The following is a 72,089-nucleotide window of genomic DNA, read 5'->3' as shown; positions in this document are numbered from 1 at the left end:
CACTGGTGCGAGAAACGAAGTGTTATGTTTTCCACCCTGCTTCCTCACTCCCTCCTGCCCTATCTCCCACCCTCTCTCTCTGCTCTCTCTTTCTATGTCTCTGTCACTCTGTCTCTCAGTCATCCTCCCACTCTAAGCCCTAAGGTGTGTGTGGAGGCGGTGTCTGCAGGGCCAGGGTGCCAGTGTCCTTCGTTGAAGGTCTGTGTTGGGGCTTGTTTTGCTCAGACTTCTGGGAACTCTTTCCACTGTTATAGCTTCCTCTGGCTTTTTCAAGTGGCCTTGGGCTTTTGAGGGAGAGTCTCTTCACCACCACCCCCCGCCCCCCACCCCCATCCTCACCGCGTGGCGTATGGCCTCCGTCTCTGGGCATGACTGCTCCACTAACCTCCTCTGACCTTCTCTGCTCAAATACACCCTACATCATTCCCATTGAATCTCAGGAACTGCTTTTCCAGCAGTAGCGTTGGACCCAAGGTCTTGCTTTCATCCCTGCTCAGCTGACTCTGAGTGCAGGGTGACTGCAGGGGTTGCTTACAGTCTGATACCAGAGCAAGCCTTCCACCTTTAAAGAATCTTAAAGAGTCATTCATTTGATTCTTCACTATAATCATTCGTCAACTAGATGATAAGGATTTGTAAGCAATAAAGTCGCATGCTGTTTTTTGGCAACTGGACTAATTCCCCTTGCATCAATTGGTGTGGTATTTTCAAAAGAAAATTGAATTAGTATTGTGGTACATAAAATCAACATGATGCTCACTGTGGTAGGCAGAGTTGGACACAGTGTTGGTGGCAGTGTAGTGAGTAAGTTAATCAGAGCTTTCTATGAAACAGAAATCACAGCACAGACTGTGATGTGTTGCATCCTAGGCAAGCTGTACCCACACCTTGCATTTTACACACACACACACACACACACACACACACACACACACACACACACACACACACACACACACACACACACACACACACACATAAATTACCTTGCGTCACATTCCTTGCTAATCAAAAGTGTAGCTTTTAAGGTCAGGAATATTTGATATGCTGGAAATTGTATTAATGTACAAACATTTGCTGGTAACATACACTACCATTCAAAATTTTGGGGTCACCAAGACAATTTTATGTTTTCCATGAAAGCTCACATTTTTATTCATGTGTTAACATAACTGCACATGGGATTTCTAATCATCAATGAGCCTTTCAACACCATTAGCTAACACAATGTAGCATTAGAACACAGGAGTGATGGTTGCTGGAAATGTTCCTCTGTACCCCCATGTAGCTATTACATTAAAAATCAGCCATTTCAAGCTAGAATAGTGATGTACCACATTAACAATGTCTAGACTGTAGTTCTGATTAATTTAATGTTATCTTCATTGAAAAAATTGCATTTCTTTCAAAAATAAGGACATTTCTAAGCAACCCCAAACTTTATGTAAACAACTTGAACCAAAATTTTAGACGAACATTAAAGAAGAAATAGTAATGTAATATCAAACTTCAAAGCACAATTTGAGACAAATTGACAATAGCAGCAGTATTACATAGATTAGAATATTGTTTATGCCTACTGCATTTATAAAATACTATTATTTCTTATTTGATCATTTATAAACAATTCTTTTCTGCATTTGTACTTTCCTTTCAATGCTTGAGGTTTGTGATTTGCAAGATTTTATACTATACTGAGTTTTTGTATTTGATTTCTATGTTTCAGTGTCTTTTACACCTGTCTTTAGACCTTTATGAGGGCATTTGTAGAAAGTGATAAAACATTCGTCCCAAAGGCAGACTTGCTTTAAGGGTTCAGGCTGAATCAGGGATTAGGGAATGTTTTAATGTATGAACCAGGGAGGGAAGTGTGTGTGCGTGTGTGTGTGTGTGTGTGTGTGTGTGTGTGTGTGTGTGTGTGTGTGTGTGTGTGTGTGTGTGTGTGTGTGTGTGTGTGTGCGTGCGTGCGTGTGCCTATGTGTGTGTGTGGTGTAAACCCTCATCCTGCATCTTGGGTCCTCAAGGGACCATTAAACCTCCAGGGTTACTGTATGTTTCTGGTATCATACTTTAAAATTGCATTACTTAAAGGTGATCTTGTTTGAAATTGGGTTTCTGTGTCAGCATGTTGCCAGGAAAGTTATACCACTGTGTTGTGAAAAGTTTGGCGCTCTAAAAGGTAAAACATAGGGAGATTAGGAAAACCAGCCCTGGGTGTGTTCCATGGGTATTATAAGGAGTAAGGGAGCGTTAATGAGAATCAAACATAAAAGTCTTTCACTAATTTTAAAGCTGTACTCATTAAGATTTTTATTAATAGAGGGTGAAATGACTGATCTGTCTGGAATGAGTGATGTGTGTCCAATTACACTCTACATAGCAGAGTTGGTGCATTCCACTCGTTTCAGTTTACGAGACAGCAAACTCATTGTCATCAATCTGCTTTTATACAGCAGCAGGCAGCTGTTTTCAGAGAAGGAGTATCAGACAGCTAAAAGTAAAACTCGTGTCACTTTCCTCTTTATCACAAATAGTCCATCTTCACATGCTGGATTAAAACTGCATACATGTTCACAAGGATTTCCAATGCTTCATGTGGGTGTGAAAATCCTTTGCAGTCTTTACAGAAGAGAAGGCATGGAAGTTTTTTTGTAATGTAGCAATGACTCTACTTAGCCCACTGTTTGTTTGGCTATACTGTGAAAAGATACAGCAGTTTCCTTTGTCATAGTTAAATAACTGCTCAAAGTGTATTAGCTGTCCTGTGTGGTTGATGCACAGTTAAATATTTGTCTTTGGTCGACATTTCATCAACTTTTGATGCCTCTAACATTAGCAGAATACATAAATGTCCAACTTCCAAAAAGTATGTTCATTTTTATAGTACCAATACTTTACTGTGGCTCTTTTACCACAAATTACTGCATCAGTACGGTGTGGCAATGGGGTGATCAGTCTGTGTGCATATCCTTTGAGTACTTACACATTTGGATCACCTTCCATCATATAGACACAAACCTGCTGTGCTTGTGTGGGTGGTTCATGTCTATCACAAACTTTAACCAAAGTGTGTGTTTTTCATGTGCATGGAGCTAAACAACCTGACTGTGGTGACTTTGTTTAATGTGCTGCTTTAATGCATGCTATGTTGTTGACTCATGCATTTCCCAGCTGTGCTGTTGCAGCTCGAACTGTGTTCTCCACCACTGAAGGTAATCGTTTTGACTCAGGCTGACAGAAGATTACCAGCTACAGTAATATGTATGTCTACATGTATCCATAATGCATGTGGAGTTGGTTCTCGATTATGCCAGTAGCTAAATGCAATGACTTACTGCTGATTGAAGATTTGTGGTGACAGGTGATATGTACTCTGCTCTCATAGCATTATGCACCTCACCATACATACATCAACACAACACAGGCAGTTGCTGAGGCTGCATTGAATGTGTTTTCAATGCAGACAAACAGTAGGTCCCCAGGGACACTTCTGTTTTGTGATACTTTGTGATGTTCTCCCCATAACTAGCTCATGTCATGCAGGAAGGTTCCACAGTTTGAACAGGGCTCTGAGGCTAACTGAGAGGTCAAGATGACAAAGAGTCTGGTTTTTTTTTTTTTGTAGTTGCAGCTTCAGCAGGACCAGCATGCAATTTTGCTCAGTGTTTATGCAATCAGAAACAAGTCAGGGTTTTTTTAAACATATTTTAACAAGTAAACATTCACGTTTGCATCGTGGTGATGAATAATATGTTGTCCTGGCATTATAAAGAACTTTTTTTTATAAATTACCAGACTATTTTTCCAAGCTACATAAACTTCCTCTAAACTTCCTTTCCAGCTTTCGGGACGCCTGCTTTAAAGTCTGCAGCTGGGAATTATTCCAAGGAGCAGGTCCTCTCTGAGATATAACTTTCTTTTTCAGAGGTGCAACACTATTAAAGGGATAGTTCGGGATTTTTGACATGAATCTCTATGGCATCCCTATCATTAGTAACGTACACTCTCACTGTCTTACCCCCGACAGTGTCCCGTGAGCCGAGTTCTGGTCCGGTTCTGGTCGCGGCAAAAGTAGTCCGGCAGGTTTCCAGGGTCACTTAAATAAAACGTATTTCTTCTAAAAACAGCATGTGTCGGTCTACCACTCTCAAACTTAGCCTGCTCGTTAGCGTTGTTGACATCAACACATGTACGCAGCAGTCAGCTGGAGGACAGCGCGCATTGATACGACGGGACAGGAAGTAGTGCCAAGTGATTACGTGGTGTGACTTTTTCGTGGAAATGGGTTTTGTGATGCAAATAAATCACTCTTTTGAACACATGCTGTTTTTAGAAGAAATACGTTTTATTTAAGTGACCCTGGAAACCTGCCGGACTACTTTCGCCGCAACCAGAACCGGACCAGAACTCGGCTCACGGGACACTGTCGGGGGTAAGACAGTGAGAGTGTACGTTACTAATGATAGGGATGCCATAGAGATTCATGTCAAAAATCCCAAACTATCCCTTTAAGTGTTGTACGCAGTCAGGCTGCAGCACTTACACTTAGGCAGTTAGTATCCAACACTGATATCTACCACTGGTTGCTGAAACATGGATAGAAAGAGAAAACTCTCAGCCAGTGAAGCAGAGACATTCCAAATAAAGAAAAAGGCTTTGATGCCTGGTCCCGCACAATATGTTAACATTGCAAATGCATTAAATTTGACTGCAAGTGATAATGAGGATGGCGACGTAGAAGCAGAGACATCAGAGAAGTGAGGAAGGAGCAGGTAAGCACCTGCTCCTTCCTCGTTTCTCTGATGTTTCTGCTGCCAGGATTGAATGCTGTGAATCAGCTAAATTAACTAACTACATGTTTGCGTTTGCCTTGGACTTCCAATGCTGGAGTCATGCTGCAGGTGTGATCATTTTCAAAATTTAACTGTAAGACTGAACTGTCTGAACTGTGAGACCACAAATGATTAGAGACGTTTGGTAAATTTCTGTAAAAACAAGGTCAACATGAACTCTAAATGGGTAAAAAAATAACATGTAAATAATAGCATAGCCAACCCAGCAATACAAATGACTTGTTGAATTCTACAATCTAACCAAACAGGTGGACATGGCTCTGAACAAGAGCAGGAAAGAATTTAGGAGCAGGACCCAGCACAATCAAATTAGACGTGCACGACTGAATGCTAATCTGTGACTCAGAAGTAAACTAGAGCAGTATACCCTGTATTATAAAGTTGGACTTTAGCTGAGTCATTCATTGTTAAATTGCAATAAGAGAATGAATTACAACTATGATACTATTTTAAATAGTTTTGTTCACAAAGCATTTAAGTCAAATTAGATGTCAGGTGACCATTACATTAATTCAACAAAGAATTGTTGCTTTCTACGCTTACAAACGGTAAAGGTTAGTAAATTAGTTTCGTCATGTTGCATTATAGTCTAATTTATTTATATTTTATTTTCATGAAGCATTCAGCAATTGACAAACATGTTGTGTCATTTTAAATTTGGTGTACGAAATTGAGGCCAAAACAAATTCCTAGGCTGTCTTTTTGGCCACCTCTGCAGTACAGCAATAAATGTGGATTCATCTGCTACTGACAATAGTCTCCAACACATATACCATCTATAGTAATTGTTTACTTTAGGAAATTAGAGTTGTTTTTTGAATGAAATTGTATTTGTAAGTTGTTTTCAGATGTTTGTGACTTCAGACAAAATCATTAGACTGGATGTTGACTGCCACATACAGAAAAAGAAAAGCACTCAGAGAGCACAGTACTCCACAAAGGCTGCTCAGTCCTTGTATGATTTCTGACAGATGAAATCTCTAAAAAATTTGCTGTCAGCAGTGGTTGGATCACAATCACGTGATCGTCAGCAGGCAGCTGACGTAGTGTTCACTTGTATCATAGTTACAGTGACACCATATTGCTATCTCACAATGATACAGAAATCTTTAACAAATCCATGGATCCAGACCATAAGCTGCATCACTGCTAAAATCTAATCACTTGGTCCTTGTGTGAATTCTGACCTTCCCTGAAAATTTCATCCAAATCCGTTTTTGAGTAATGTTGCTGACAGACAAACAGACAGACAAACCAATGGCAATCGTCACATAACTCTACCGCGTTCCTTGGCAGAGTAATAAGCAAGTTAAACAGTACTGACCAAAATTACATTTTACTGGTTTGGGTCTTCAGAAATTTTACTAATCTACAATACATTTACCAATAGCCATACCGCGTGTAGTGATGAGAATAATTGTTCACTTGGTGGAGCCACCCATTTTTGCTCCCTTTACTTCAAAGAGTTGCTCTTTTAATGTTTCAGTCATTCACATTTCCACTGACTGCTGGTAGCTAGCTAACCATGACTTTGGGCCATGGCAGCTCCCATTCAAATAGTTCTGGTTTTTGTGCCATCCTCTTTGTCCCTTTTTTTTTTACAATACATTCAGTGGGGTATTGTGATACTGCAAACATACTGTTCTCTGATTGGCTCTTCTGTGAAATATTGGCAATGCATAGCAGCAGTGAATATATGTAGGAGGCATAAAAAGACCAAATCATTCCCCTTGAATATTGCAAGCCTACTGCCATTCCTAACAACTTGTTCAATCATAAATGGTACATAAATGGAACATAATAAACCCTAGAGAGAGCTCATATGTCATTGTTCATAGTGGTGTGAACATGTCTGCAGATTTTTGTGAAATTATGTTTGAGACATGTTTTAAAGATAGTTGTGTTTTTTTTTTTCCTTGCATTTTCATCCTGCTTCATTTTCTCATTTGGTAACCTACCTTCTGTGATCCTGTGACAACTGTATATGGCTTGCTGTTGGATCTGGACCCAGACTAATCCACTCTATGGGAACTCTCATTGATAATTTATAATTAGAAGAGTTTAATTCAATTATGAGGACTGTTTTTCTGTATGCTCTTATTTCAAGACACAAATATGGATCCTACTACTGTCTGATGCGGCAGGTATTAAAAAAACTGGAAGAGAATAGTCTAAAAAACAACCAAAAAATTGAATGACATTCGTCATTGGTGAGTATTGAAATAAAGTGAGTGAATAAGGTGTGTTGTGATCTTGGCACACAAACTCAGACTTAATACAGCTCAAAGTACCGCCGCTTGTTCATGTCTATCCAGTAAAGTGATCATTTAGTTCAGACTTGTGCCTTGTTGAAAGTGATAAGAAAATGTCATTTGGTCTGATCTGGTAATATTGCCAGTGGTACTTTCATGGAAAAGTGATCGCGGTGTGCATTCAAACATGAATTTGACACATTATGCAGTGCATGTCTGAAAAGGGCTTATATGATCCTCCCAAAGTGTGAAGGATTTTATTCAACAACTCACAGATCAATTTGTAGAAAACAATAATCATTCTATTTCCCTCCATTTGTGTTCAAGTGGTACTGTATAATCAGATTTTCAGAGGCTGTATGTTAGCTGTAGCCTCTCAGTGAATATATGAACTTTTTGAGCTTTCTTGGGGGGCACAATGAAGGAAGCTACTTCTGGGAATTCCTGGTCACACAGTGTACAGTACTTTATTGTTTGGAGATCTGTAGGGTTCCACTGAGAATCAAATGTGTTTGTTTCAAGGATGCCTCTTTATGTGAGAAGTATTTTTGTGATTACCAGGGGGACTGATTCATGTATTATGCTGAAATTACAAGTCATGGCAAACAATCACCAGCTTCATACAGCTCATGAGGAGTACATTTACATGACAGTTCTAAATGAAGGCAATAACTGCATTTGATATGGATTGCACCTTTACAACAACTTAAAACAAATGTCCCATCACTGTTTTCTTCTTGCACACCCTTCTTCTTCGTTAAACGAGTACAGATGCTGTTGACAGGCTTTTTTGTTTTTGATTTAATCCACTGTTGCCATACCCTCCACAACCATCTCTGTTTAGTGGCAGCTATTCCTCTCCCTCTCCTTCCCCCTCCTTTCCTTTTCCCTTCATGTGGGCATGAGTGAGGTGTTTGTGTTGGCATGAGTGTATTTACAACTCATTGGATAATCACCTGATCAGGTGGTTCACTTGCAAATTATCATCTCTCACCATTTTAGCTGAGCTCAGACCACTGGACACCACATCAACATCTCAATATCTTGCACCTCCTGCTGAAGCCTAAGCTCCTGCCTTTCCTGCCCAGACCCAGTACACCTGTTACCTCTGTGGATTTCCCTACCTGACTCCTGCACCTGTCGGAGTGACCATTCCTGCCACCCTACACACCTCCTCCACCTGTATTCCCTCAACTATTCTCCTAGTCAGGCTGCAACTAACTTTTAGTTTCACTCCTGGACTTGTTGTATTTCTGATCTTGCATGTAGTGCTTTTGTCTTGTTAATATTAATATCCATGTTAGTTGCCACATCTCGCCAGAGTAGTGGTACGCCATGTCAGCATTCTGTACTGTGTGTGCTTGCAAAATCAGTTATCGCGTCGAGCATTCTTTTACCACACTGTATGCATGTTTCTTTATTCCTGATCCATCCTAGTCTTTTCTAGCCTGGTATTACTCAGTCCTGGTTAGCTCTGTTCCTGTATATTATTGCTCTTGTAAAACTAGGTCTGTATTGTTGTCTGAAATCTCGCATACCTAGTCTCTTGTCCTGCCTCTGCTTCCGTACCTGTTACTTGCCTTGTGTAATTCCCCCTCCTGTCGCTAGTTGTCTCCCTCGTGAGAAGTCCTGCCAAGTGTGTGCCCTCGTGACTTCAGTTCCTCTTCCCTACACCGTGTGTCTATTTATATTAATATTGTAAATAAATTGGTTATTGTCTGAATGTGCTGGTCTGCTATGTCTTCACTGTCTGCACTTGCAATCTTTGACTTCCCGTGACAGCTGTAGTCAATCATTGTTCATTCTATCTAGAACTATTGACTGTCATTTGGTAATGAGGTTAGCAAGTCATCGTCAGTCCACAGAAACAAAAAATGCTGCTCCGTACTATTTTCATATTCAGGAAGGTAATGAACCAACAGAACAGTCAGCTGGTCAGGCAGCATCATGCAAGGACACAAGCTATATAGCATTCTCAGCCCTGACTAACAGGTAGTTAGTGGATATCTAGTCACAACTGCTCATGCTAAGTACATCACATAAATATATAGATAATTTTAATTGGGTCCTCTGGAGTATTCAGAGCTGACCAGCAGTCTGTCCTGTTGGGTTGGCAGCCACAGTACTTAGAAGCGTACATAGCAGACATTGCTAAATACAATTAAAATTATTTTAGATTATGATTATATTAAAATTGTTGTCTAGAAAAATTAGACTTAATTTGAATTCCATCTCTGGATTATGTTTTTTTGTTGTTGTTTTTGAAAGTTTATTTTGGACATTTCAACATAAAAGAAAACAACAACAAAAGACAATGAATAAGTTGCTCAAAAAGGAGTGAGAAGAAGTCAAAGCTTATCTAATGCCACCCCTTCCCCTTACACAATGATTGCAAATCTATTCATTCTGCTTCTTAAAAATACTACCATTTATAAACAAGAATAATGACAACAATAATAATAATGATAATAATAGTGTACAGGATTTAGAATAAATATACACCAATATGTCCATTTACATTTATACAAAAGGACATAATAGCAAAACACAACAGAAAGAAAAAGACCCAACTAGTAATACGCATAAATAAAGAAAACAAATCATGAAAGAAATAAATAATTAACAGTAATCTGTGCATACACAGTGACTGTCACACCCCCACTTCATCCCTGTATTCTGTGAAAATATTATCTTTGTATTAAAATTTAAAATGTTTGGACATTGTTTTATCTCCTCACCCAAACTGTTCCAGAGTTTTACCCCACAGAATGAAATACAAAATCTTTTTCTGTTTGTACAGATTTTGTTTATTTTGAAGTTGCATTCTCCTCTTAAATGATATCTCCCTTCTTGATCCCTTAACAATTTCTGTATGTATGTTTTGTGGCAAAGCATTATTTTTAGCTTTGAACATCATTTGTGCGGTTTGGAATTTGACTATATCTGTAAATTTTAATAATTTCGACTGTATGAAGAGTGGGTGAGTATGATCCCAATGGCCAACATTGTGAATAACCTGTACCGCCCTTTTTTGAAGAATGGTCAATGACTAGATTGAACTCAGAATTATTACCGCAGATCTTTACACAGTCATTGAAATATGGTAAGACAATGGAACAGTATAGGATGCATAGTGATTTATGGTCAAAAACATGCTTTGCTTTATTTAAAACTGAAATACTTCTTGAAAGTTTGCTTTGTATATGTTTGATATGTGGTTTCCAACTGATTTGCTTGTCTATTATCACCCCAAGGAATTTAGTTTCATGAACCCTTTCAATTTGCACCCCATCTATCTGTATTTGCACTTGTTCATTAATTCTGCGATTTCCAAATAATATTTTTGTTTAAGTTTAGGGATAGTTTATTTCTGTCAAACCATATTTTCAATTTATTCATTTCTTTAGTGACTTTTTCCAGTAAATCTTTTAAACTTTCCCCTGACCAAAAAGTGTTCATATCATCGGCAAACAACACCATCTTCAGAATCTGTGACACCTTGCAAATATCATTTATGTACCAAATAAATAATTTAGGGCCCAACACTGATCCCTGGGGGACACCAAAAACAATGTCCAAACTTGATGAACAAACATCACCCAATTTAACCATTTGTTGTTTCTTCTGTAGATAGCTTTTTATACAATCTGACACAATACCACTGATACCGTATCTTTCCAGTTTTTTTTACTAGGTTTTTGTGCTTTATTGTGTTGAAGGCTTTCTTTATGTCAAAAAATTTTCCCACTACATATTTCTTTTGTTCTACTGCATTTGTAATCTCTGCAATGGCTTCCACCAATGCCAGTTATGTTGACAGGTTTGGTCTGAAGCCATACGGACAATCAGAGAGAGATTTGTGTTTTTCTGTAAAGGTATCCATTCTATTGAAGAGTTTTTTTAGTATTTTAGAGAATTGTAGAAGTAAGGAGACAGGTCTGTAATTGATGAAATGATGTTTGCTCAGGTCTGTACAACAGAATGACTTTGGCAATTTTCATTTTATCTGAAAATGAACCAGTTTGAAATGACAAATTACATATCTATGTTAATGGTTTACATGGCCTCCTTTGGTTGCAAAGAAATTGTACAGTATTCACTGAGATCTCAGAGCCAAGAAAACAGAAGCTAAACAACACTGAATCAAACACTGAGCCTAAAACAAAAGACAAAGTAATCAGGGAGCACAAGCAGCTAGCAGCACCAGGTGTGGCATTCAGTTGCAGGTAACCCCACCCCAAAAGGATGATGGGATCCCTGGGTCACGTGACTGTGTTTGTGACAAACAGCACCGCCCAGTCTGCTGCCCTCCCCCACTCCTCTCTGGATGGAGCACAGTGTGTTTACATGTGTGCTGATGCAACACGCTGCAAAGCCGATGCCAACTTGCGCTCGGACACAAAAAAAGGACTCATTTGCCTTTTGAAGCCCTTCTTTAGGGATTTTTGGAAAGGTGGTTGTAAAGGAGGAGCGACAGTTGGTGTGTGTGTGTGTGTGTGTTATTGTAGGGAGGGAGGTGTAAGTGAGAGAGTGAAAGAAGGAGAGCTCAGGGATCAGAAGTGATTATGTCTGGTGTTATCAGGCCTGTGAGCTGCCTTGCCACAGCTTACATCATGGTCTTAATGATGGTGAGGAGGAGTCTGTGGGTGTGTTTGTGTGTGTACTACAGAGTATCTCCCTTTGTGTTGTAAATCTGTCTTTCTACCTGCTCATTTTAAAGTGAGGGGAGAGAGATGAAAGGTATGAGTAGTGTTAGAGAGACACTCACATTATCTGACAGCGTCTGACAAAACATGAACCTGTATCTCAAAGGAAATGTTGTAATCGTAGCTGCTGTCTGGCTGCTACAGTAATGTGGGTAACCAGACAGGGAGAAGATAAACTTTCACTAAAGAGAAAATATGGAAATGATCAGAAAAGACGTACAGTGGTTTTGCCACAGTCATAAATATGTGTACTTATGTTTAGAGATATTTTCATTTTGCAATTTAACATTTTTTTTCAGTTGCAGGAAAAATTAGATTGGGTTCTTTGTAACACGACAATTTTGCTGCTGTCCGGTCAAACATGGCCTTGATTTAGCAGGACACTAGAACGAATATTAGTCAAAGGGTTTTGAGGAGATCCCAACCAAAAGGTGTGTGTGAAAAACCCACCTGAAAGGCACAATCGATCCTGCATATGTATTTATAGTAGCAGAGATACTGTGATGACTTGGCAAGACTATCACAGGAGCAGTTCCTCACTGAAGGGGGCAGAGTTTCCAAACCGTCGACTTTCAACAGTTTGTCCACTTAGCAAACAGGCATCAGTGACTGAAACAGCTGTCTATCAATGTTCACCCACCAATGGTATCACCATTCCTGTTTCCCAAATGGATCTTTGCATAACCCTGCATGGATGGCACGTGGGTGCTATGCCTTGCCAAAGGGCGGTCCGCAATGTTGCTTTTGCAGCTAACCTTCATATCTGAAGGCCGTTCCTCTATCTGCCACATAAGGACCCGCTGGATGGGAGTTGTCCTCTCCACACCAAATCTTGACTACATATAAATCAAACTGAAATCTTATACACTGATCAAGCTCAACATTAAAGCTACCAGGAAAAATATTGTGTGGGTCACCCTCATGCTGCCAATTCAGCTCTGACCTGTCGGGGCATGAACACGAGACCTCTGGGGATGTCATGTGGCATCTCACACCTGTATGTTCTCATTTGGGGGATTTCAGGATGGAGCCTCCCAAGGACTTAGACTGGGCTCTTTCTGGGGAATCCAATAGATGCTCAAACGGATTGGGATTTGAAGAGGTTTGGAGGCCAGGGCAATGCTTGTGGATCTTTATCATCTTCCTCGAGGCATCTCTTTACCATAAAGGGGTGTACAACAATATTAACCTTTTGATGCACAACATGGGTCAAAGGTGACCCATATATAATGGAAAATAGGTATCTTTTGACCCATGTTGCACATGAAAGGGTTAAAGTGGGTGTTGCATGTGAAAGCAGTATCTATATGAATGCCAAAACCAAGGTTCCACAGAAGAACATTGCATTATAACAAGATGATAATTGTTATTCACTTTGCCTATTGGGGGTTTTGATGTTGAGGCTCATTAGTTCATATCACAAATACTCTCTCAGGTTCTGAGCCAGTGAGTGAGTAGACTAATGTATAAGTTTAACTCACAGTTATACAGACAGGGAAACCCTGATACACAACCTGAGAACTGTAGCATACAAGTCAAGAAAAACTACTTCATTTGTGTTTTGTTATCAGGGGTATAAAAGAACAAGAAACTCTCAAATTTTTCTGTAAACTTACTGATATTGACATTTGATGGCAAGCTTTAAAACTTGGAAATCTGCTACAGCTTATGGGTTGATTACTTTTTATCCTGACGTGACCTGACCAATAGGATTTAATATAGTGAATAATCTCTCTGCAGTTTTGCACGCTGAAGTCCAGGACCAAACATGTGATCATGTTTGTACATTAGGAGAAAGTTGTCATTGTCTAGTGATGAATCTCCCTCACTCTCATGGTAGGTGTCCACAAGGCCCATCAGTTGAATGCTTTCCATTCATTGCCTATATGAAATGCCCCACACTGCATTCTGTTAGTGTTGCATTTTGAACAACTGGGCATCTTGTTGCTTGCCAGCTGCCCACACCTCATTTGCAGAAAGTAGTCTAAACTTTAACTTTATGCAAACGAGAAGCGTCGAGTGGAGGTCTGACAGCTTGGAAAACTTTCTTAAAACCTCTAAACTAGTCATTGTTGAACTAAAATGAGGACAGATTCAGCAACTGCATAGTTTATTTCTCACCTCAGATGTTTTCAGAAATACTTTTTTCTGAACTGTTTTCATAATAAAAGAGGGAGTTTGCGACCGAGCTGCCATGTTGGTTCAATGTTTCTACAGGACTGAAAGTACAGCGCCTGTCATGTGACCACCTAGTGGATGTCATCAACAAAACAATGAAACTGGAGTTCATGATGGTGGATTAAGTGGCCAAGAGGGTGCATCTAGAGGTTGAAGAGGGGGCTGAGAACTGAGTCTTGAGGAATACCTTGGGAGAGGTGAGCAGTGGAGGATTTACAGTTGCTTATGCTGATGAACTGGTGTCTGGCTAATGACCTGAATGCTTTCTATGCATGATTTGAAGGCAACGCCAATGCAGATTCTAGTGCTAGTTGGCTAAAAAATGTGGCTACAGGGTCAATCAATGCCAGAGCAGAACACGCACTCACTGTTTCAGAGTGCAGCATGAGGAGGACACTGAGGAGAGTTAACATCAGGAAGGCAGCCAGTCCAGATGGTATTCTGGAAAGAGTGTTGAAGTCTGGGGCTGACCAACTAGCACCAGTGTTCACACCACTGTTCGACCTCTCATTGAGTCACTGTGCAGTCCTCACATGCCTGAAGACAGCCACTATTGTCCCCGTAACAAAGAAATGCCTCTTCAGCCTGCATAAATGACTATCATCCAGTAGCTCTCACCTTTGAAGTCCTCTTCTTTTCCTTTCGGCTTTTCACTTCAGGGGTTGCCACAGTGAATCATCTGCTGTCATCTAACCCTATCCTCTGCATCCTCTTCTCTCACACCAACTAACTTCATGTCCTCTTTTACTACATTCATAAACCCCCTCTTTGGTCTTCTCTAGGCCTCCTGCCTGGCAGTTCAAAACATGGCATCCTTCTACCGATATACTCACTATCCCTCATCTGTACATGTCCAAACCATCTCAGTCTGTTCTCTCTGGCTTTATCTCCAAAACATCTAATATGCACTGTCCCTCTGATGTACTCACTCCTGATCCTGTCCATCCTGGTCACTCCCAAAGTGAACCTCAATATTTGAATCTCTGCTTCCTCCAGCTCTGTCTTTTCCTCACTGCCACTGTCTCTAAACCAACCAACATCACTGGTCTCAACACTGTTTTGTACACCTTTCCCTTCCTTCTTGCTGATAATCTTTTATCACACATCACACCAGACACTTTTCTCCACCCGTTCCAACCTGCTTGCAAGCGCTTCTTCACCTCTTTTCCACACTCTTCATTACTCTGGACTGTTTACCCTAAGTCCTTGAAATCTTCCACCTTCTTTATTTCTACTTCCTGTACCCTCACCCTTCCACTTAGCTCCCTCTCATTCACACGCATGTATTCTGTCTTGCTGTGGCTGACCTTCATTCCTCTCCTTTCCAGGGCATACCGTACCTCCACCTCTCTAGATTATGCAGATCACAATGTCATCTGCAAACATCATAGTCCACGGAGATTCTTGTCTAACCTCATCTGTCAGCCTGTCCATCACCATAGCAAACACGAAGGGGCTCAGAGCTGTCACAACTACAGCACACCTCACCACTGTTTTCCTCTGTAGTTGCCACAACTCTGCACATCTCCATTGTTCTTAAAAATCAGCACCAGCACACTTCTCCTCCATTCCTCAGACATTTTCTCACTCTATAAGATCTTGTAGAACACCCTAGTTCATCCTCTTCAATGCCCTCCTCACTTCACACTTACTAATCTTTGCTACCCCTCGGTCACCTCTACTACTGTTCTTTCTCTCTCATTTTCCTCATTCATCAACTCTTTAAAGTACTCTTTCCATCCTCCCATCACAATTCTGGCTCCTGTCAATCCATTTCCATCTCTATCTTTATAATCACCCTAATCTGCTGCACATCCTCCCATCTCTATCTCTCTGCCTCACCAACCTGTAGAAATCAGTCTCTCCCTCCTTATTGTTCAACCTAGCATACAAGTCATCATACACCCTTTGGTAACGTTTGTATGCTTTAACAGTGCAAACTACTTCCAGTGACAAGATATACTGTATTTCAGTGAAGACAGTCATCATCAAGTGGAGAAAATAAGGCATAGCAGTGACATTACCAAGAACAGGACATTTGTCCAAAATCATAAGATGAGAAGAAAACTGGTCAGGGAAGCTGGCAAGTGGCCGACAGCAACATTGAAGGAATAGCAGGAATTTCTTGTAAGTACTGGTTGTGTAATACATGTGACAACAATCTCCCGTCTTCTTCATATGTCTGGGCTATGGGGTAGGGGGGCAAGATGGAAGCCTTATCCTATGAAGAAAAACATCCAAGCCCGGCTTCATTTTGAGAAAAGATATTTGAAATCTCCCAAACGCATGTGGGAAAGTGTGTTATGGTCCAATGAAACCAAGGTTGAACTTTTTGGCCATAATTCCAAAAGGTATATTTAGTGCAAAAACGACACTGCTCATCACCGAAAGAACACCATAACTACAGTGAAGCATGGTGGTGGCAGCATCATGCTTTAGGGCTGTTTTTCTACAGCTGGAACTAGAGTCTTAGTCAGGGTGGAGGGAACTATGAACAGTTCCAAATACCAGTCAGTGTTGACACAAAACCTTCGGGCTTCTGTCAGAAAGCTGAAGATGAAGAGGAATTTCATCTGTCAGCACGATAATGACACAGAGCATACATCCAAATCAACAAAAGAATGGCTTCACCAGAATAAGATTGAGGTTTTGAAATGGCCCAGCCAGAGTCCAGACCTGAATCCGATCGAACATCTGTGGGGTGATCCGAAGAGGGCTGTGCACAAGAGATGCCCTCGCAATCTGTCAGATTTGGAGCGGGTTTGCAAAGAAGAGTGGGTAAATATTGCCACATCAAAATGTGTGACGCTGATAGACTCCTACCCAAAAAGACTGTGCTGCAATAAAAGCCAAAGATGCTGTAACAAAGTATTAGTTTAAGGGTATGCATATTTATGCAACCAGGTTATTTTAAGTTTTTTATTTTTTATTTTTTCCCTTTAAAGGTTTCAGTTTGTTTTTCAGTTGCATTGTACAGGTTATAGGTCACACTAAAAGTGGAAAAAGCTGTGAAATTATTTATCTTGGTGTCATTTTTTTGACATCACAAAAACCTTGCATTTGAACAAGGGTGTGTAGACTTTTTATATCCACTGTATGTTTTAAGATGAATTTGGACTGGGTGATAAGAAGAATTCCAATTTTCAGTCACCAGTGAGAAGGTCACCACAGCTAAATATTATAGTTTCACTCACGCACAAAGGGGTCTCATGCAAGACCCACTCATACAGGCTTTATTATATAGGACTGTGTCAGAAACCTGGGGAGAAGAATGGGGGAAGGACCTAGAGGAAAGGGCCATGGCCGCTGCGGTTGGGGACTACAGCCTCTGTTTATGGGTCCTTCACTCAACCATTTGAGCAACTGGGACACCCATATTTTTGATCTTTTTAACCTTTCTTTGATAAGAGCAATAATAAATTGAAAGAGAGAGAGTAGGCAAGGGAAATGAACCAGGAATTTGTGGCTTAATAAAATATATGTATCCATATGGTATGCACCTAAACCACTTAGCTATGTTGTCATAAGTGCCTTATCCAGCAATATTTGGGGTTTCACTGTGCTAGTAATCAAAATGTGCACCTCGTCATGAGCAAGTGGCACTGATCGGGCTGAAAAGGATTTACAGCCAGTCTCACAGAAATGTAAGTTAAGGCTAAGTGCCCACAATTTTGAAATGGGGATTAACTATAGTACAGTTTCAAAATTCAGTGTTACATATTTCTCACATATCTGCTGAGTACCTCCAATACAAACACATTCAAAGGAGCATTTAGATAATCGCCGGGCATAAATTTACTCCCTTTAAATCAAGACTATTGAAATACTTTTATTTTTAGCACTAATTTAAGTCAAATGGCCTATCCCACCTATTGAATAGCACAGACAAGTCCCCTTGACTCCCCAGTCAATATTTCATGACCTGCAAGGTAATTCAAGATGAACAAATCAATCATGTTTTACTTGCCACATTTTTACTCTGCATTCTTGAAATGTGACAGAATTAAGAAGTATTTTAATTGAAAAATGCAAATCATAAGGACAGTAACACCTCTAATGATAGAAGCTATCTGCCCAGTGTCTTCATTTAATATGCAGCAGGTCTTGCTCATTTCAAATGCACACTGTGATGGTCCATGCCTTTTGAATTAAGCGAGCCATATATGGTATTTGAAGCTCTCAGATCATAATGGGAGTGCTGCGCTTTGCTTTCAAGATAAAGAAAAGAGCGCCATCCAGTTCTTGACTTCAGTACCTCACTTCAGGGACACACGTCTTGCAAATTGGCACCCTACGACGTTTATCTCTAAACCAATGCAACCACAGAAGAAGCAGTGTTGTAGCGATCTTGCTAGCCTTCCAGCCTGAGGCGACTTGGTGCTGTAGGAAGTGATCAAAACCAGCTTTTGTAGCAGAAGAGAAACAACTAATGGCATTCAGACCTCCAAAACTAAAACATATTTCTCTTGTAACTCATAAATGAGAAAAAGGGAGAGTGTCAATCTCCTTTACATCTAAAAATGTATTTCATATGGTATCCATCCTACCAGACACATCTGGAGACTCTGCAAATCTGCCTCAGGCCACAGTTGATGGAGTACAAAAGAAGGGGATTTTTTTAGCTTGACCTACACCTCCCCCTCCTCAAGTTATGACCTCTTGAGGAGGAGGGAAGGACAGGAAGAAAAGCCTTCAATTCATCTGTGGAGCGGCAACAGATAGATGGCAGACAGGCAGACTGGCTGGCAGCACTTTCTCAGCAAGGTAATGATGCATGGTGCCTTCAGTGTCTAAATGTGTGTGTGTGTGTGTGTGTGTGTGTGTGTGTGTGTGTGTGTGTGTGTGTGTGTGTGTGTGTGTGTGTGTGTGTGTGTGTGTGTGTGTGTGTGTGTGTATTCATGTATGTGTGTGTTTCTGGGTTTTGTGGTCGCATAGAGATGAGATTCCATGTGGACATTTACATGAAGGAGGATGTTGAGGCATGAGCTAGAAGGAGGCGATGAGTAAAGAGAGGAAATAGAAGATGTAGAGAAAAACAAAATGATAAGACAGATGTGGAGGAAGTAAAGAATGCAGTGCCAAAAACAAAAAACTACAGAGTGACACTTCACCAAGTGATGGAAGTAGCACAAGAGGTAAACTCACAGGGAGGTGGAATGTGTGACTGCAGATCGAGAGGCTCCTTTCTTTCTTGTCTGTCATGAGACCTCCAGCCAGAGCACCCTGCCCTCCCTTGCTGTGCCCAGGAGAGGTGCTTGGGCATAGGCCACTTATACACTGACAGAGCCCCTGCCTGGATAGTTTCTCATACAGACCATACAGGTCCAGAGGGGAACAGACAGGGAGAAATGCTCTTCACAGGGAGCACAGAGGAGATCCTGCTGCAACTCTTTTTCTTGTTCTAGAGAAGGGCACTCACATCCTGCAAACAAAAGAGACACAATCAAAACAGAGTAAAATGCTCTCTGTTAAAATATGTCAGCAGCATTTTTTGTGGAATCTTACTTTGTCTCTGTGACTTTAAATCTCAATATCTCACTAACATGGAGACAGAAAATAAGTAAAATGTAATACACACACACACACATACATACATGTATATATATATATATATAATACATACACACACACACACATACATACATGTATATATATATATATATAATACAGATTAGTGGTGGGATGTGATTAAAACAATTAATCTAATTAATAACTGGGTTTGTAATAAATTAATCACAATTAATCACACTTTTGTCAAATAGCAATATTTGACATAATAAGTGAATTTTTTCAATTCAAATAAAATTGTAGTTGACAGTTGAATCAATGAATAGACATATACATGTTTATAATTTAAAATTTATTTAAAAAAATTAAAATGGGACGTATAGAAAAAAGTGATTTTGATTATTTAAAGCCTAGATTTAGTTGTTTTTTCCACTGTATGGCGCATAACAGCATAAGTAGTTCAAGGACGTTCAAAAAGTTGAAAATCCATAGATTCATTCTGTTTTCATCGTTTCTGGATCTGATGAATGGTGTAATATTGATGGTTCTTTTTTTTTAGGAATATAAATTTTTATTTGTGTAATTTTTTATAAACAAAAAAAATATAAATAAATTACTAAAAGACAGACATTTTTGTTAAGTTATTCCTCCTCCAATGAGGCGGGGCCTCGACAGTGTAAAAACTTGAACAACAAAAATGTTTGTTTCATTTCTGTTTATCTGCATTTTTCATCTGTCTGCTACATTCACAGATTACTGCAAAATCAAAGTGCAATTATAGCAATTATATTCAACATTTTAAGACTTTTGGAAAACTCAAGCACTGTCTTGAAAAGTGGTCTATTATGGGATGGCTGCACCGTTAGCCAACAGCAGGACTGTCGTAGCTAACATTAGCTCTGGTGCTAACAGCAACATGTTTTGCATTGAGGTGCTGCAGTGATCAGAAAACTCTTTGTTGCACAATTTGCACACAACCAGGCTTTTATCCAAGCTACCATCAGGAAGATTTTTACAAGAAAACTTTCTGCCCAGTAAGCTCAATCTCATCTTTCTTCACTGCTCACCAGTGCCCTGACGTCACTCAGTGCTTCCTGTGCATATATCTTTATGTATATATATATATATATATATATATATATATATATATATATGTCAGAACAGAGTTGAAAACAATTATCAACATAACCTAATTAGTTAATAGGCTGGTAGTAAAATCAGATGTTAATGTAAAGGTAAATACAAAGATTTAGCAAGCTTCTTCAGTTAGCACCTTTACTACAAGTCCAATGCAATTTGAAAGTGCTTCACATATGATTGACAAATTTACATTTACATGCATACTCATGTGAAACCCAAGTAGTTGTAATATTTTCTGTTTCTTTGGATTCCTGTGTGGACCATATATGTCCTCATATCAGACAAGTGAGCTGTCACACAGAGTCACAGTTTATCAGCTGCAGTTGAATATCCAGTTTTTATTGCTGCCATCCCCAGTTTGAGTCCTGAAGTTTCAGTTTCACTCTTCAAGAAATCAGTAATAAACTCAGCTGTAATTTGGACGCTTTGATACACCATTATGAGTTTAGATTTAATCTGTTATTGCATTATTTTGCAATACACATTACATGTCACCACCTAAACAGATTGATGAAGCAAACAATCTTCATTATTCTGTCAAACATGGGCTCAAGTGAATAGGGGATGTATTTATGAGAATGTTACGCATGATCATCCCGAGTTGTACTTAGTTTTTGTCTCAGCAAAGAAAGCATAAAATGGAAGGTCCCCGCAGAGAAAAGCAATACAGATGTTTCTCAATATGTGTGTGCTGATAGTGGGAGAAGTGCAGTGTGTATGGCTCTACTCTGGTTTGCTTACACAAAAGAATCCTGTTCTGGCTACTGAAAAAGTCACCCCAGTGCCAGCTTTCCAAACCCAAAATCAGCTGTGACAGATGGATCTTAATTTCTTTTTCTGGAAAACAGATAGGGAATAAGTGCACTTTGCAGAAAAAAAAAGTTGTTTAAATTAACCCACGGGCACAGAGTGGAGAAACTTTTCTAATTAAACATTCATTAACTTGTTGCTGTTGCGAGATACATGGACAGAATGTTGCTGCATTATTGCTTGCTCAATGAAAGAAGAAACTGTTTCAAATTAATTCTATCTCCAGACATCTCCAGGGACATATTCATAAACCCTGCCATGTAGACGTGGCTCAGGTCTGCTCACCTAACCAGGCACTGTAAAAATGATTGAGCTAACACACTGTATATGTATAATACATACATACAATACATACACCAGTCACTCCCAGTTGAATGAGTCTACACCACCTGGGTTTGTTTACCTCTGTCAGCCTCGTCTCACCGGTCGGGGAGGAGGTCTCACGATAATTCATCACGAGAAGTGGAGAGTCTTGCCTCTCTCAGCTCCAACATGCTCATCATTCGAATCAGTGGTTTTGCAGGTTCAACACATCTCCCCATCTCTGATCATGTCATCGACAGGGTTTGACCCCCCCCTCCTGCTGTTGGCTCCTCGGCTACTTTGCTTCTGCCCCTCTCCCTCTGCGCTGCTGGTGATCAGCGCAGAGGGAGAGCAGCTGTGGCAATCCCCACCTGCAGCTCATCATCATCACCTTAGCTTTAAAAGTGAGATCCACACTGCATACGGTGTGGGATTGTATTGTGAGAGTTCTGCCAGCCTACTGCAGACTGAACTACGGTGCTGCCTCCCGTGTATCCAGTGGAATCCCCAGACAGAGGTCCTGGGCTCCCTCCTAAATTGTTGAGGAAGCGCATGTAGCCTCCGGATAGAAGACGTGCTCCCCCCGGACTGCACCGACTATCTCTGCCCCGCTGCCGGACTCAGAGTCGCCGCTGCACATCAGCAGCCATTCACCCCTGAACGCCATCAGCACCGACGTGTGCCTCCCTGACTGCCGAGCCCCAGAAGCCTGCTTTTCCCCATCCCTCTTTTAGTAAGCTTCTGGCCTTAGTGGCGAGGAGAATTATTTGTGTCTCTGAATAAAAATCTGATTATTCCCACCTGTGTGTAATGATAGCAGTACTATCAAGTGACCACTAGTTGGCAGTATAGCCTTAAGTGTGTTATGAGTTAGATAGACGTACAAGAATGCTTTGTTGTGGAGCTGAGACTACATTGTTGACGGTTAAAATAAATAGCTTGCTGCTCGTAGAAGCTAGCAGCACAAATGTTCATGCATGACTTCTTGAATAACAGAAGACAGAACATTACATGGTACCAGGTCGCGGGTCGAGAAAGAAAAAGAAACTGAAGCAAGATGGACGCCGTAAAGCCACCAACTCCGCTGAAAATAACGGGTAATGTGGATGCTAACTGGCGGACTTTCAAGCAACAGTTCCTGCTCTACCTTGCCGCCATAGGAGTGGATAGTAGGGCGGAAGCAAGAAAAATAGCCCTTTTGCTAACCATCGCCGGAGCGGAGGCTATTGAAGTTTTCAACACGTTTGTATATGAAGCACCCGAGGACAAAGACAAGTTTGAAAAGGTCCTACAGAAATTTGATGAACACTGTCTTGCCAAGAAAAATGAAACTTATGAACGATACGTGTTTCGGTCGAGGCTCCAACAGCCTGGTGAGTCGTTTGATAATTTTCTCACCGATCTCAAAATAAAAGCTCAGTCCTGTAACTTTGGTGATCTCAAAAACTCAATGATAATGGATCAGATTGTATTTAGGACGAATGAAAAGAAACTTAGAGAAAAGCTGTTGAGAGATGCGGACCTCACATTGGACAGTGCAATAAAAACGTGCCAAGCTAATGAGCTAGCAAAGCAACACGCTCTTACATTCAAAGCAACGCCATGTGAAGAAGAAAATGAGTCTGTGAAAACAGTGGCAATGAAAGGAAAGTCACGATTCAAGTTTAAGCATAAAGACAAAAGCAGAGACAATGATCAAACACAGTTTAGCTGCAAAAAGTGTGGCGAAACGCACAAGCCGAAACAGTGCCCTGCATTTGGGAGAACATGTGCAAAGTGTAAAAAGCAAAATCACTATGCGAAAATGTGCCACACTAGAAAGAACGTACACACAGTGCAGGAAGACACAGATGATAGTGATGATTTAAGTGAGACATTTTTCATCAAAATGGTGTCTGGAGAGGACAACTTCAAGCAGCCCCAAAACACAAGAGACACTGAACATGTTATATGTGCAGTAAAAGAAGATAAATGGACTGCACCTCTGATAGTCAATGGGACAATAATAACCTTCAAAATTGACACCGGAGCCAAAGCAAACCTAATCAATGAAAATGATGTGAAAGCACTTGCAGAGAAACCAAAAAGAGTCGCAGGCAAGGCTATGTCATTAAAAGCGTACAACAACCAGCCAATAAAAACTATGGGAGTTTGCAGGCTGATTGTGACAGCAAAAGGAAAACAACACAACATAATGTTCACAATAGTGCCAAGTGGACATGAGTCAATCCTGGGAGACAAGGCATCTGAGGACCTTGGGCTGGTGAAAAGAATCTACCAAATTAACAGTGACAACGTCAATATGGACAAATTGAACAAAAGACTGTCACAAAGTGAAGGTAGTACAAGTATATTAAACAAATACACATCTGTCTTTAAAGGACATGGTACACTGCCTTACACTTACAAAATACAGCTCAAGGATGATGCTAAACCTGTAGTGCATGCCCCAAGAAGAGTACCAGCACCTCTCAAAGCCGGATTAAAAAAGGAACTAAACAGAATGACACAGATGGGAGTCATTGAGAGAGTGGTAGAGCCCACAGACTGGGTTAATTCCATCACATGTGTTAAAAAGAGAAATTCCCCTGAGTTACGTGTCTGCCTAGATCCTAAAGATATAAATGAAAACATAAAAAGAGAACATTATCAAATTCCCAAGCGTGAAGAGATCCTGAGTGACATGGCAGGCGCAAAGTTCTTCAGCAAACTAGATGCCTCGCACGGATTTTGGCAGCTGAAATTGGACCCAGAAAGCAGCAGGTACACCACCTTTAACACACCATTTGGACGTTACTGTTTTCTGAGGCTCCCATTTGGCATCAAGTCAGCGCCCGAGATCTTTCACAGAGCCATGGAGTCGATCATAGAAGGTCTGGAAGGAACACGTGTTTACATTGATGACTTAATAGTCTGGGGAAACACAAAACAACAACATGATGAGAGACTAGAGAAACTGTTACGAAGAGTGAAAAAGTACGGACTCAAACTAAAGAGAGAGAAATGTCTTTTTGGAGTTACAGAAATGACGTTCCTGGGAGACAAGCTCACAGCAGACGGAGTAGTCCCAGATGAAACCAAAGTGCAAGCCATACTGGACATGCCAGCTCCAATTGATAAAAGAGGAGTTCTGCGAGCCATGGGAATGATAAACTTTCTGGGCAAGTTCATTCCCAACCTCTCCTCAAAGACAAAGTGCCTGAGAGAGTTGCTGCATCACAACATAGCTTTCGAGTGGACAATAAGACATGAGAAGGAGTGGAAAGAACTAAAGAGAACTGTGACAGCTGAGCCAGTCCTTACCTACTTTGATCCAACAAAACCGACCAAAGTTTCCACTGATGCATCAAAAGACGGGCTAGGTGCCGTATTGCTGCAAATGAACAAAGAAACATGGCAACCTGTAGCCTATGCATCTAGATCAATGACAGAGACTGAGAAACGCTATGCTCAGATTGAGAAGGAGTCACTGGGCCTAGTGTTTGGGTGTGGTAAGTTTCACACTTATGTTTATGGACTGCCCACGTTCATAGCAGAGACTGATCATAAACCACTCATTTCAATTAGAAAAAAGAATCTCAACGACATGTCGCCCAGAATCCAGCGTATGATGATGACATTGCAGCGCTATGATTTTGATCTGATATACACGCCGGGAAAATACATAGTGCTAGCTGACACACTTTCCCGAGCACCAGCACCTGTCAGTGAGACTAAGTGCATCACAACAGAGGAGGCTGAGGCTCACGTCAACATGATCACAGCCTCACTGCCAGCAACAGACAATATGCTGCAAAAGATTGTCAAAGAGACAGCAATGGACCCTGTACTGAACAAAGTGACACAGTGTATAAGCAATGGCTGGTCAAAAGGAGTCTGCCCACAGTTTTTTCCTGTGCGGGCAGAGTTATGTATGTCTAATAGCATCCTGCTGAGAAAGGACAGGATTGTTATTCCACAAACTATGCACAAAGACATGCTTCAACGTCTTCATGAAGGACACCTGGGAGTAGAGAAATGCAAGAGAAGAGCGCGAGAAGCCATCTACTGGCCAGGCATTAACAAGGACATTGAGGAAATGATTCAAAAATGCCAAATCTGCCAGAAACATCACTACAAACAAGTCAAAGAGCCAATGCTGGTAGCCGACCTTCCCTCAGCACCCTGGCAAAAGGTGGGCACAGATTTATTTCATCTGCATGGCAAAGACTATCTTCTTGTTATAGACTATTACTCTAACTATCCTGAGATTGCCCAACTCTCCAGCACCTCTGCACAGTCTGTTATTGTGCACATGAAAGGATTCTTTGCAAGACACGGAATCCCACAGAGTGTTGTGAGTGACAACGGTCCACAATATGCCTGTGAAGAGTTTAAGGAATTTGCAAGGCAATATGGATTCAAGCACATCACATCGAGCCCTTTGTACCCACAAGCAAATGGTCAGGCTGAAAAGGGAGTACAAATCGTTAAGAGACTGCTGAAGAAAGCCAAAGATGGTAAGACTGACCCTCACCTTGCTTTGCTAAGTTACAGAGCTGCACCTCTGGAGTGTGGAGCATCACCTGCTGAGCTACTCATGTGTCGTAAACTCCGCACTACACTTCCACAAGTACAACAAGGACATGTTAACAACATCTGGATGGACAACAAGAAGAGGCTCAAACTCAAACAGAAAATGGCTTATGACAGAGCTACAAAATATCTTGAACCTCTTTGTGAAAAGGACACTGTGAGGATCGAAGGACCTGACTGCTGGGGCAGAAAAGCAACTGTGCTCAGTGAAGTTGGACCTAGATCTTACATTGTGGAAACCGAGGATGGACGGACAGTGAGGAGAAATAGGAGGAGTCTGTTAAAGACTCAAGAGGACACTGACAAACATTCTGCTGAGGAAGAACCTGAAGAACAAAAAGATACACCAGTTGCACACCCAACAGAACCTCAAGCAACTTCTCGAATGACTGAACCTGTTAGGAGGTCGACAAGAGCTAGAAAACCACCTGACAGACTTATTGAAAATGCTTAATGTTTGTTATGAAAAAAGGGTACCTTGTTATTTGTTATGCATTTTGGTAAAAGGTACGTGAATTTGCACTTGCAGTGTTTATTTGTTAAAAAAAAAAAAAAGGAAAAACATGAAGATGTAAAACAAAGTAAAATGAATGAGTTAAAACATTGTTATAAAATATGTATTGTTGTTAAAACTTTGGAAGGGAGATGTAATGATAGCAGTACTATCAAGTGACCACTAGTTGGCAGTATAGCCTTAAGTGTGTTATGAGTTAGATAGACGTACAAGAATGCTTTGTTGTGGAGCTGAGACTACGTTGTTGACGGTTAAAATAAATAGCTTGCTGCTCGTAGAAGCTAGCAGCACAAATGTTCATGCATGACTTCTTGAATAACAGAAGACAGAACATTACACTGTGTGCCGCTCTGTGTATTCTCATTTGGGTTCTCATTTTTCCACAAACCTTAACAGATCATCTGTTTATATCATTCAATCTGAATTTGATCATCTCCACAACCAAACCATCATGTACTATGTCATTTTGTAACATCAAGGATGTTAACCTGACAACTCTCACCACAGGCATTGAAACACTCCCCACCATCAGCATCCCCTCTACTACAGATGAACTGGTTTCCCAGTACAATAACAGTCTCCATACTTTGTTGGACTCACTTGCTCCCATAAAAACTTGGACTGTATCATTCACTCACTCCCTGGTTTACACCCCAGCTCCGCCTCCTCAAAGCTAAAGGTCGACAACTGGAGCGATTCTACAATAAAACCGGTCTAACTATCCATAAAGAAATGTATCACCACCACATTCTTCATTAAAAGGACTCAGTCAACACAGCCAAATCACAATATTATGCAGGTCTCATCAGTGCAGGTGATGGAAACACCCAGACTCTGTTTTCACTAATTAATAACTCGATGCACCCATCGGACACCTTCCACCGACACTTCTACTCTGTCAACCACTGTAATACACTCATGAACCTTTTCATTACAAAAACTGATAATATCAATCAGCAACTCACCTCTCACACCCCCTGCAATTCATTCCCTCCTGCTCCCCCAGCTCCCTCCTCTCAGCCACTCTCAAGTTTCCAACTTTCCTTTTTGGCTGGCATATGTGAACTCATCAGGAAATCTAAATCATCCACCTGTCAACTTGACCCTCTCCCAACACCCCTGATGAAAGCCTGTCTCCCCTCCCTGTCACCTCTGATCACTGTCATCATCCACTCCTCCCTCACCTCTAGTTCTGTCGGATCACCTCTGAAATCTGCTGCACTAACTCCAACTCTCAAGAAACCTGGTTCAGACCCCAACAACTTCAATGACCTTCGTCCCATTTCCAACTTGCCATTCCTCTCAAAAATCCTGGAGAAAACAGTTGCATCTCAAATCCACTTTCACCTCTCCAATAACAACTTCTTTGAACAATTCCAGTGTGGTTTCGCCTCCCACCACAGCATAGAAACAGCTCTTCTCAAAATAACCAATGACTTCCTGATGGCAGCAGACTCCGGACTCTTATCCTTCCTCATACTTCTCGACCAGAGTGCAGCTTTTGACACCATCTCCCATTCCATCCTCCTCCACAGACTGGCATCCATTGGTTTATCTTGCACACCCTTGGACTGGTTCACATCATATCTGTCTGGCCGCACTCAGTTCATTCAGTGAAAAACATTCGCATCCCATCCATCTCCCCTCTCCTCCAGTGTTCCCCACTCTGTTCTTGGTCCCATCCTTTTCATTATTTATCTTCTCCCCCTTGGCCACATATTCTGTAAATTTAACATATAGTTTCATTGCTATGCGGATGACACCCAGCTCTACCTCTCCATCAAACCCACTTCCACCCTTCCTCCCACCTATCTCTGTGACTGCCTACAGAAAATCAAATCCTGGTTATCCTCCAACTTCCTCAAACTGAACAGTGACAAAACTGAGGTTCTCCTCATTGGCTCCAATTCAGTTCTCACAAAAACTAACAGTTTCACCATCACCATTGACAACTCCTGTTTCTCCCCCTCCCTGCAGGTCAAGAGTCTGGGTGTCGTCCTCGACAGCCCTCTGTCATTTCAAACTCACATTAATAACATCACTCGGTCTGCATACTTCCATCTCCATAATATCAACCACCTCCATCCCTCCCTTACCCCTGTCAACACCATCATCCTGGTCCACTCTCTGGTCACCTCCTGCCTAGACTATTGCAACTCTCTTCTCTCTGGTCTCCCCCTCCAGTCTGTCCATAAACTCCAACTAGTCCAGAATGCTGCAGCCCGGATCATCACCACGACACATTCTCTCCATCACATCATCCCAGTTCTCCAACAATTTCACTGGCTCCCAATCACACACCGAATCATCTATAAAACCATTCTCCTAACCTTTAAGACCCTCCATAACTTCACCCCTCCATACCTGACTGAACTCCTCCACATAAACACACCCAGCCGGACTCTCAGATCGTCTTCCTCCCTCAGCCTTACCATCCCTCCTGCCTACATGACCACCATGGGCTCCACAGGGTCTTCAGCCGCTCTGCCCCCCGCCTCTAGAACTCCCTCCCACCTGACATCAGAAACATCAACACACTGGACATTTTCTAATCCAATCTCAAAACCTACCTGTTCAAACAAGCCTACTCACTTTGACCTCCACTCCTCCTTCTCCTTCTGTTGTTTTAAAATTGCTACATTTCCTTCTTTTAAATTTCTTTTTTAAATGTTATATTTGTGTATTTGAATGTTTTAATGTTGTTTTCTCTGCACAGTGACCTTGAGTGTTCTGAAAGGCACCTATAAATAAAATTTATTATTATTATTATTATTATTATTATTATTATTATTATTATTATTATTATTATTATTATTATTATTATTATTATTATTATTATTATCCACAGCAATAAAATCACAACTATGAAAAGAGAATAATATTTTGTAATTTTGTCACAATGCAATGCTCGGTTGGGAGACCGTGGGTGTTAGCGTTAACATAGACATTACTTTGACACATACCACCCACTACCTAATTACTGCTTCAGACCAAGCACACCCCACTATAGCAATGCTCCCCAATGGCAGCAATATTCCCCAGTAGGACAATGCATTCCACAATCGACGAACATAACAAGGACTTCATCTTCCAAACTCCTCGTACCTCAATCTGACAGAAGATCTTTAACATGCACCCTAACAAACTCATCAACAGCAGCCCCATCGATAGGACCCAAAATAACCTCTGACAATGTCCTGATGCAAGACACCACAGGACATCACTGCAGGTTCCATGTTTCTGCTTTGGTGGCACAACTAGATCTACACAATGTTTGGCAGGTGGTTTTGATGTTGTGGTTCGTCTGTGTATAATATTATGTGAAAAAAATCACAATACTGAATATTTACCAAATGTTGAACATTCTAGCCACTCTGAGTTGGTAAATGGACATTTATAATTGGATAGTGGAAAAGGCACTTTGAAAAGCTCTTAATTCTAACCAACACATCCTTTGTACAGGAGGCTGTTTGAAAATTTGGGGAAATCCTCAATCATATCCTTGGCAGAGGTGACAGAGGTAGTCAACACGCTCTTCAGCACCAAGTTGCTTGGTGTGAATGAGACTCATCCTGAGATGTTAAAAACTGTAGACACTGTTGTGCTGTCTTAGTTGACATCTTTTCTGTGTTGTGTGGAGGTGGGGAAGAGTTTCAGAGGGTTGGGAGCCCAAAGATGTATGTCAAAAAGGGAAGTGTGTGCTATATACTCTTCGCTCTCAAACTGCAGGCTTACTTGTTGTTCCTAGAATCTCTAAAAGTAGAATGGGAGGCAGAGCCTTCAGTTATCAGGCGCCTCTCCTGTGGAACCAGCTCCCAGTTTGGGTTCAGGAGGCGGACACCCTCTCTATTTTTAAGACCAGTGTTACAACCCCGGCTTGGGGGGGAAGGGAAGCTACATAAACAGTTGTAGTTGGTAAAAATCAAATTATTATAGAAAAGTTTGAACAAAAATATGCAAGATAGTATACAAATGAGGCAAAACTAGGGAAGAGGGCTGGTGGGTGCTGCTCAAATTAAAGAAAACAGCAAAACACAAGAAGAGTTCTCATAAGGAGAACTTAACACTACACTACAATAGAATCACTGTGGACAAAAGAAAAAATTAAACAAAAAGGCTCACTACCTGGGAACTGGCACAAAACAAAACTACATGGGAGTCAGCACCCCTAACCCTGGTGAAAACTAGACAAAAGAAAACTACCTGTAATGAAATGAAATGTTGCTGTATCAGTTTTTAATACTAATCCTAGCCCAATTCCTACCACACAATCTATCTTGCCTCAACCACACAGATCACACAGAATGGCACACTAGAATTCAGCTGCCCCGTTCAGTTGAACTGCCAACTCTTTTAAAAGAGTTGGCAGTTTTCGGTTGGTCAGCCTGGTGAGCTCTGCACCAATCGCAGGACTCCTGGTTACAGTCACGCCTCTGCTGTCGTGGTCCAACCAGGGAGTGGGGATCACACAGCCCTATTTGCATAGCCACAACATATAGTTAAAACACACACACACAGGGTAGGAGGCACTGGCCGTAACACCCCTCCCCTTAAGAGAAAAATCATATCGATTTTTATTAAGGTTCACAATCACTCAGTATGTTTATATTCTAATATCACTGTCACCTATACTTACCACACTCTGGACAGGGCATCTGCCAACACATTTTCAGTACCCTTTTTATGACGGATCTCAAGGTTGTATTCTTGCACAATCAACGCCCAGCGCATAAGGTGTTGGTTGTGATTGTACATGCGAGAGAGAAAAACAAGTGGATTATGATCGGTCATTACCACGACAGGACAGTGACTTGAACCAATATAAACTTTGAAGTGCTGCAGTGATAATAACAATGCAAGGGTTTCCTTTTCTATGGTGGAATATGATAGCTGGTGCTTAAGGAATTTACGGGAAAAATAACTGACTGGGCGATCAACTCCAGCAGCATCCTCCTGTAACAGGACTGCACCCGCTCCCACCGCGCTGGCGTCAACCTCCAGCTTAAACGGCCTGGAGAGGTCGGGAGCAGCGAGGACAGAGGCATGGCAAAGAAGAGACTTTACACTTTCAAAGGCATGTTGACACTCGGGGGACCACACAAAATCAACTTTGGTGCTGAGCAAGTTTGTCAGCGGACGAACGACAATGGAGAAATTACAGCAGAAACACCTGTACTAACCTGCCATGCTGAGGAAACGGCGTAGGGCTCTATGGGTGGAAGGCACCGGATAGCAAGTAATGGCAGAGATTTTCGCAGGACTCCTGGTTGCAGTCACACCTCTGCCATTGTGGTCCAACCAGGGAGTGGGGATCACACAGCCTTATTTGCATAGCCACAACATATAGTTAAAACACACACACAGAGTAGGAGGCGCTGGCCGTAACAACCAGGCTTAAAACCTTCCTTTTTGACAAAGCTTATAGTTAGGGCTGACTGGGGGACCCTGACGGGGTCAGCTGGTGTTTTCATTTGCACAACTGACTGCTCCTCTTTACGTCCCTTTAGTTTGCCCCTAGTTATGCTGCTATAGGCCTAGGCTGCTGGGGGACCTCTCTTGATGCACTGAGCCCTTCTCTATCTACCTATGTATTTATTATATATACCATTATTGCATTACACTCACTCTGTTTCTCCCTGTGTCCTTTCTCCGAGTGTCCCTGGTCCCAGAGCTGGATGCTTCAGATGTGTGGTTGCTCTCCCACCAACTGTAACCCTCTACCTCTATCCCTCTACCTCCACCTGTAACCCTCTACCTCTATCCCTCTACCTCTTCCCCTCTATCTCTATCCCTCTATCTCTACCTCTCTACCTCTATCCCTCTACCTCTTCTGTCCCTCTCAACCCGCCCGGCCAGCAGGCAGATGGGTCCCCCCACATTAGAGCCGGGTTCTGCTCGAGGTTTTTTTTCCCTGTTAAAAGGGTGTTTTCCTTGCCACTGTCGCCTTTTGGCTTGCTCTGGGGGTCAGGCATATGGGTTCTGTAAAGTGTCTCGAGACAATTTGACTGTAATTGGCGTTATATAAATAAAATTGAATTGAATTGAATTGAATTATAGTATCAGGGTATCACACTGCTCAAACTTCATGGGAAAGTCTGTTCCAGGAAACAGGAAAGACTGCTCAGACTAAATGGCAACCTCACATTCAGAAGGGGCAATGCTGATTCTATCCTTTTCATGGAAAAGTGGAGAAGGTCTTTATCCTTATGGAACTGCTGAGAGGGGCATCAGAATTTAACCATCCTGTACACATCTTGGGGACTTGGTGATAGTCTACAGTCATGTCTCCCAGAGAACGCTGTGCAAGGTGCTGCGGAGTATCGGTTAACAAAGCTATTTTGTTTTTCAAAAGGACAAGCCATCTGTCTGTTGTTACACCAGACTGTAGTGGTGAAGAGGGAGCTGCAGTGGAAGGGAAAGCTTCCAATTTACCAATGGACATATCCAAACCCTCACCTATGGTCATGAGCTCTGGATAGTCAGAAATAGCCAAAATCATTTCCTTCATAGTGTGGCTGGGCTCAGCTTTAGAGATGGGGTGCAGAGCTCAAATGTGGGAATAGCTCAGAGTAGACTTACTGCTTTTTCACATTGAAATAAGGCAGCTGAGGTGGTTCAGCTATCTGATTAGGTCATCTCTCAGGTGCCTTCCTTAGGAGGGTTCTTTGGCATGTCCAATGAAGAAACCCTGGGCTAGATACAGAACATTGCATCTCATCTGGCCTGGGAGTGCCCTGGGGTACCTCAAGAAGAACAGGAAATATTGCTGCAGAGAGGGACATCTGGATAGTCTCCTGGCCCCATGATGAATGGAATTAATGGATAAATGAATGAATGGATGGAGGCACTCTGAGATACGCAACAGATGAACTGTCTATCTCCTATGTATATTTGATTCTTTTCTCCTTCATATGACGTGAATAGTGTGCTTGACTGTCATGGTGAAGTTAGGCTTGTGTGGTTCAGGCCTGCTTGCCACCACCCGGATGTTATGCAATGTCCTCCTGTATCCACTCTCCATACTCACTGATCAGATCAGAACAACATCTGAAAATCTCATAATCTACCTGCCCAATATTGTGTAGGTGTCTTCATGCCAACAGCTCTGGTCCATCAGGACATGGACAAGGATCTCTGGGGGTTTTCACTGGTGGTGCCTACATATATTGGGTTTATACCAGCACATCCCTTGGGCTTTTTGTCTAGTTGTAATGTTGTCTGATAGATGTATGCTTTCAGTCGATATCATCCTGATTGTCCATGCAGTTATTTAACAGTGTTGCTGTGTTCATGTTCAGGTTACTTTATTTGTACCTGCAGGTATGCACAAAATGTTTCTTGTGTGATTGTCATTCAAGACTGACCCCTTTAATCTAATTTTTTCCTGATTTTTCTCTGTCTTCCCCCTGTCAAATTGTTGTTTTTGAGGGGAGACTTACTTTATCCAAATTGAAGGTGGAAGGATAGAGTGTGTCATAGGTTGTGCAGATTGTAAAGCTCCCTATAGCAAATTTGGGACTGTCTTACTGAGATATATAAATAAAATTTACTTCATTTGCCACCCCTCAAGCCTTTAGTAATTTTTGCACACTCCCTCACTCACACACACCAACATACACCCATGCAGTGGTTTATGTCTATTTTATACACCCAAAAAGAGAAAGACGGAGTGAAAAAGTAACATCAAGGGGTTCTCACAGAAGACAAGCTTTAGCCTTGAGGTTGAATTAATGATCAGCACAATTAATCTTTTATAAGAAGTAATGGCTAGTCTTGCTGGGGTATTTGCAACAACATGAAACAAGACGTCTTCTGACTTTAGAAAAAGTGCTCAGACAAAAGGACTGAAAGGACAGGAGATGGATTAGGATTTCTACTCAACAGCATCTCAAAACAATCATTTTTTAAAAAGGTAATGTGAAGAAGTTACACAAATACAACCAAAGACATTATATTGACATTTCCAAATGTCCTAGTAAATTTTGGTTAAATAGAGTGAAGTAGGAATAATTGATTTTCATTTACATTCTTAAACTTAAATTTCTTCAGCTGTCATTAAGTATGACCCAGGCAGTCTGTGTCCAGTTAAAGCAGTTACAAGTGGCCTGAAAAAAGCACTAAAACACTGCTTGAGTAGGAGGCTGCTGCATTTCAGGTATTTTATTGAAATACGACAAGAATTAGCAGTGTAAAAATCTGGCAAAAGCAACCTGTCCTTAAGCTCAGTTACTGAGACATCGAAAGAGAAAATGGGTGTTATGACCCTTCATGTGAAGAGTGACATACGTAAGGGCAGAGAGTTCACAGCTTAAGAAGGTGAAGTGGTATTTACATGGAATATTTGACCACTTTACTTCATTTGATGGAGACCACTTTAGATGACACTGAAAGTGTTTTAGTTTACAAAAAGTCATACAATGTTGAATATAATCATTATAATTGCATTTTGAGTTTGCAGTAATCTGTGAATGTAGTAGACAGATGAAAAATGCAGATAAATAGAAATGAAACAATCATTTTTGTGGTTTAAGTTATTACCATATGGTTATTACACTGCCAAAGAGGCGGAGCCTCGGCAGAGTAATAAGTTAAACCACAAAAATGTCTGTCTTTTACTAACTTAATTATAAACTTTTAGTTTATGAAAAAAATATTTTTGTTTATAAATAAGAAATTATATTACTAAAAAAGAACCATCTAAATGACACCATTTATCAGACCCAGAAACCATGAAAACAGAATGAATCTGTTGGTTTTCAACTTTCTGAAGGTCCTTGAAATACTTATGCTTTTGTTATAGCCATACAGTGTAAAAAAAAAAAATAAATAAATAAAAAATAAATCCAGGCTTTAAATCATCCAAATCACTTTTGTTCTATATCTCCCATTTTAAAATTGTATTAATTTTATAAATTTTAAATTATACACATGTATATGTCTATTCATTGATTCAACTGTCAACCAAAATTCATTTTAGTTGAAAATAATTACTTATTGTGTCAAATATTGCTATTTGACAATGTGATTAATTGCTATTAATTACAACGCCTGTAATTAATTCGATTTTTTTAAAATCGTGTCCCACCACTAATATATATATATATATATATATATATATATATATATATATATATATATATATATATATATATATATATATATATATATATATATATTATGGTATTACAAATATGTATATGTAAAAAAACATATGTAAAAAAATAAAAATTAAATGAAACTAGCAAAGATGGATAAAAAACTAATTAAAACTAAACTGAAATTGGAGACAAAGTCAAAACGAAATAAAAATAAAAACTAAAGAAAAATTGAAAATTATTATAACCTTGCTCAACATCCATCCATCCATCCATTATCTATACACCGCTTATTCCTCACTAGGGTCGCGGGGGGGGCTGGAGCCTATCCCAGCTGACTCGGGCGAAGGCAGGGGACACCCTGGACAGGTCGCCAGTCTGTCGCAGGGCTACATATACAGACAAACAATCACTCACACATTCACACCTACGGGCAATTTAGAGTAATCAATTAACCTCAGCATATTTTTGGACTGTGGGAGGAAGCTGGAGTACGCGGAGAAAACCCACGCATGCACAGGGAGAACATGCAAACTCCATGCAGAAAGATCCCGGGAAAGCCGGGACGCGAACCAGGGATCTTCTCGCTGCAAGGCGAAAGTGCTAACCACTACGCCACTGTGCAGCCCACCTTGCTCAACAGTTATACATATTTTTTTCTTAACAACTCTCACATACAGGCCCAAATAGAGAATAAATATATCCTGCTAACAAGTATTGTGTGTATAGTTTTAGATATCTTATTGCTTTGGGCCCCAGAGTTCCATTGTGGTCAAAAAACTATTACAAACACATCTGTAAGTCATACTGTTGTACTGAGTGACATGTTCCATCATAACCACGGACACAAGCTCTTTCTGACATACACCATCCTGCTGCCCAAAATCAGACCAGATAATCAAATCTGTATTATTGCTAGGGAAAATATTTGGGGATACATGCACTGTTTGCTGTTCCAACCAGCATTTTAATAATAGTATTAAAGAGGTGCTGTTCAAAATTTCATCTTAAGTGGCAATCAGTAGGCGTAATGCTGAGAGTCTCAGGCAGAGATGGAAGTCAGTCTGTATTGTGAGACAGAATAATACTCCATTCAGAGCTAAAAAGACACAACACATTGTTTGTTTTGGTCTCATCACGAGAGCTGTTGACTGTTTGAAAAATACAAAATGACACCTGCATTATATTGTAGTATTGCATCTTTAAACAACTTCTTAAACTTCTGAAACTCATCAATATCAGAGTTATTCCCTGACACCAGATATATCCAGCAGTGCTGCTTTTTCGTAAAATGAGGCAATTGCTACTTGCATTTTTATTTTTTATTATTTATCTGTTTATTACTGCATTAGACATATATTCACATACAAAACATATTGTATCTGTAAACTGTCTTCTGGTTTCACTTTGCTAATCCTACTAAATCAGCACATGGCAAAGATAGTACTTTAGATTAAAGTTCTTCAGATTTTAAAAAAGCTTTAAAAAAAAATTAAATGGAAAAAAATGTCAAGACTGGTTGTTAATATGAAGACCTGGAAGGGTATCTATCAAGATTATTTCCTTTTTGCAGTGCCATATCTATAATAGTCATACACACATGTTTTCAGTTTCATTTTAAAAACAAACTCAACAAAAACCTGCTCAGTTAAAACAGTGAATGTATCTACTTCTTGTCAGTCCTGCTGTCGAACATTAGTTTCCTTAGGAAGTAATGAATGGTGTTTGCAATTGTGATGAGATCACAAAGAGACACACTAAGAATTAAATATTACAATCACTAACATTCCCATTATAAAAGTTAGGGCCATACACTGCCCTATAGACTTAACTCTCCCTTTGGCCTCCCACTGTGGGAAACAGGGAAACTTCTTATTGACCCTCTAAAAGTCCCCATGTCCTTTTTTATTTGGACTATGCTTTGACGGATTTTTTTCCTCTTCTTTTTAAGTTATCAGTGCATCTATTGACTTTTTTTTAATCTCCAGGAGTAGTTTGTTCACTTTTCTGTGCTAAATGAACCCCTAATGTTGCTACATTACATTGCTCTTAGTCTGCTTAGTACATATGTTAAGATATTGTGTCAAGTGTATTGTTGTTCATTTGTAAAAGTGGCATACAAACAGTGTGATACCAAAGTGTGTAATAGCTTTGTTGGTCTACTGCACACAATGTATTATTTTAACATTTTTGTATTATAACAGCAATAATACAAACTTTTAATTATAAAAAACTTAAAAACATACTATACCCCACCAACTGTAGTCACAATTCTTCAATATATTTCAACACCAACAGTAATCCATAGATATCAGCAGATTTGTCACAGGGGTCAGAGAACCCAACCGCAGGTACAGACAGGCAGAGATCAATGCCAGTGAAAACACAAGTTTTGTTACTCCGCCAAGAGACACGGCAGACTTATGAGATGATTAGTGTTGGTTTGTCTGTTTGTCTTTTTGCAAAATTATTTTAAAATGGAATAACAGATTTGGATGAAATTTTCAAGGAAGGTCAGAAGTGACACAAAGACCAAGTGATTAGATTTTGGCAGCGATGCCAAGACTCCAGCTTTCCAAGAATGACAAAAACAGTAACTATTACTCTTACAATGCACAGCTTTTTAAATTATTTTTGTGTGACATTGTGATAGCCAATTGAAGCAGGTAGTGCGATCAAATTAATCTAAAGTAAATGGAATAATGAATAAGAAGGATTATGTCCATATTCTTCAGGAAAACCTAAGAAGAACCTAAGCCAGAGGGTTGGGTCCTGGATGCAATTGGGTGTCCCAACATAACAATGACCCCCAAATCCACATTAAAAGTAGGGCTGGGACTTTAACGTGTTAATTTCGATTGCTGCAAGCACCAGAGCTAACGCTACCTATGATAATCCTGGTACAAGCAAATGGTGTAGCCATCCCATAACAGATCTCTTTCAACACTGAAAGTGCTTGAGTTTTCAAAAAGTCTGAAAATCTTGAAAATAAGCTCTATAATTGGACTTTGAGTTTGCAGTAATCTATGAATGTGGTAGACAGATGAAAAATGCACAGATAAATATGAATGAAACAAACATTTTTGTTGTTCAAGTTCACATATATGTGTATTCATTGATTCAGTCGTCAAACAAAACTTGAGTTGAAAAACTTTACTTATTGTGTCAAATTGTAATATTTGACACAATAAATAAGCAAATGCAATTAATCATTATAAAGCCTGTATTAAATTGGATACGTTTTTTTAATCGTGTCCCACCACTAATTTCATTATGTTAATGTTTAAGTTGAGATTTACAAGAAATATTTTCACTGCTACTGTGTAAAGAGAATACTGCAGTTAAAAAGCACCATATTTGTTTAAAGTGTTTGCAAATCAAATGTTATCGGATTTTTGTCAGTAAAACAGTACTTTTAAAATAAGTGTGCAATACATTACTTTTAAATTCATTATTTAATTTTGTGCATAACATTGTGTTTATTAATCACAATGACTAATTTCAGAAAATCATGCAATTCATTGTGATTAAAAATTTTAATCATGTTCAATCATGAGCACTAATAAAAAGTAATAAATAAATGCCTAAACCAGGTCAGCATTAAGGTTTAGACTGGTCTCCCCAAAGTCCCGACTTCACCCGATCAAGAACTTGTGGACTTGGATGAAGAAACAAGTCAGTTTCAGAAAGTCAACAAATTCAGATGAATTCAACCAGTTCTATCAAGAGAGGTCAAACATAAGACCAGAAGCTTGTGGACAGATGCAGAAGCACTTAGTTGAGGTGAAAATGGCTAAAGGACGTTTAACCAAGCATTTGACTGAGCAGATTATATCATTTTCATAAGGTCTATAAAAAGAAACTATCAAAGAACCAAAATGTATGGCACTGGAAGAGCAAGCTTTGAACAGTAAAACTTTGCTTTGGGCTGCTGTGTGCTCTTCATGGACCCTTTTGTACTAACTGTAGATGTTGCCATGCTATCAATTCAATACAGTGGTCAATGCAGGTGTGTTTATTGTAGGTCCTGCTAACATGATTCACTTCACCTGTAAACAAATCTTGTAATAAAACATTTTTTTAGACCAATGTCTAAAGTTTATTCATGAACCACTTTTTTTTGAAGTTGAAGTAGGCTTTCTCATGAGGATGACCTCAATTTGTGCAATCAATGCAATTCCTAATGTGTTTTGTCAATATTTTAACATTTTGCTAATATTTGTCACACAGAAGATGTGTGTCCGCTCGCTCCTCAGTAGGACACAACCACTCAGCTGGGTGCATGGGCATGCTCACCGACATTCAGACTTACTCAAACTTACTGAGAGCCAGCACGTGAATATTAACTTGACAGAAACGTTTTGCAAGCTTTCACTGCAGAACTAAGACATGAAGATCTCATACTTTACATTAGATTGTCACAATTTGTTACTTCTGCATTTGCAAGTCTAAGGAAATACAAACAGCGCAACCAAGATTGTGGTCAGAGGGTATTTCTTCATTGAGCATCCCCTTCATCACAAAATGTTCGAAGTGGTGATTTTTTTAGTAGCATTTTCAATTCACACGTTCAGCACATTGCAACTTTACTTGCTATGCCACATATCATCTAATTGTGCATAGACATTGTTTTTACTTTTTTTTTTACAATATATTTCACTATATAGAGAGAGAATACTGCCCCCTAGGGGTTTAATGGAGACAACTGATATCTTTCTGTAAATCTAAAATGCACACACCACACTAGCATGGGTTGAATATATCTTTTCAGCAAATCACTTGGTTCCCTTGTTACTCTTCCCATTTGTAGCAAAATGTGTGTTTCATGACTTATCTGTCTGTATATGTCCCTTTGTGCTGTTATGCAATGATAGCTTCCATTTGGAAACTTATTTGTCCCAAAAACAGTTGTTAGATGGCCCAATAACAAGAGATGTTTTTGTACTGGTTATTGCAGTTCTATCTATGTGAAGCTCTCTCCGGGAAGGCTAGTAGGCTGAATAGGCTAAAGTAACTAGTTAAAGAAAAGTTTTTGAAACCAATGAAGTTTTTTTTCACATTTTTAATTGAAAATAGATAGAACTAGCATTTTTGCCAATGTAATGGACTGTATCTGTAAACTGTAATTTTCAGCTTGGTTTGCAGATGTTCTCTGGAGTTGTATGTACACATACATTTTTCAGGTCTTGCTCATATATGTCTTGTTTCAGTAACCCACTTCTCATCAGAATGTCGTGGACCACAACATCTGACAAAAATCTTGTTAGTCTGGTTGATGCCAGTATGGATGTAGTTAAATTTTGCTCACTTTAACAGCAATGGGGTATAAGTCTGAGGAGGCATGCTCGATCTCAAAACCCCCAACCTGCTGTTCATAAAATGATAATTGTACCACTGTGGCATTCAGCTTATATGCCCCACCAGTCGTCAGATATCAGTCTGGAATAGTATACAACATGGATACAACTGATGTCAAGACATTAAAACTCCAAACCAACTTGGAGGGAGAGATCCAAAGTGATTCCAGTAATAAGAGGAGCATTAGATATATGTCATTTTGGGAAAAAAGCATTTTCATTTACTAAATGAAAATGTAAAACTGTAGAATTGTAGACATTAGAGGCTGAGACCTCCAGACTGTCAGATTTGCTCCTGCAGATCGTAGTTAAAAGCCATGTCATAGGGGCATGGCTCAGTGGGTAGAGTGGCCGTCTTGTAACCGGAGGGTTGCTGGTTCGATCCTGGCCTCGAGAGCTCATGTTGAGGTCCCTAACAAAGACGTGTGTGAATGTGAAGTATAATGTAAAGCGCTTTGGGTATCGTTTCAGATATAGTAATGCACTATATAAATACAGACCATTTACCATTTAAAATATCTGAGGTCTCTGTTCAGAAAGGTGAAGGCGTAGGAACAGCTAGATACTACGCAGAATCCTCAAACTCCCAAGCCTCTGGCAGGGAACCCGAAGATGTGGAAGAACCACTCTTTGACAATTTTTGTACACATATATTACACACACCCAACATCTGCTGATACCATATTGTTCCACTTTGAATTAGAAAGTACAGTGTCTGTCCATTTGTGAATTTCACATAAAGTGTCTGTCGTGAATGTGCGCAGTGTAAAGTGAACACTTCAGAGGAAATACTTAAGTACAAAAGGATTAATGCTCCTTTCTCAGGGTGCTGTGCTTTCATTTTGTGCTTCCAGGTGGGCAAAGCCTGGGCAGCAGTAGGCAGGAAGGCATGCAGTGCCTTAACAATGCTGATGCAGTTGGTGACAATTTTGTGTGGCAGCACACTTATAGAAATACATTGTTTGCTTCTTTCAGAAAGAGACTGAGCTGTAAAAGCTGTCTATCAGCTCCTCTTCATCTGTGTGACAGTCTGTCTGTGTGTGCCTTTGTGTGTGTCAACGTCAATGTGAAGAGCTGCCTCTAAGCTCAGGTGTTTGTTTCCACTCCATAATGAAGAAGTAATGAGTAGTCCGACAAGCTGTTGATTACCTTTTTCCACCATTTTGCAGAGTCCTTGCAGATGGTAACTAATTGTCTCTCCTCAGGAAAGTGTATATGAGTATCTGTTCCCCCGTGTGTGTGTGTATGCATGTGTGTGCGTGTGTGCATGTGTGCGTATGTGTGTGCCCTAAATGAATGAGAAATGTGACTGAGGAAAGTATTGATAAGAGTTTCCATATAAAACAAAGTAGTTAGCAGCAGCATCTTTACGCCAAGAGTGAATTAGGATTTCCTTTGTAGTGAAATACTAATAAGGCCATTGGACAGTGATGGATGAAACACTCCTCAGGAACTGACGCATCAATTGTTCTTTCTGTAATAGCTTCCTCTGAAGTGAATCAATCTAAGTTTTGATAGGGGACCTGTGAGTGAGGTCATGCACTCTTAAAATTTGCATATGGAGAAGCAGTTGTCTAATTTAATGCAGTCAGGCTCATACTTCACTTAAATCATGATGGAGACAGCAGGTTTCATCTATCTCTGACAGTCATTTGGCACCCCTTGTTTCCAAGCCATTACCCCTTGGTAAATTGTTTTACTGGATTAAATATAAAACATAACAATACGGGCAGTTGAATATACAGATTTAACCATGTTAAAGGGTACTTAAGCCAATTAGTATTGCTTGTACCATTACAAAGAGACACTAAGTAACACCAAGTCATACATCCCATCATACCACTCTTTTTAGCATCCCTTCATTAGGGACGATTCAGACAGAAAACAGTGCTGTACTAAAGCAGCAGTATAAGCAATTATGTGGAGTTTGCATGTTCAGGTACTGTGGCTTCTTTGACAGTCTGAAGACATGCCCAGTAGGTTAATTGATAATTCTAAATTGGCCTTTGGCTTGCATATGATCATGCATGGTGGTTTGTCTTCTGTGTTGGCCTTGAGATGGACTTACATCCTGTCTGGGAAGTACCCTGCCTTCACTCTATGTCATCTGGGATAGAGTATTTCAACATTGCATATTTATACCTTATCTTCCATGAAAATAACCCCTTACTTCAGAATGTGCAGATCCCTCAATCACCTGTGATATGTGTTCTTGCTTATAAAAAGACCATATGGTTATGGCAACAGGGTAAAAACTTGATTTTCACTGGAGGTTTTTTTAAATAACCGATAAAACTGTGCTAACTTTGCTTCATACATGTAGACACTACATGTGACCCACTGGTTTAATAAAACAAACACACCACACATGGCATGTTCTGAGGCATCATGCCAATGTTGTTACAGCTGCTGCAAATCAATCTACACCATGATGTCTCCCACTCTAGCTGTTGGTTTGCTTTCAATCTGAATGCTGCTGAAAAATGAAAAGATAGAATTATTGCAAGGACAAAGACGGTCAAGTCTGGATACTTTGGGAATTTAATTTAGATGCTATTGTCAGACACTTGAATCCAAAGGCAGAGAACTAGAGTTGCACTCAAAAAATTTTTGAATTGCCTTGATATGACATACACTATATTGCCAAAAGTATTCGCTCACCTGCCTTGACTCGCATATGAACGTAAGTGACATCCCATTCCTAATCCATAGGGTTCAATACGACGTGAGTCCACCCTTTGCAGCTATAACAGTTTCAACTCTTCTGGGAAGGCTGTCCACAAAGTTTAGGAGTGTGTTTATGGGAATTTTTGACCATTCTTCCAGAAGCACATTTGTGAGGTCACACACTGATGTTGGACTAGAAGGTCTGGCTCTCAGTCTCCACTCTAATTCATCCCAAAGGTGTTCTATCGGGTTGAGGTCAGGACTCTGTGCAGGCCAGTCAAGTTCATCCACACCAGACTCTGTCATCCATATCTTTATGGACCTTGCTTTGTGCACTGGTGCACAGTCATGTTGGAAGAGGAAGGGGCCAGCTCCAAACTGTTCCCACAAAGTTGGGAGCATGGAATTGTCCAAAATGTCTTGGTATGCTGAAGCATTCAGTGTTCCTTTCACTGGAACTAAGAGGCCAAGCCCAGCTCCTGAAAAACAAACCCACACCATAATCCCCCCTCCACCAAACTTTACACTTGGCACAGTGCAGTCCAACACAAGTATCGTTCTCCTGGCAAACGCCAAACCCAAACTCGTCCATCAGATTGCCAGATGGAGAAGTGCGATTTGTCACTCCAGAGAATGCGTCTCCACTGCTCTAGAGTCCAGTGGCAGCGTGCTTTACACTACTGCGTCCGACGCTTTGCATTGCACTTGGTGATGTGTGGCTTGGATGCAGCTGCTCGGCCATGGAAACCCATTCCATGAAGCTCTCTGCTGAAGCACTGTTCTTGAGCTAATCTGAAGGCCACATGAAGTTTGAAGGTCTGTAGCGATTGACTCTGCAGAAAGTTGGCGACCTCTTTGCACTATGCGCCTCAGCATCTGCTGACCCCACTCCGTCAGTTTACGTGGCCTGCCACTTGGTGGCTGAGTTGCTGTCGTTCCCACACACTTCCACTTTCTTATAATACAGCTGACAGTTGACTGTGGAATATTTAGGAGTGAGGAAATGTCACGACTGGATTTGTTGCACAGGTGGCATCCTATCACAGTTCCACACTGGAATTCACTGAGCTCCTGAGAGCGACCCATTCTTTCACAAATGTTTGTAAAAGCAGTCTACATGCCTAGGTGCTTGATTTTATACACCTGTGGCCATGGAAGTGATTGGAAGTGATTTTAGATTATTTGGATGGGTGAGCGAATACTTTTGGCAATATAGTGTATGTTATAAACTAGCCTTTTATAAAGAACATTTAATTGAAATTAAATTATTACACAGTACAGTAGGCAGTGTCTGGCTTCTCATGGAGCTCTGTGAGTGCATACATAACTTTCTCTGACTGAACAAGTATGTATTGGCATATATTTATTCACATTGCTTCAAAGGACATCAAGTTCCATGTCAGGTGTTGGGGAACCAGGGTGACCTGATAAGAAGTGGGCGACTGACACAAGCCATTCATGGACTTGGGCAGAGAACATTGAACTTCGAAACCCAACAATCCTAAGCTAAGTAAGAAACAACTTCTAGCACAGTGTTCCAATATGCGGAAATTACTGTCACAACTAGAGATTGATGAAATACATCCAAGATACCTTGGCATGGGAGAGCCAGGATGACAAGTTTTCGGGGATATTATCATCATTATCTTGAAGTGGAACGACCACCTCCACAACATAGCAGGCACACAAATAATACTTATCACCACACATCAGCACCAATATTCATCCAAAAACACCACACTGAATACAGTGGGTGCGGCAGAATCATAACACATCTTTTTCACTTAGTTTGCTAAAAATGCCATATCCATTAAGCTACAAAATAAAATGCCCATAAAAAATAAAGCTACAGTGAGATAAAAAACGGACACTAATAGCTTCAATTAATGATGCTCACCAAATATGAGTGTCATCAGGGTTTGCTTTTTTATCTCATAAGATAACAAGTGCTTAAGTTCCTGCTGTTTAGGATTATTTTCTCTGAGTTTATTAAATACTTGCTTGAACAGAAAGCAGTAGGACCCATATGTATGTCTCCAAAGAGAGTGAGTTGTGCGCATTTGCACTGGTAACTTCATTTAACAATTTTAATCATAAGTTGGCCCTAGAGAGCATGGAGAGAAGGTCAGTCAGGCCAGCAGGCCATGATCTGACAGTAAATCATGCTGTGTCAGACAGAAGCAGTAGCCACCAGTGTCTCCAAAGAGAGAGAGCTGTACACATTTGTGCAAGTGTATCACCAGCACCTGAAACTTTAAAAAAAAAATCTTAAATTTAGTTGGTTAATTGGTTAGACCATTTTGCCACTAAAATCTAGACCATAAAATATTACAGGAATTATATAAAACTCAGTTCGTATTTTTTGTGGGTTGGATCACTCTGCTTCTAACCCCCTAAATTACCCCAAGAGAGCATGGAGACAGGATCACTTGGGGCCAGGATCAAGGCACATTGTCAAATAAATTATACTGTGTTGGCCGATTTGTCTTCCCATCAGTCAGGTAAGCTGTCACACTGAAAATCTTATTTTACTTTGTTGCTTCCAGCTGTTTAGGACTATTCCCTTTGTTTATTAAATACCAACAGCATCAGACAGCAGCAGTATTCATGCGTGTCTTGAAATAGAGAGAGCTGCATGTATTTATGCATGGAACAGCAGCAGTAACTACATTAATTATTTCTAATTTTAAACTGCCGCTGATATGGAGAAAGGATTGAATCAGTATCTAATATCAGGTCACAACGTGTGTTTTCTTTGCTCAGAAAGTTAATCAGCTACAGTTCAATATTTGCTTGCATTATGGCCAACATTAGCCCAGTCCCGAGTTTTTAGTTAACGTTTCTTATTTGGACACTTTAATAAGCTGCTTTGAGCTTGTTAGCCTTTGTGTTATGCGTCACTTGCTGTATTGTCTAAGCTTGCATGTAAATATCATGTTCATCTTGCGTCTTTCTGACATTGTAGTGAGAATGTCTGAATTATGCTGGAAAAGTTACCTACTTATATTATGTACTTCTACTCAGTGGTTTGCCAAATTACGCCGGGCTTACACTAAAGGTGATGGTCAGGAAAACTACAAATGTTTGTTGTGCCTCCTCCTTCACTGTATTTCACAGGAACAGAGCCTGTAGTGTTTTATGACTTTCCTCAAATTTTTTTGTTCCTTTGTTATGGAGCTAAAACAGAGACAGTATAAGTCATTTTAAAAAAAAACTTGTCATTGAAAATAAAATTTTTCATTGAAAAAATATTTGTCATTGAAAAGAAAATTTGTTATTAAAAAAAGAATTTGTTATTGAAAATTACATTAAATTTTTTTAGAGTTTTTCTTCATGGCTGTGCTGTCAGACATTTTTTTTTTTGTCTGGATACAGACTGTATCCAGTCAATATCTGTAATTCAAGTTACGACTACCTGTAGATGTACATTTTTTAAAATTTATTTTAGTCATACTGTTTGCATCTTGTGATTTCATTAATAGGGGAAGAAGCAGGCCCTACCTTGATGAGTCAAAACATTACAGCCACTCCCAGATAATTACACCCACGGCCACTTTATTAGGTACAGCTGTTCATTTGCTTGTTAACACAAATAGCTAATCATCCAATCACATGGCCGTAACTCAGTCATTTAGGCATGTAGATGTGGTCAAGACAACTTGCTCAAGCTCAAGCCAAGCATTAGAATACGGAAGAAAGGGTTAGGGTTAGAAGATTTAAGTGACCAAATACGTAGCATGGCTGTTGGTGCCTGGTGGACTGTTCTGAGTATTTCAGAAGCTGCTGATCTGCTGGGATTTTCACACACAGCCATCTCTTGGGTATACAGAGAATGCTCCAAAAAAAGAGAAAATATCCGGTGAGTGGCAGTTGTATGGATGAAAATGCCTTGTTGATGTGATGGGCAGACTGGTTGGAGATGAAAGAAAGGCAATAGTAACTCAAATAACCACTTGCTGCAACCAAGGAATTGCAGAATACCATCTCTGAACACACAACATGCCAAACCTTCAAGAAGATGGGCTACAGCAGCAGAAGACCACACCAGGTGCCATTCCTGTCACCAAAGAACTATAAACTGAGGCTACAATTTGCACAGGTTCACCAAAATTGAACAACAGAAAATTGTAAAAATGTTGCCTGGTCTGATGAGTCTCCATTTCAGCTGCGACATTCAGATTGTCAGAATTTGATGTAAACAACATTAAAGCATGGATCCATCCTACCTTGTATCAATGGTTCAGGCTGCTGCTGGCGGTGTAATGGTGTGGGGGATATTTTCTTGGCACACTTTGGGGCCCTTAGAACCAATTGAGCATGGTTTTAACACCACAGCCTACCTGAGTATTGTTTCTAACAATGTCCATCCCTTTATGACCACAGTGTACCCATCTTCTGAAGGCTACTTCCAGCAGGATAATGTACCATGTCACGAAGCCCAAATGATCTCAAACTGGTTTCTTGAACATGAACTGAGTTTACTATACTCAAATGGCCTCCACAGTCACCAGATCACTATCTAGTTGAGCACCTTTTGAGATGTGGTGGAATGGAAAATGGGCATCATGAATGTGCAGCTGACAAAACTGCAGCAACTGCATGACGTTACCATGTCAATAGGGACCAAAATTTCTTTGGAATGTTTCCAACACCTTGTTGAAAGTATGCCACAAAGAATTTAGGCAGTTCTGAAGGCAAAAGGGGGTCCAACCTTCTCCTGGCAAGGTGTACCTAATAAAAAGGCCAGTGAGTGTATCTTGCAGTGGTATATGTCAAGATCTGGGATAAAATCAACATTTGATCAACACTAAATAAATGTATTGCAAATATGCAGATGTGAAGACTTTGACAACTTTTGAAACTTTGACAAAGACCAGTTTGTAATGGCTAGATAACTGGGTGCACCTGTTCAGCAGTGATTTGAAGAGGGATGGACTGTGAGCCAGCAGCAGGATGTTGTGTGTTCTCAAACAAATATGCACTAACTGACTTGCAATATCTGCTGAAAATGTCCAGCTCCCAGATACAGCAGGGGATCTTTAGAGAGTCCATGCCTTGGCTCCTCATGCTGTTTCTTCAGTGTAAATGTAGCAAGACAGGATGCAAGATGTGGAAGTTTAATGTGGTGGACAGGAATGTCAGATTTTCATGCAGGAGGTCAAGTTTATATTGTAAACATTTCATTTATGTTTTTTTCACTCTTACCTACCATCATTCCCTAAAACTTGATCTTGCCTCTTTGAACAGCTCTTACAGAATCATCCAACATAAATGTAAAACAACAAGTGGGTAACTTGTTGTGAGGACACCCCCAGTGATACAGTATTGAAAGTTCAGATTGGTCAGCTGTGTCTTCAGCTGAAAGTCCATCAGTAGTCATCATTGAGCACAACACAGACTTACTTGAATAGCTGATGTAGGCAGCAATGGTGAAAGTGGCTACCTCAGCACTGAAGTAAAGAATGTGGACAAACAGCAACATTTAACTTTATGCCCCTAAACACAGTCTATCGTGACTTCAAACTAAAAACGAAGTCACTGAGAGCCTAAGTGAGGGAGCGTTGCACTGCTGACTCGCTGCCATTTCCGAGTTTCCGACTGTTGTATTTATTTCCAATGCTGAACAAACCAGCTAAACAAGGCAAGGCAAAACAAGCTGTTCAAATGCTCAATTTGCAGTTAGATGCAGCGATCAACAAAAAAGTATGATCTCCCTACTCAGCCCCTCTCCATGCAGCCGCCGCAGTGAACAGGTGAATATAATGCCATTCATTCAATCAGTCAAACCACCGCTTCTTGACCACACACCCCGTGATGTGAGTGAAAGGTATCAAACGAACAGCTGATGCCAATACAAACATAAAAAACAATGTCTCTGCATATGGCACCTACACAGTCAGACTGTGATGTTAGTGCTTGCCTTGGGTAAATACTCCTGCTTCTACTGGTTATTTTTTGTTTGAATGTTTTTTTTTTGTTGTTTATTTGTTTGCTTGCTTGCAGTTTTTTATGCAACATTTGGAATTTTGACAATAGATGCTCCTGGAAGGAAACAAAATTGGGCAAAGACCCAAGAAGAACTGGCTCATTCAACAGCCCAGGTGGAGTTTCGTGACATGAGTCACTTGTTGACTTTTTATTTGTGTTGTTCATCTTAACAACACAACATATACTGCAATGTTCTTTTTTTTTTTTTTTTTTTTTTAGCAAATTAGCACAGTTAGTATTTTGAGCTGGGGCAGCAACATTCCCAGGTGTGAACAGGCAAAGTTCAGATGTAAAGCCAAGCATTACAATGGTGGCTTGTCTCTTTGACAAAGAAATGCAGCAATGGACCATCCAGACAGCTTCATTTTTTTAACTTTAATATTTCAGAAAAATTATTCGTCACTGCAACAGCAAATTAGAGAATACAGCTGCTGTACAAATGAAGAGTAGGAATTATGTTTTACTAATCATAAGAATTTTATACTGTCACATTAACTGTTAATCCTAGAGGTTCATATACGTTTGCCCGTTACACATATGGATTATGGAGTAATTTTCCTCAAAAAAAAAATAAATGTATTCCTATGTAATTTGTTAGACTGAGTTCTGTTTATCTATGTTTAGGACTTCTGAAACTCTGATAATGGGTCAAATTTGAGCAAAAATGTAGAAAACTGCAGAGAGTTCACAAACTTTACAGCCCTTTACTGTATGTACATTGTTGCAGCAGGGGTTGTAGACTATACACTGGCTGGCTGTCATGGGCTGGTATGGCTAAAAACATCTAGGGCATTTTTTTTTTTTTTTTGGAGCCCCAGTCCAATCTTGACTAAATTTGAATTGATGGAATTGAGATGAAGCTAATAAAGAGAAAAAAAAGTGGCTGTTAGCTTGGTTTAGAGTTGACTATTCCAGAGACGGCTCATCTCAACTGAATTTCAATCATAATTTCATTCTGAGCTCTGCTCCACTCTATTCACATCTCCAATATTACTTTTTAGTTATACATGCCTTGTGTTAACCTGGAAGAAAGTATAACCTTTGAGATTCTCTGTAATCAGGAAATGTAAATGCAGGAGGGGTAACCACAGTGATTTAAGCAAATGAGGTAGTCACGGGTCACTTTTTTTTTTGACTAACAACAATGTAAATATTTCAACAAATAGGAAATCTATGCTTCCCAATGCTAAGCAGAAATAACACTTCATTCCAACACAGTATCCCATTGTAGGTCACTTTTGGCCCAAGATTCTTGAACAGATGATTACAACTGAGTCAGCATCATGCTCTGTCAACAATGACACCAGCTGGCTGGCTGCGTACTGATAGGTCAGGGCTGTCAGGATTGTGCATTCATTGTGGCAGTTCTGGCCAGGTTCACCCTAAGCATGCTGAGTCAAACATGTTTTTTGGGGGGTTTTTTTGGTCTTCACAGACCAAAGAATGTATTGTCCATATTTATCAGATTTCTTTTCATGATTTAGCAGTTTTATTCCATAGTTTCGTGCCAAAGAGAAATTTTTTTTCTTTTTTTGTATGGGATGCCATCTGTCAATGGGGAAGCCCATGCTATAAAGCAAGATTTGCATGCCCACACACAGAGTAGGCCTCTCTCCTCTGTCTTGCTGGTTGGTATCTTTTCTTTATATTTAGATATACTTTGGTAATGTTGACATTCAAAGCACACCTAATACACTTTAAAGTTGATACAAAACAACCCAAAGGGACAGCACACAGAAAGGCAGAGACAGATTCCAATTAAATGGGTTTAAATCAATAATAACAACTAAACAAAACAGAATTGGGGGGGGAGGGGGCGCATAATCAAACTAGGACTGAAGGTGGGGCCGGCAGTCGGGGAGGCACACGTTGACGGCGATCGGCAAAGAGTGGCGGCGGACAGAGGGGAGAGCCAGGGGTGCAACCGGTCCGGGTGGGAGGATCCAGTGATCCAGCAAGCAGCCGGGTCGAGCGGAGCAGTCAGGTGGTCCAGGTCTTCCTGGGGAGGCGGATCCAGCTTCCAGAAACCCACCAGGGATTAACGTCCTTTATCTGGATAACTGCAGAGGTCCAAGTCCTCTATCTGGAGGACTGTAGCAGTGTGGTGGGCAGGACTGCAGGCAGAACAGAACAGACATTAGAACAGCATTCCAAAGTACCAAAATTTACTTCCGAGGACCTGCTCTCTGACTGCGGTAGCTGAGCTTTGGATCTGGTGCTGAGTGGAGTGCAGAGCCAGACTTTATTGCAGAGCGGATGAGTCAGGTTTGCCAATCTGCAGCTGTCCAGAATCTCTGGTGATTGCAGTTAATTGACTGCTGCTGGAGAGCAGCGCAGAACATGAGGGAGAGCCAACAGAAAAGGGTGAGGGGCAGGCAGGGGCCCTGACACAAGAACTGCTAAACCTGAGCTGGGGCATTCACCTGATTTGATAGGAATGATTCACAAAAGAGGACCCCAAATGTGGTATAGTTAAAAGGGTGTTTTGTTTCATTTTAAGGTTTTGTTATTAAAACATTTGTTTTTAATAAAACATATGATATAACTGAAATAAATGTCATGATCTACACCTCCACTGCTTAGCTGGCCGTTCTCCCTCCGTTGCTTTTCCCCCTCCCTTTTTGGGCGTAAGTGAGGAGTGTGTACTTTCACTGAACAGGTCTGATTGGATAATTAGCTGAGTTAGGACACCTGTGATGGGGAGTGGCACACCTGACCATGATCTTCTCCTGACAATTAACCCTTGTGCTGTCTTCAGATCCTGTGCACTCCCCTTGTCCTCAGGGTCAAAAATGACCCACTTCCACCGTGCCTCTAAAATAGAGCAGATTAATAGAATTTCCAACAAAAATTCTATTTTACATGAAGAAACAACCTGTCACACATCACACATGTTGTGAATGTCTGGGTTTTTCCCTCTTCAGAGGGCAGAAAGAATGTATTTAGTCAGTGGAACCCAATCGTTTTTATTACATCACACATGTTATAACTGTTTACTAAAGTAAAGGTTTATCATCACTATTATTGCTGCTTAAGGTACTACATAGGTGTAAACATTATTTGTTTAGCAAGAGATAGTAGTTCTATCTCTAAGAAAGTACCAGAAATGTAAAGAAAGTAGCTTGAAATGCATTTTTGAAGGGAAACAGTGTACTATATACTGTACAACGGAATGGAAAACTTTGAAACTCAACTACAAAATACTAATCTCACATCTTTTGAATCATTGCTCCCACCCGCAAGGTGCAAAATCTATAACAATAACAAGAATAAAATAAAATAATCGATACAAAACAAAAAAAATGAATAACATATGAAATTCTAATTAGCATATGTAGGACAGTATGCAAGTGTGTGCATGGATTTGGCTAACATATTTCTTATATGTGCAGCACACAGTATCTGTTTTACAGTCCTTCTTGTTACTCCTGGATGTCTGGAAAAAAAATCTGATCTATGACCTGCTGGGTACTGAAACCTGAAAACTGCACTCATGGCTTCAGCAAAGAGAGAACTGGTGGTGCTGTCATTTGCAGCATCTTTATAGCCTCTGAACACATTCCCCGTTAGTAAACTATGCTTTCTAGAAATGTCTCATTTGTTTGAAATTGTTAAAACTTGAGATTTGTTGTGGACGGGTGATGTGGCACCTGCATGAGAAAGTTTTAGTTGATCTGAGATCAAACAGTAACACGCATAATCTCAATTTTTCATTTTGTGTGTCTGTATGTGCATGTGTGTATGTGCATGTGTGTCTGTGTGTGTGTCTGTATGTGTCTGTGTGGTTTTAGAGGTGTTTGTGATGTGGGTGTGTGTTTTGCCAACTCGATCCTGGAACCAGACCTCCAAACTCCCTGTTTGTACCTGACGACCTCCACTCTTTGGTCTTCCAGAGGGCACATTCCACCTGCCACCCTCCATGTGCTCAGACAACATTTCTGGTGGCCCACGATGGAGAAGGACACCTGTCAGTTCATTGCTGCATGTTCTGTCTGTGCTCACAACAAAATCAGCAACCAACCTAGCTTCGGTCTGATTCAGCCCCTGTTCCTAAGAAACCTTGCTCCCACCTCACTGTGGTGTTTGTGACGATGGGTCTGGCCCCGTCCAATGGAAGCACCACTATTCTCACCACCCTGGACCAGTTCTCCAAGGCTGCATATTTCATGCCCCTTCCCAAGCTTCCATCAGCTAAGGAGACAGCTGATATTATGGTGGACAAGGTTTTCCAGTTACATGGAATTCCTACTGACAGTGTCCGATCATGGCACCCAGTTCACCTTGCAAGTATGGAAGTCATTCTACAATGCCTTGGGGGTCACGGTCAGTCTAAGGTCTGGTTTTCACCCTCAGTTAAATGGCCAGACAGTGAAGCATTATTCCTTATCTTCATCTCCCTTATCTGGCACTGTGCACCCTGAGAAATCCTCTGTTGTTGCTGTCGAGGACAATGATTTGACTTGTCTCCCAGTGCTTGTTGTTGGGTTTTCTATGGTTCAAAACACATACTGGTCAACAGGTGCCACACCTTGTGCCACCCATTTGCATTCATTAAGGACATAAACACATCCATTCTGCAGCTGGTGTATCATCACCTGTCCATCTCCACCGTAGTGACTGACCTCAAACTGTAGTGCTCACAAAGGATTGAAGATAATTTTGTCTCCCTCATGTACAGTATGCAGGCCAAAAACAAACAATACATCTTCTCAGTCTGACCTGCCTCCACTTTGCAGACATAGAATTTAGCCAACTTAAACAACTGCACATCTGAATTAAGGTGTACTCCAGTATAAGACACATTCCCCATGTGGGCAACTTCATAATCTTCCACAATAGACCAGACCTCTCCAGACATGACCCCATCCATCCAAACCATGCAGAATCCCATCTCTGATCTATGAACATGAAACTCTCGTTACATTCCTGCAAAGCATTCACAGCATGAAGGCATGACACTCACAACTCACCCTGTCCCCCATTCTTAAGCTCCGCTCCTGTCTTTCACATCCCAGTATTGATCATGAATGTGTAGCACTTGCAAATGGAAATAGGCTACCATTAGGTGGGCTAAGGGCTAGGCTATGAAAAGGTTCAGCTCTGGGAGCTGTGTGAAGATTAATGAAGACAAACCACAGAAATTAGGTTACAGGTAATGTATTAAAAATAATTAACAGAAAATACTTGAATGTATCAAGGCAAAACAATGATCCAAATAATAATACAAAAATACAAAACAATAACAGAAAATCAAACCTTCCTGTCCTGCAATCAATTCAAATCACAATAAGCAGCTTCACTTTCACCAATATAAAGTGACTGTGCTTTGTTCGATATCAATAATCCAGTGACAATTCATGGTTTAAGTGAAAGATAAGCTAAGTCATAAAACAAGTCCAAACAAGTCCAAACAAGTCCTACCACACCATTGGGGAAGGGATGAAGCTGTGGGGCTTGAGGCCTGCCAATGAGTGGGGTGGGTGAAGGCGTGAAACTTGTCAGACTGTTTTCCAGTTCGTTCCAGGGCAGCTCGCCATCAGTTCAAATCATCCATCAAAGCCTATCCTGTTCAGCAGACAGGTTTCATCATTATCATCATCATTCATAACATTTTATAACATTTTCCATTAGTTGCTCACCAATGTTCAGCACCATGTTGGTTCAGGTTGGTGGCATTCAGAAATCCGGAAGCATGGTTCCAGTGGTGAAGGCCTGTTAGCATTTGCATGAGCATTAGCATGATACTAAACAGCTTTCAACATGCTTAACAGGAATTTTCACTCACTTTCCTTGATGGCGTGACATCCAGGATTCCAGGCTGTGAAAAGTGAACGGTAGTCCAGATCTGAGTGGCGTGGGGTGATCCTGTTGTTCAAGTGACTGCTGTGTGTGACTGAATGAAGCTGATGTGCTTCAAACAAAGGAACGGGTGGATTCCAGGTGGGAGAGAGACTGCTGGTGATTGGCTCAGGTGTTGAGAGTGACTGTGAGGATGTCCAATAACATGGAAGTGACTGATTGTGACTGATTGTGACTGGCAGTTTTTTGTTCATGTTGGGATTCCCGATGGCCAACAATGAACGATTCCAGAGTGAGTGCTACAAAAGACTCCTGTATGCACCTGTTTATTTCAGGCACAGGCTATAATTCAGAAACTTTAATATTTCTATCCTCAGACATTTACAAGGAAACCCACCCGTGACTCTGGGAAAAGTCTGTTAAATCCATCTGCTTTCAAGTCCAGATATGGCCTCGGCTTGATTGTCACAGGCAAACCCTGATATCATGGTTGTCAGAAATCTGGCTTAATCAGACTTTACATGACTCAGAGATTTCAATACACAATTATACCCCATACAGTTATGTCAAGTCAAGTACCTACTACTGTTTTATGTACCTTAAGTTACCAAGATTCAAGATTCAAGACCTTTATTTATCACACACACAATTATACATAGTATAATGCACAGTGAAATGCATTGTGCACCTGTTCCAAACCGAAACAATGAGAATGATAAGAATAAAGAATAAAACACAAGATGTGTATATATATATATATGTGTGTGTGTGTATGTGTGTGTGTGTGTGTGTGTGTGTGTGTGTGTGTGTGTGTGTGTGTGTGTGTGTGTGTGTGTGTGTGTGTGTATATGTTCTGTTTCAGGTGATAATATTTGTGTTAAAGTTTAAAAAAAATCATTGCTTATATCTGTTTTCAGTCCTGTAAATGTATTTTTGCAGAGAAGAGACAGAGACAGAACAATATATGTACATATATATGTGTGTGCGTGTGTTTGTGTGTGTGTGTGTGTGTGTGTAATATGTATGTATAGTTCTTGTGTTTTTATTCTTTATTGCTATTATGCTTATTGTTTCAGTATATATATATATATATATATATATATATATATATATATATATATATATATATATATATATATATATATATATATATATATACATATATATATATATATATGTTGTCAAACGATTAAAATTTTTAATCAGATTAATCACAGGGTTGCTGTGGATTAATTTCAATTCATCTTGATTAAATAACATTCATTTTTAATCTATATTAATCGCATTTCATTTTGCATGAGGAAACAGATTCAAGAAAGAAGGGAATATATATGCACTTAACATGTTTATTAAACACCTGTGCTTTGGTGAAAAAGGGGAAGTGTAAACAGAATAGTGGCTAGGATTTGCAGGTTGACTGTCTATTGAGCCTACTGTTTCAGGTTCAGCAGGAGGACAGCCTTCTGGAAGAAGCTCCTCCTCATCCTCTCTGTGTTTACCTTCAGGCAGCGATAATACTGTCCTGATGGTAGCAGAGAGAACAGTCTGTGGCTGGGGTGGATGGCCTCACTCGCAATCTTCCTGGCCTTCAACCTGCATCATTTGTTGTAAATGTCCTGTAGGTTGGGGAGGGTGGTTCTGATGGTGTGCTCAGTCAAGCGGACCACCCTCCTCAGGTCCAAGAAGTCCTGCTGGGTGCTGCTGCCCATCCAGGTGGTGATACTCTCAGCACTCTCAATGGTGCAGGTGTAGAAGTTCCTGAGAACCTTGAGAGGGAGCTTAAAGTTCCTCAGGCGTCTGAGGTGGTAGAGACTCTGTCGAGTTTCTTCACCAGGGTGTTGATGTGACAGGACCACATCGAGTCCTGCATGATGTTAACACCCAGGTACTTGAAGCTCTCCACTCTACTCCACCTCTGTTCCGCTGATCCTGAGTTGATGGTATGGCCTCTGCTGCTTCTTGCCAATAGCTCTATCACTGTATAGGATGTTTAGGGACCACACTTCCAACATACCAGAATTGTAGAATTGGCTTTGGAACATTTCACAAATGTATTTCTTACTATCCTTGACAAGCATGCTCCCCTCAAAATGCAGAATAAAAATAGATCAAGCATAAGGTTCTACACTGAGCTATCTAATTTGTTCAAAGAAAAGGACTAAACCTGAACCCAAGCAAGGTGTATAGGTGAAATAGCAGACTGGCTAGTTTTTAGGCAGCTCACATCCTCCTTAAGAAAAGAAACAAAACAATTATCACAATCTAATCTCCAACTCCCTCACAAACCCAACAAAATTCTGGAAAGCAGTATACTTATAAAAAACAAATCCTCCATTTCTATACCATAACGTTACATTTAATAATTACTTAGTAAATAAAATGTCAGATATCTGTCATGATTTCATTTCAAGCTTAACTGCTGCAAGGAATCAGTTTGACATGATGTATCCAAGTTTGTCCCATGGTAGTTATTATTCACCTCATATTCCCTCTTTAAACCTCCAGGTCTGAAAATCAGTGCACGTTGTCCCACTGCATCGATGTGGTAATGAAAATAATCTCAATAACTACTAGCCGATCTCCAAACTATCCTGTCTTGCTAAAGTCCCGGAGTTATTAGGTAAAGATCAGCTCAAATCATTCCTCATTCACAGCACTGACACAGCCCTTCTCAAAGTCACCAACGACATCCTCCTCTCTGCAGGCTCTGGCCTCCTCAACATCCTCATCATGCTTGACCTCACTGCAGCCTTGGACACCATCAACAACACCATCCTTCTCTCCCACCTATAATCACTCCTCAACTCACTGGTACTCCTCTCTCCTGGCTCAGATCATATCTTTCAAAAAGACTAAAAAATGTTCTTCAGAGAAAAGTGGGTCAAAATTGGGAAATTTGACTTTTTTTTTTTTTTTTTTTACAGAAACAGAGACACTTTTCTTATATAAAAAACAAATAATCAAAGTCATCTTCTTGTCTGTCCAAGACTATGGTTATGTCATCTACAAAAATGCCTCTATCTTCACTTTGAAAGCCCTGAATTCAGTTTATCATTCAGCCCTCAGATTTATTATCTGTGACAGGTATTCCATTCATCACAGTTTATCATATGAAAAAGTTGGCTGGCCATTTCAGTTTCAGTTAGGTGAGACACACAGTCGCCTCTGTGAACGTGTGATACACTGAATGGCAAAGTGCCACAATGTATAACTTCTTTGCTAAATTGGTCCCAGATCACTATTCAACTCATTCAAGTGACCCATTCAAACTCCTGACAGCAAAATCAGCAAAAATGCTTTCAGACTTTCTGTTGCACAAGGTTAGAACATTTTGCAGAAAACACTAAAGCTTGGTGCAACTGCATCTGTTGATCAATTTAAATGGATGATTATAGACTACACTTCTTCTGAATGTGATTGTTTTTAACTGTGTTTCTGACTTTGTTGTCTCGTTGATTATTGCCTTTTATTCTGTTGACTGTACTTTTGATATCATTCTAAGTTAGGGCTTGACTTAAACAATTCCTTGAGATTTAAACGAAGGTTAAATGAATGAATGAAAATTTAATCGTGTGACTCATGATTTTACTAATTTCCTTTGTCTGTCTCCTTCCTCTTTCAATTCCCCTAATGAGGTTTACCTTTGTCAACTGTGTCTTGTCTCCATAGTCAGTTAACTGCGTACAGAAGTATAGTGCTGCCTCATCCCCTGTCAGTTCATTCTGTTGCTTTCTCTTCTGTTTGCTACGCTCCTGTTCTACAGCCAGATTCTTCTCCTTGCTCCTCTGGTTTATGGTTGTTATTCTTTTGATAGTTTCCTTTGCATCACCTTCTCTATTTTTGAATGTAATTTTCTATAGATCACATGATACATTTTATCCATTCAATTGTATCATCGCAGTAAGTTTCCCCATTGAAGTTTGTCTATTATTTTGCACAACCTGCCTACCATGTTTGTATCTGCACTTAGGTCTTTTACCAATAAACGCTGACAGTGGGAACGAACCAGAAATGGGCCCAGCAGATACTAATTTCTGAGCAGAAAATCTAGAGGAGATTAGGTCTACATTGGACAATTTTGATATTTGCATTTAATGCCCCATGAACACTAAGGACAAGGGCCTCCATGGACCTCCATGGAACCACAACCTGCCTGCTGTGTTTGTCTTAAGTCTTTTCTGACAAAACCTGACAGCTATACTACACGTCACGCATTTCTTTCAGTTGTAAAAAAGCAAGTAAAAAGGCAAAGGATTATTTTATCATTTTCAGTCTGAGGTGTTGATGAGTAATGTTTGTTTAAAATTTGAGATAAACATAGCCAAGCTCTAATAATAATAATAATAATAATAATAATAATAATAATAATAATAATAATAATAATAATAATAATAATAATTCTGTAACAAAGGATGGCCCAAATTTCCTTTGAAATGTTGTGAAGGTCTCACTTGCAGCTAACAGAAACCCATGGTTTGATGTTATTTTTGCCAAAGGTCATTCTACCAGCTAATGCATTGAAAGGTTGACTGACTTTTTGTTTGACCATCCTTGGGAAGGTTTAATGGGTATGTTGAATAAATATACAAATTCTATAGGTGTGTATGTGCTATTGGCTTAAGCACATGGTGGTGTTCTTTACATATGACTAAGATGAAGATCAGGTCACATTTTAAGTGTAAATAATACAAAAGATCTGATTGGTTTATTGGTTGCATTTGCCTCTCAGTACATCACAACGTTATTATTATTATTATTATTATTATTATTATTATTGTTAATATTTTGTCGGCTTTCCTTTGAACTGAACAAGAGAGAATACTGCTAAGTGGACGTTCTATAACAACACTAATTTGCTGTAACAGTAACTAGGTCTTTCTAAAATCCAGGTGCACAAAAAACCTCATTCACGCTTCTTTTTTCTGTGCTCTAAGCTTGAACGTTTTCATCTTACTTCCAAACCATTTCTTCTGGCAGGAGCAACACCTTACCCCTTCATCTTACATCCCTTCCCTGTTGCTTCCCCCACACTGCCTTCAACTCAGGCCAAATGCCTCTCCAACTGTTGAAACATATGGTGGTCAGTCCTGAGGAATGGCTATGCATATGTGTGTGTATGTACCAGTGGGAACTGTTTGTTTGCAAAGGTCCAGTGATGTATTTGTTTGCAATTAAATGTTGTTTCTTTCTTTGTATGTACATGCATGCATGTGTGCATGAGTGTATACATTGGAGGGTCCATGTTTATATTGAGCTTAGAAGAAAAGCATGCTGTGACTAATTACACTGATCAGATTGTCTGTTATCAGAGAAAGAACAGATGAACTAGCTGCTGATGGAAGGCATATGGTATGCCACAAAATGAAAGGAGACAGAGAGGCAGAGATGGGAATACGATGGAGGTATAGACAAGCAAGAAAGCATCCTGAAGAAAAGGAAAGCCTTGCTTAGCTGTAAATGATTGCTCAGACCTTTTGGTGTGATGGAAAAGTGAAAAAGAAATTTAAAAAAACATTCTGCAACTTCTGTAACTTCATAATAACACTTTGTACCACAAGGTGCTTAAAGACACCCCCTACAGTGTACAGATAGCTTCTTTATTACATACAATTTGCTGTGACACACTCTATCTTTTAGTTATGCATTCTGTTATGTAAATGTGCAGGCAGTTGTACATGTTCTTATGCTTGGACAAAAATCCAGTTATTTTTTAGTCAGGTCAAATGGTTGGCTCTGCACCATTTCTGTAGCATGTCTGAAGTCATGGTGCACTAGCTAGATTTTGGAAAAGCTTTTAACCACATCCTCATCAATGTACATGCCATAAATATAAAAATCTGCTGGAAAGACCTCTGCAAATCTTTAGTTAAGGTATTTTGTCAGTTCACTCAAAATTAATTTAGTTTAATAGATCATGAAAAGCAGATAATGAGCCAATTTAAAGTAGCTGAGAAAGTTCTATTCATCTGTGAAATGTGTTTTTACAATCACATGTGGAGCAAAGCAAAAGAAAAGTCCTGTATAATAACCTATACAACTAACACAGTTTGGATATTTATGGCAGTGTTTAAATGGTAGTACATTTATATATACATATATACAATACATACTGAGTAATATTTTTCATATACAATAAGTAACGTACGTCTATTTACAGTATAGTTTTTTACAGCCTGTAAAAATGTTTTAGACAATAGAATAAAGTGAGGATTCTTTCAAAAACAATGACAGAATTTTTTTCATTGATGAATTTCTCTAAAGTGGAGTAAAGCCAGAAAATTCAAATCAAATCAATATTTACTTTGAGCACCCTTTATCTTTAAAAATAGCACTAGTTGTTCTCAGATTACCTGCACACAGTCTTACATATTTGCCAAGTGGGGTTTTCTTGCCACAGTGCTTTGTGGACTTAAGCTGTCTGAAAAAAAAAAGAAAGAGAAATGTATATTCCTAAATACATCAGAGTGAACAGGCCCAAAACAAGAACCACAGAATAACTTTCTGCTTTCTCCTGAGGGACTCTTACACAGATTTTTTTTGTAAGAAGACACTGTTCACACTGTTACATTACTGCATATTTAATTTACTAATTTTAATAATTTCAAATATTTAATTCTATATAATTTCAATAAAGATAATAAAGGATGCACTGTATTGCACTGTGTATCTTGCCAGCAAGTGGAATCCATTCTCTCTCTTCAGAGAAACTGTATCAAACATGATCGTAGAATGTAGGCTGCTGCATTAACTTTTCATAAGAAGACCAAATAAAGAACCGCTATAAAGTCACACCACTTTATCCACACCATCTGCTGTGTTGAATCTCCAGTGGAAACACTGCAACAGGCATTTTTAATGACCACATTTTTAAGTCCAGTTGCAAAGCATGCAAACAGTATCCACCAAGCATTAACCTTTAACTGCAGCCTGGTATGAACAAGGCAAACACATTAAATTTATACCAATCAGACACAACATTAAAACCATTTGTCTAATATTGTGTAGGTCCCCTTTGTGCTGCCAAAACCGGTCTGACCAGCTCCTGTTGTATCTGGTACTGGGAAGTTGGAAGGAAATCATTTGGATCCTGTGGCATGTTCAATTCAAATCACATTAATGCTTGATTAATTGAGATCTGCGAGTCTTCAATCTTGCAAGACTTAAAACAAAAACCAAGACATGCAGAGTCATGATTCACAACCTCCAATTTGCAGATGACTGTGCATTAGTAGCCCACACTGAGACTGATCTACAAAGAGTGACCACCTGCTCACACTTGCAGCCAACAACTTCGGCCTGACAATCAGCCTGAAGAAGACTGAAGTCCTTCACCAACCTCCACCCAGCCAAATTCTCGGGGAGCCATCTATCTACATTTATGGGTATAAATCAATCCAGTGAACAACTTCTGCTACCTTGGTAGTATCATGGCATCTGATGGCAGCCTGGATCCTGAGATCAAGTCCAGAATAAGAAAAGCCAGCATGGCATCCAACTCTGGTCACAAAGTGGCATCAGACTATCCACCAAGTGCAAAGTCTACAGGGCAGTAGTACGTCCAACTCTGTTATATGGCTGTGAAGCATGGTATCCATACCAGCGACATATCAAGCAATTAGACAAACTGCAGCAATGTCACCTAAGAAGTTTAATGCAGATAAGATGGCAAGATAAAGTTCAAAGACATCAAGGTCCTCTCTAGAGCCAACATGCCATCAGTATCCACCCTAGTCTTGGGGGCACAGTTACGCTGGGGTGGGCATGTTGCCCGCATGAAGGACGGAAGGCTCCCCAAGGACATCATCTATGGTCAACTGGAAGAAGGTGCACGTAAGAAAGGTGGACAAAAACTACGATTTAAAGATGTCCTCAAGAACAACCTAAAAAAGTCAGGCATTGCAGGTCAGTGTTGTGACAGTCCAGTGTATGTTTATTATGCAATGCCAAACATGTATGTCTAAGTAGTTTAAGACCTTAAAGTGTCACAGGTGGTATAAAAGGAATTCATTTACAACAATATATTCAAAAGACGACAGGAAAAATAACAATCTGTTTCCAAGAGCTGAACAGGCTGGGAGCTAAATAACAGATGTGAGCTAATTAGTTCTGAGGCACAACATTCAAAGTCATTAACTTGAACACAGAACAGTTATTAATCAAAGGTTGACAACAAGTTCAGAAGGTTAGATTTCATAACTTGCTTACAAGGATCAGAGTCAATAATCAAAACTAAGGCCACTGGTTGGCGTTACTGGAGTGCTAATGGGGCTAAGACAAGAGCTAAGAAGCAAGATACAGGGATTTACCTTTAGCAAACACCAGGAGAGAGCAAACCAGGCAAGGCTACAAAATTGAACCGACTGCAGATTTTCTTGGCTACTCAGAGCAATCATAATGTGGCTACGAGCCTAGGATGCCAAGCCCAGCAGGGCCAGGCAGGAAATTGCAGAGCAAGTCAGAGTAGGCCATGGCTGGAGCAGGATAGAAGGAATTGGCTTAAGTAAATCTGAATGTTTCCTCAGGAGTGTCAGGAGAAAGGCAAGGCAGGTCAGGTGCTACTCAGTCTAGGTTTTGACCGAGTACCAGTCAGAACTGGGCTGTTATGGTAGAATAGGATAATTGATGTCAGATGATCAAGTCTTCTGCATAGCTTTCTCTACTCCTGTAATCAAAACTCCGTCAAACAGCCACAGACAGAGAGAGAAAGGCAGAGGAGGAGAAAGACAGTAAAAATGAGAGAACAGGCTTGCCAACTAGAAAGAGGCCAAGGCAGGAGCAACGGGCAGGACACAAAGCGCATCTTCACTGGCAGAAACATTTTTATTGCACCTGAATTTATTTGTGAAATCAGACAAACAAAAAGTACTTAATAACTTCCGGTACGGTGCTACAGCAAGATGGATGCATAGTGGTGAGCTCCTACTAGTCGGTTTGGGAAAAGTACCTCCTAAAAATATGAACATCATTTTAGACATTTCAAACTAAGTATGAAAGGAGGGAAATTGCTAAGGAGTCAGAAGATTAATGAGGAAATGAGTAAAGTACAGAAAAACTTGGAGATGACCAAGTCTGCTGAACACGGGGAAGACGGTGACAACGGGGAAACAACACCAGGTGAAGCTAACGCTACAGCTAGCGTAGGCCAAAGTGCTCTGCGTGAAAGTTTGATTACACTTGCTAAAGACTTAGAAGACTTTAAACAAGATGTGAGAAGGGACCTAGGTGATTTTAAAAATGACGTTAAGAAAGCTCTGAAATAGATAGATAGATAGATAGATAGATAGATAGATATATAGATAGATAGATAGATACGCTATTAATCCTGAGGGAAATTTAAGTGTTCAGCAGTTTACATACAACAACATAAAATAACAAAAAATCAGGTTAGTAACATTAACAATAGAGGTTAGTATATAAAACTGAAATTAAAATTCAATATACAGTATTTACACATTTCAAGGCACAGAAGTATAAAATTAAAGTGAATATAGTGATTAAAAGTGGCTTTGACAGGTAGTAGGAAAAAAGTTGTATTGAACTACCTAAGGTGCATGAATATTCTACAATAATAATCACATAGGTCCTAATGTGTTTATGACTGTGGCCCCCCCTGACCACTCAGTGATGAGTTGTACAGTCTGATGGCCAGGGGGACAAAAGAGTTTCTGAGTCCGTTGGTGGAGCAGGTTGGAGACAGCAGCCTGGAGCTGAACACACTCCTCTACCTGATCACAGTCCTGTGCAGAGGATGCTGTGTGTTGTCCAGGATGGAGAGAATCTTCTCCAGGGTCCTTCTCTTTGCTACTGAAACCAGAGAGTCCAGCTCTGTGCCCACCACTGAGCCAGCTCTTCTCACCAGTCTGTCCAGTCGTGCAGCATCCCTCTTTTTAATGCTCCCTCCCCAACAGACTACAGCATAAAAGAGAACACTGGACACGACAGACTGGTAGAACATCAGCAGCAGTTTCTTGCAGATGTTAAAGGACCCCAGTCTCCTCAGGAAGTACAGACGACTCTGTACTTTCCAGTGGATGCTGTCCGTGTTGTCTGACCAGTCCAGTTTATTGTCCAACTGCAGTCCCAGGTACTTGTAGGTTCTGACCACCTCTACGTCCGTGCCCCTGATGGAAATGGGCTGGAGATGGGGTTTATTCCTCCTGAAATCTACCACTATCTTCTTGGTTTTAGAGGTGTTCAGCTGCAGGTGGTTTGAGCTGCACCACCCCACGAAGTCCTCCACTAGGCCCCTGTACTCCCCCTCCCGTCCACCCTCCACACATCCAACAATCACAGTATCGTCCGAGTACTTCTGTATGTGGCAGAGTTCAGACTCATACTGCAAGTCAGATGTGTATATATAGAGTGAACAGTACAGGGGAGAGCACAGTGCCTTGTGGCGCCCCCGTGCTGCTGACCAAAGTGCAGCCGCCCAGTCTGACGAACTGCGGCCTGCCAGTGAGGCAGTCCCTAATCCAGGAAACCAGGTGTGGGTCCACACCCATGTTGCACAGCTTCTCTTTCAGAAGGATGGGCTGGATGGTGTTAAAGGCGCTGCTAAAGTCGAAACACATCATCCTCACAGCGCCACTCCCTCTGTCCAGGTGAGAGTGAGCCTTGTGCAGCAGGTATAAGATGGCGTCCTCCACCCCCACCTTTTTCCGGTAGGCAAACTGGAGTGGGTTCTGGGCATGTTGCAGCTGGGGCCTGAGGTGGTGAAGCAGGAGCCACTCCAGGATCTTCATGACGTGTGACGTCATCAGGGCAAACGGTCTGAAGTCCTCTGGTTGGCTCGGGTGTGGCTTTTTGGGGACTGGAACTAGACAGGAGGTCTTCCACAGGGAGGGCACCTTCCCCTGACGCAGGCTCAAGTTGTAGATGTGCTGGAGAGGCTCCCCTAGCTCAGCAGCACAGGCCTTTAACATTCTCGGACACACACTGTCCGGTCTGGCTGCTTTGCTGGGTCTGAGCCGCCTCAGCTCCCTGCTGACATCCTGTCTGGTGATGGTGGAGGGGAGGGGGTCTGGGCATTGTCCATGACCCCCTGCTGACTGCTGAGGATGGGTGTTGAGGGGGTTGAGAGGGGAGCAGGGCAGTTAGGAGACACATTAGCATCACAGTGAAACCTATTAAAGAACTGGTTAAACCGGTTTGCTCTGTCTGTGTCCCCCTCTGCTGTGCTGCAGGTCTTTTTGCAGTCTGTGATGGTCTTCATGCCCTCCCAGACCTCTCTTGTGTTGTTCTGTTGGAGTTTCTGCTCCACCTTTCTGCTGTAGGACTCTTTTGCCTCTTACGGAGAACACAGAGATGCGGGATAGAGTTGTCGATTTGGAGAGCCTTTCACGAAGAAATAACATCAGGATTTACAGAGTGCCAGAAGGAAAAGAGGGAGCGTCTGTCACCGAGTTTGTTAATGAGTTGTTCAAAAGTCATCTCGCCCTGCCAGATGGAGTGGAGCCCCAAATCCAGTGAGCACATACAGCACTGATTCCAAAACCAGCCACGACTTCAACCCCGAGATCAATAATAGTAAACTTTCTACAGCTTCATGTTAAAGAACTGATTCTCAGGAAGTCATGGCAGCAGAAGATTGAGATGGATGGCAAACAACTTTACTTTGATAACAATTATGCAACAGATATCATGGAGAGGCAGAAGGCATATGGTCCCATCAAAATGGTGCTGAAAGAGAAGGAACTCCGATACCAGACACCCTACAAGAAGATGCGAGTGTACTGGGACTCCGGACTGCAGATCTATGGGACAGCAGATGAAGCAACACAGGACCTGAATTGACGCGGAGTCAGGGTGATGGTGAGGACCAAGACGAGTGCCGCAGCAGCTCCAGAGGAGCGACTGAATGCAGTGATGCCATGGAAACGTACCAACGCTTCAGACAGAGCAGCCCCATCCTGTGCAAGAGAGAGGCTGACAGAGTTCGGACAAGGTACAGAATAACAAAACTGAAATGAATGAAGAGATAAACATGGCCCAGGTGAATTCAGACATTATTATCACTTTATTTGAATGAATAATTACTTTTGTGAAGTTTGTTTAAAACACATCACTGAGGGCCACACAGCATAAATGACTCATGATGTATGTTATTAGATCAGAGGAACCAATTAGAGGGAGTGCTTTGTATAGCACTAAATGTTGGCCCCTACAGCGAAGAGGCACTTTACCATCCTCTTACCAACAGGGACCTTGAGGGATGGTTAACTACATCCCTTTTTTCTGGAAATCACAATATTCGGTGTTCAATTGATATTCCATAGTTATGTTTCTCATGTTCTGAGTTGGATTGCCGCACAAACCCATAAACAGTAATGACAGAGCACAACATCAAGATATTGTCGTTGAATATTAACAGTTTGAATATTCCTGTCAACTACGTCATCACGTGTATGTATTGTTGGAAGAATTTAATAAGATTCTTCATCACACCAAAAATCAGGAGTAAATATTCATCTGTACCACAGACATGTTGGAGAAAATGTGGGGCTATAAATGTAGATCATTCTCATGTCTTTTGGCTTTGCCCTAATATTATAAAATTTTGGAAAGATGTCCACCTTGTTATTGTCAAAATTCTGGGATATGATATACCTAAGTCATGTATGTTTCTGTATTTTGGCGATATGACAGGGAATATTGTGGTAAAAGGACAACTATTTATTGAAAATCTTGTCAGCAGCATGTAAAAAAGCAATCACAAGAAAGAGGGATATGCCAGATCCACCAACACAAGTTGACTAGTTGAAAATTGTGAATGAAATATACGTTATGAAACAGTTGACGCATAAGATAAGGATTCGAGAAGACCAATGCCGATGGAAATGGGAGAAATGGACCATCTACCCACCAACGACAGGATAAGGACTACTACACTAATAATGCAGAGACAAAACTGTAGAGACATGGCAATCCAACATGTTTTTTTTGTTATTTGTCTGTTTTTCTAATGTTTGTGTTTAATTGTCTCCTTTTGAGAGATCTATGTTGAAAAAAATGAATAAAGAAAAAGTATTTAAAAAAATTTTTTTAAAGTACCTAACATAGTAAGGATCATATAAAGACGCATTTTATGGTGTCCAATGACAGTTAATGTTTGGCCCTATATGACCTAGTATCCTGCTGATGGGCCGTTTTAAAATGGAATTCTGGAAATATACTGTGTATAATGATATACATAAATCCACACACATACAAACCAACCCAAAATAAATGAAGAGCAAAAAAATGTCATTGTAAGCCAGTCTGAGCCAGTGTCCAAAAAACAGCATATTTTTGTCAGCATGGGGCTTTTAATATAAGGGTCATTGAAGGTCTTTTAAGGGTCCATGAGCCTACCCATTTTAATGGACAACTCTTAGTAGAGATTACTGTTCTTGTCTTGTATCACAAAAAGGAGGAAACAGACTCAGCTCATACTGAGGTTAACTACAGTATCAAATAAAGGCAGTACCAGTGTAGTGATCACAGTCTGTTTGCTCCCAGCCAAACAATCGACCACAGCAGGCCCCAGGTAGACAACACCATTTAGACAATTCAGTCCTTATCAGTCTGAATGTTTAGAAATGTGTGACACTAAACAGCCGCCGTCCTGGGTGGCTCTGCTCTCTACAACCCCTTTCCCTCCTCCACTCCCTCCCTTGAGGGCGTAATGGCTGGAGCCAGTCCAGACCAAGGCAAGTTGGGGCAGCAAGAAACACACAGTGTTGATAGAGAGAGAGGGAGAGAGCCAGTATGTTTTCTTTTAAGTTCGGGGGATGGGGAGGAGGGGTGGGAATTATCCACAGATAAAGTTGTTGCTGTAGGCTACAGCTGCTGGTCATCTCTCAATGATTTCTGTGTGTGGATGTGTGTGTGCCACCAGTCAGAGCAGCTTCAGATGCAACTCTTTTCAGACAGTAGCTCAGGAATGCTCCATTCAATTAAAGTTTGTCATCTCAAGAAAATTAAACTTTTTTTTTGCAAAGTGATGTATAGACCCAACACAATAATACATATAAAATATAAGTACATACACCACAGTATGCTGTGAGTTTGGAGGACAAAATAGGTCACTGGAATTATTGTAGACATTTTCAGATGTTAATTGTAGTTAGTATATTTTTTTATTATGGTTACATAGTAATACAAAAATATTTGAACATTTTACTTTAAAATGAAAAACAAAAGAAAAAAATTAACATTTTTAAATATGGAAAACACAGTAAACACCATCTTGCCTTTTTAAAAATATATTTTGATCATTGTGTTTATTCATCATGTGAAAAAAAATCATTCTTTCATATTAATGTACATGTATTTCTTGGAATCTTAAAGACACACAATATTTGCTTTGCTTTTGATTATGTTTTAATAAACAGTTACTTTCTATGGTTTGAAAGGGCAAGATCATTAGGAAAGTAAGTTCAAAGAGGAAAAGAAGGTGTCAAACTAAAATGCTTCTAAAAGCAAACTGTGTCCAATGACGTTACATAAAGCCTAAATCTTGTGACATTTCTAAATATTGTTTGTTGGTTGGAGCTTGTGTGAAAATCTATATTTCAGAGAATTCCTTTATTATGCAAAAACTGGATTGACTTTTTAAATTGTTACTGGTCGTTATTTTGACATGGTTCAGCCAGTTATTACCCAATGAATCACTGTGATGACAAAAACAGCCTCCATGCAAAAGAATGATCAACATTATTGATCAAAACTTCATTTATTTTTGTGGAAAAATACAAGCTCCATACAAGATGTCAACGACAGTCAGTGTTCAAGTTCTAGTGCTACAGTGCAGATGGGTGTTTAATACCTCCTCTTTTTTAAGGGCTGGGGTTAGAGGTTTAGGTTTTAAAAACGTATTCCTACCCCGTAAACTACAGTTCTGGATTCAAACCATACTTATGGAAATCTGTTTCATTATGAGCCATTGTGAGAATGTTTCATCATTTTTCTTGGAGGTGTGACCTGCTGTAAGCTATCAATGTGTCAACATGATTGCTCAGTTTCCAGACCAGGACAGCTGCACCAAACTTGTCTCTTTTTCCCCACTATGTCCTCATTCTTGGTTTCAGGTTTTTAAACCTGCCAACACATTTGTAATACAACAAGCCAGAAGAGATGTATCACAAATCTGAAACATAGTTTCTGAATCTTTCATATTAGTTTGGTACATGGTAAAGGCCCATTTTAAGCTGAAAAAAAATGTTACAAGGAGGTACACAGCAAACTAGCAAAGTCATATGCAGAGTAGATTTGATTCAAAATTTTTAATAGTTTTGATTTCTCGATAGCTCTAAGTGCTAAAGATGTAAGTTCATTTCTCTTAGTAGTTATGTTTTGTATGTTTTATTTTGTTTGGTCTGGCTGCCATGGGCTACACATATTTAAAATATTTTGCAGCAAACACTGCAGCTTGATGCGAATGTACCTGTGGGTGAAGTTAAATCTATGACAACAGACTACACTGCTTCTGAATGTAAATGTTTTTAATTGTGCTCATTTCTTTGTTGTCTCACTGCTTTTTTATTCTGTTGACTGGACTCGTGACATTATTGTAAATGATTCCATGAGAGTTAAATAAAGACTGAATGAAAGAAAAAAAAATCAGAGTTTTGCCTGCCTCGCTCTTGTAAAGCTAACATGCTGTGTACATTCACTGCAACAACGCTGTTAGGCACATGCAGTCAGAGTAGTTCTGTTTAGTTCCTGTTTGGAGTGGTCTACTTTCAAACTGACCGTGTTCTCAACTATCATCTAATAGATCCATACAAAAAGCAGATTCAACTAAGATCTTCAATTTCACCTATATCCCTTTCAATCATACACCCCTTTATATCAGTGTAAGGGCAACACTTTGCTCTTATCTATTTTTTTAAAATGTATTTTTATTCTTATTTGCACTGCTGCTAATTGTCGTGTTCTTCCAAACAAATTTCATTGTACTTCTGCACAATGACAATAAAGTCTCTTTGTCTTATCTTATGTCTGAATACCCACTCAAGTAACTGAGCAACAGAAGTAGTTAAAAAAAATCTGACCAACTTGCTTCACCTGTATTTCTAACTTTAATTCATGTCAAAGGCAAGTTAGGCTCAATATCCAGTCAAATTCTTACATACTGCATGTAAGCTTTGGGCACAGTTAGATATTCTAAAATAGACGGCAGAATAAGCTTCCAATGACAATGATATAAAAATTTATCAGTGGGTTTAATTTGAGAAATGGGTGTGTATGAATGTTCATGTTCACAATGGTCATTATTAGAGGTTAGTTTGTAGGATAATACATTTTTACAAAGATGTGACCATCAAATCCCCAGAAGTTTTTTGACTGGAAAGCATTCAAAAT

At 40.3% G+C, this 72,089-nt stretch overlaps 1 long non-coding RNA gene across 2 annotated transcripts; it reads right to left on the bottom strand.

The window, feature by feature from the left end:
• Positions 1-50,306: 50,306 nt before the first annotated feature.
• Positions 50,307-55,864, bottom strand: LOC118470232 (uncharacterized). Of its 2 annotated transcripts, none has more exons than XR_004847268.2 (4): positions 55,732-55,864; positions 55,586-55,658; positions 55,368-55,511; positions 50,307-52,060 (listed from the first exon to the last, which is right to left on the bottom strand). It is a non-coding gene; the product is annotated as an uncharacterized LOC118470232 (long non-coding RNA). The 2 variants fall into 2 exon arrangements; XR_004847267.2 differs by having other exon boundaries at positions 55,373-55,511.
• Between the last annotated feature and the right edge of the window lie 16,225 nt (positions 55,865-72,089).

This window comes from Amphiprion ocellaris, chromosome 13 (genome assembly GCF_022539595.1).
Source record: "Amphiprion ocellaris isolate individual 3 ecotype Okinawa chromosome 13, ASM2253959v1, whole genome shotgun sequence".
Classification (NCBI taxonomy): Eukaryota; Metazoa; Chordata; class Actinopteri; family Pomacentridae; genus Amphiprion; species Amphiprion ocellaris.
The sequence above is the reverse complement of the archived record's forward strand: the minus strand, read 5'-3'. Positions and strand labels throughout refer to the sequence as shown.